General features: G+C 37.5%; 2 protein-coding genes across 2 annotated transcripts; one reads left to right on the top strand and one right to left on the bottom strand.

Annotated features, from left to right (window-relative positions):
• Window positions 1-29841: 29841 nt before the first annotated feature.
• On the bottom strand, window positions 29842-30468 carry LOC145771028 (uncharacterized). The gene has a single exon (XM_082582769.1). The coding sequence runs from the start codon at window positions 30466-30468 to the stop codon at window positions 29842-29844; it is 627 nt and encodes a 208-aa protein (XP_082438895.1).
• Window positions 30469-53754: 23286 nt separating this feature from the next.
• LOC145770315 (uncharacterized) lies at window positions 53755-69172 on the top strand. Its single transcript, XM_082581915.1, has 5 exons — window positions 53755-54031; window positions 55254-55415; window positions 60259-60438; window positions 62679-62861; window positions 65431-69172. Exons 1-5 carry the CDS (start codon window positions 53761-53763, stop codon window positions 65601-65603), a joined length of 969 nt encoding a protein of 322 aa, XP_082438041.1. The 5' UTR covers window positions 53755-53760; the 3' UTR covers window positions 65604-69172.
• The last annotated feature ends 2338 nt before the right edge of the window (window positions 69173-71510 follow it).

Below are 71510 nucleotides of genomic sequence, written 5' to 3'. Positions count from 1 at the left end.
TAGCATGTCTCTCGCGTAAACTCCTTGAAACACACGCTTTAGACAGGAGTCGTTGTATAAAATTCTCGAAATCTGGTCCGAGTTCATGCTGAATAATCGAAAATGACGCTTTTGTTCCAATCAATTTCTAAAAAATTGTCATGCTCCGCGTAAACAATTACGTTAATGGTTTGTGTCAAGACTGTCGCGAAATGAATTTTCAATCTTAAGTTACCATGCTTTATCAGTTCAAAATGGTTTGCTCCAGACCCAAGGTCAGGTGTCAAGTCAAAGGCAAACAGCGTATAACCACCCGGATATTCCGATCTAGAAATGCCATTTCCTTCATCCGCATAATATTGGCTAGTCCCAGTAAACAGGGAAAGGTAGCTGCGGATAAATTTTCCATTTGCGAAATCGGGTTGTAAAGGTCGTGACGGGATCTGTTTACCATCGTTTGCGCTTTTTCAAACTATTAGCCTTTTTGCTTTTTCTCGGCCTTTTAGCTGAATGAGATGAGAAGAAGGCTTCTTGTGGTGGGGGTTAGAAAGTTCTTTTGGTTGGGGTCACAACTCTTGTAAACAAGTTCATACCGGCCTGTTTAGATCGTTGCATGGCCGCATCTTTGACACTTTTTCCTACCAATGCATCCGAGGCGAACTGTGCACCAGTCTTTAAAACCTCCTTGCCAACCATTTTGGCTCCTGATTTAAAGAGAGGTAAAACCGCTTTGCCTAGACTGGAAAAAAATACTGCCCAACCCATAACCGTTTTGATATTGAGCGCCGGTAAAAAAGCCTAGAGTTCCATGCCCAACTTGTGAGACATAATAATTTTCATAAGCTTTTGCATTGCAACAAAACGCTGGCTTGTAGGGCATTATAGCTGGTGAAGAAGTCTTTTTCGAAAATGAAGAGTCACCACTACCTTTCCTGTTTCAAATAGAACTGGGTTGCCTTGATCATCTCGCAGTGATATATGTATGATACTAAAGTTTTTTCGTTGCACAAGATGATAGTGCACTTTTTCACTTCTTCGATAAATCTAATCACCAGTCTTCCCTTCCACCGGTATGACACCCAACAAGGGAGCTAAAGTGTCACCGACTACGCGTGGTTCGACCACGTCACAATACAAATAGATAGAGTAAAAACCCTGACGTAGATCCACGCGGTGTATCGATTGATACTCCCCAGTTTTAAAACGTTTCCTGTTAAATCCTAACATTTCAGATAGCCCTACACCCAGAATAAGACGGACACCGCTGTCAATTGTAAAATTCACAGGCCTCGTGTAAGGGTCGTAATACATTCGAGAAGGATATTCATTTCCCAATCGGAGCTTCAATTTTGTTTCTAAAACTTTAAGGATGCTTTGAGGGTTGGGGTAGTGACCAGGATCCAAGCTCACGATTGTTACATCAAACCAATTAATATACTGCACCCAATGATTGAGTGAATTCTTAACATTCCTCCAGGAGTGAGGGTATTGAACTTCGGCGATGCCAACTTCCCAATCCCCTTCTAAATTGATTTCTTTTGGTAGTCTGACCACATAATCCGTCAATGTGTTGGTTGGAAAGAATTTGATAGAGCTGTTTCTCGGAAGGGTAAGGTAAAACATTTCGCTTTGGATATTTTATTTTAGGTTGGATCATAACCAACCCTAAACAGTTGGACAGCAACACGATCCAAAGTCTGTGGGGGTCCTCCGTTAAAATCAGGTTGTATAAACTGAACGAGATCACAATCAGAATAACAGTCATCTGGAAAAAATAGACTATTTCACTTCTGCGAACGTTCTTTCCACACATTTTTCACTCAGCCATAACGCACAACACCCGCTTCGTCAATCCAGCAATTAAACTTGTCCGGATAACCGAGCCACTTTACAAAGATTTGTTTTGTTCGACCTTTTTTCCTCCTTCCCAAAATCGCTTCTACCTTGTAGATGTCGTTTGTTTTAAAAACTTTTTGAATTTCTTGTTCGTAAAAGGTACCTTGCAGTGTTTCCTCATCTAAATCTTTTAAAATATAAACCTGTGGGTCTCCGGGTAAAGCTTTGTCGACAAGAAACAACTCCTCTGTCCAGTTTGGTAAATATCCTTTTTGAAAATTGCGTCTGTGTTTGCTAATGCGAACCAACGAACCAACTTCGACTTTCGGTTTTTTAGGTAAAGAAACACCTCAGTAAAGCGTTTGCCAAACGGTAGGCACTTTAACATTACCCACCAGTCGAAAAGGTACGCAATCATGCGTGACATGTTCATTCGCGATTCAGCTGATTTCAGTCATGTGACTCGACACGTGATATTTTGATCGAAAATTTTTGATACAAAGAAATTTAACTGAATGCTTCACCTCAACCACCGTTGCTTAATGGTTAGGGCAGAGGAGTAGTAATTTCGATTTCGTGGGTTCGATTCCCACCCTCTGCTAATACTATTTTTTCTTCTGCAACTGAATTGAGTGCAAGAAGGATCTTAATGACTGCAATCAATGGAGTTTATAAGGAAAATTGTGACTAAAACACAAAGCAATTTCACATTGAAAAGCAGGCACTCTTCGACGAGTGGGTGATGCAAAAGTGCCTACCTTGCCAAACAACCTCTTGATTTTCAGGATTCACAGAAGCCGGAGTGCGTTTGATGCTTCGGTGATACGAGTGAGTATAGGATTGAACCAACTTGGGTAAAATATCAATGAACCGTTTCGCTTTCTTGTATGTGAAATAACGCCACATACGACTTTTCAAGGTGCGATTAAACCGCTCCACAATGCTGGCTTTTGTCTCCTGGTTATGAGATGTAAAGAAATCAATACCGTGGTTTTTCAACCATGCTTGAAAGATTTTATTTGTAAACTCTGTACCTTTGTCTGTTTGCAGAGTCCTAGGTATTGACTTTCGGATAATTTTAGAGAAAGCCTTGTTCAAAGTTTTACCGGTTTTATCTTTTAATGGCACAACCCACGCAAATTTCGAAAACACATCAATACACGTCAAAAGATATTTGAAATTGCGGTTTTCTTTTTTCAGAGCAGACACATCAACCAAGTCAGCTTGAAATTGTTCTCCTATACCACCGACCACCACACGACGACGCGGAAATTGATGACGCACTGGTTTGTGAAGGGTATAACATCTTGAGGCATGAGCCATGATTTCACTGGTTTTTGACAACCTTTTGCAGTCTTTCAGCACCTCCAAAACTTGCAGGATTTCCCGGATTGTAGTAGTTCAGTGATGCTGACGCCATGTCACCTTTTTAACGCTCGCAGAAGGGCGGAGCTCTTGCAAAACTTGTTGAAACTCTGTTAACCCCACTGGTTGGAAGCTTTTTTAGATTTGTGAACAACAGCTGATACCAGATGCTTTATATTGGAATTGAGAATCACCTGTCCGTGAATTGTGACCTCACCAGAATTGTTCCAGCCCAAGGATGAATTCTTTTTTATCAAGTCAATGAGACTGCGACTTTTTCCAAGGTAACTCTTTGCTACTCCAACCAAAATATCGTCTTCGGTAAATTGTTTTTTCTCTTCCACAACAACTTTGGTCGGGATGTTGGCATATATTTGTCGCAATACACAATGTACTGCTGCAGGACTTGGTCGTAAAGCCTTACTTTTTCGCTTGTGGGTAGGTCGAGTCGGTGAAGGATTTCATTCATTTTCGAGTCCAAGTCACTCATCGCGTTTACTAGCAGTGGCTTTTGAATATTTTTTTCCCGAATTGCTTCTAAAAGACGCGGTTCCACTAGACTCATCTTTTTGACACTTTTCATTTCTTATTTTGAGGTGAGAGTACCAATTAATCCAGCGATCGCCGGAATGACTGCGGATAAAAGTGCTCCTAGAAACCCACCACGTTGGATAAGTCGTCGTTTCTTTGTGAGACTAGCTCGCGTAAAGCTTCTTATGCTTATATAATCTTGCTTTGTGTGTTGAAGAAATAGGAACGTTACCCTTCAGTATGTTGTAACAACAATCACAAACACACTTAATCAAGTCGTTGTCTGCTGATTTTATAACCCCCTTGGCGACATTGGGAGTCGCTTTAGAAAGAAGTTTCAGAGCATCGATATGACGTTGCAAACGAGCAGTCATTTTAAAAGACTGGAACGTACACAGAATTTATTTCTCCAGGAAAGACGCCGGTCCGCAGTCGAAACTTTTCCGGGGTGCTTTGCTTAAAGTCCAAGAGTAAATAACCAAAGGGCTTGGCAGTCGCGTCTGTAAATGCTTGCTGGAGGACGCTAGAACGTTTCGGGTAAGCTTGCTTCGCTAAATGGAGTATCTGAGAGTTGTCTCTGGGGTTTTTAAACACCACCAGATAATGAGCATTGAGACTAATCGTTCGATGTTCCTTGCCTTTGTGAAAAAGGTTTTGAACAATATACATGACACTGATGTTTTTATGGTGACTACCTTTGGTAAAAAGATCGGTCACACTGCGGTTTGTCTCACTCATTAAATCGTCAATAACAACCAATGTTTTTTTTTGAAGAGTTGAAAGTGTCGTTTGATGGTAAACCTTGCAGGAACTCGACATTGGCGATCGTCTTAAACCTTTCTTGCCACTCTCCATAACACCACAACACCCTATCTGGGATAGGGGACATCATCTCTTTAATGTGTTCTAAAAACCTGACCACAAACTCAATTTTACCGCTTCCAGTTGGGCCAGCAATAATAACACAAGTAAATGGATGCTGAAAACGAACACCCATCTTACTCGACAAGACACAAAATGACATTCGATATTGATAGCATCAGGCAGCATACCCTTTTATTTCGTGAAAAGACAACATATAAATATCAAACACATGTTCAACAATCAACGTAGAATGAATAACTTTTTTTTTAACTTTTTCAACTCTTTTAAAACATTACTTGTAGGTTTTAACTGCCCTTTATCAGAACTGACGATGCACTGAATAAGTGCGAAATATATTTTCTGTAACATCTACTGACAACTGATCCCTGTTACCTTAGCAATTGAGGTTTTAGCTTTCTAGAATGAATAAAGTAGAATATTTATGTTATGTAAACTTTTTGAAGAGTTCCAATCACATGTCGACATACAGGACAACTTTCTAAATGTACTACACATCCACTGCAAGCACATAAATGCTCACAAGGAATGATTACCACATCGATCGTACAATCCAAGCACACTTTACATTGTAACGTTTCACAATCTGTATTGCTTCCGTCGTAGGCCTATCTTTCGTTTCATGCAATAAAGACGTTTCATCACTACGATTAGAGATTGTTCTATTCATCTTCAAATAGTTACATTGCTCATTTACTTTCGCGTGTTCTGTCCAAGGACATTGAAAACCCGCCATGAAAAAGGAGGTGTCGCACCAAAAACAAACAACCTTTCTCTCTTCTCCAGTGTAGCACAACCCTGCTCTGGCAAGAGAGGCTTTTTCATGAAATAGATCTGAAGGTGCGTAAACAAACGACACAACCCGATGTCTCTACTTTTCCATTGTGACAGTTTGTGATTGAGTTGAGGGTGGTCGAGGTGAAATTAAACCTCTTTGAAGTAAGAGTCCAGCAGGTAAGAATCCACCTACGGTACTCGAAAAGATGCCGGTTTATTCAAATAGGGTTACTTCCGCACGACATCTAACACAAAATCGAACCCCATTTTTTTTTTGGATAAACTTACAATGAGGACAGGGATTCATAGTATAGGGATCGCCAACTCGGCTGAAAATCCGACAATCGGAGTGCAAAAGTGTTGCCAGATATTTTTTAAACAAAATATTATTTTGGCATTTTTAAAGAGTAGTAGTCGCCCAAAGCTTGTCCCTTTAAAACTAACCTGAAGTTTAAAGTTGCACAAGATTGAGTTAAAATAGTTTGTAGTTGTGTAACTTTGCAATAAGAATGTTCTAAATTTATGTACCAAACTTAAATAAAAACTTGCAGGTGTAAAAAAAATTATTAGAAACCAGTTAAGAACAAAAAAAATTAAGAAAATTAAAATACACCTCAGGAATAAAGAGCTTCATGTTTTAATTGTTGAAGCCGGTAATTATTTTTCAAGTAGGCTTAGTATATTTTATGTACAAGAGAGGGTAAATTTGCCAAAAATATGATAGTTTGATAAGTTAGGGCTACCATACGTCCTCTTTTAAGAGGATTTGTCCTCTTTTTTCAAGAAAAATAAATTGTCCTCCGAGGACACTAAAAAATGCTCAAATGTCCTCTTTTTTGACAGTTTGAGTTTTCATGTTTGCATTTTCAACGGGATTATATTGCTTGATGACGTTTCAGCGACGGCTTGTAGGCTATTTGTTTTCCAAACATTTTGTATACGGTACCAATCAGTGACGTTCGGTGGCTTAAACCGTTGGGAAAGCAACTTGTAAATATGCTGCAGCAAGGTAGTAGGCCTAGGCACGAAGGGCGTAACCGTCGGGCGAAGCCCGAAGGCGTGTTGCCGAAGGCAACACCTCCAGCGGGGGGTCTGGGGGGCCTCCCCCAGAAATTTTTGAAAAACACTTCCAATTTGGTGCGCTCTGAGAGCATTTTCAAAACAAATCAAACATAAAAATCTGTCAAATTGTGCTTCGCCTATGTCGTGATCATACATCCATTTAATGTTTAGAAGTCATGAACAATCTTAATTTTAACATTGCAGGACCAAAATCCAGTGTTAAACATGGAATAATAGTTGTCTAAATATTTAATTCGTCATGAATGTTCATTCATTCTCAGATATTCAGTTAGGCCTACACTACAAAAACTAACACTTAGGTCTAAACATTACAACCGCAAGCAATTTGTACAAAAAGCTGGATAAGTTTGCCTCCTGAGTATAGAAGCTTAACAAACTAAATATTGCAGCCGCACCTGAACGTTCATTGGCGAAGTAACGTTATATCAACGCTGTAAAAAGGGCAAAGGCATGACTATGAAAGTTAGTAGGCTAAAGTACAGTACATGGCGAGGAGACATCAAAAAACAGCAACAATTATTTCGGCATTATGATGCTTGTGCTGTGTACCGTGACGAGCACCATTCTGACGAGTTAGTCTAGCCGCTCTAGCGAATGTATGCATTGACGTCACTGGGAAAGCAAGACTCACCTGGTCTCACCATAACACATCTGATTGGCTAAGCAGCTGGTGACGTTTTGCAAAACGAGTGATGATTGGATAAAACGAAGGCGTTTTTTGACATTTTTGAATCTGGGTAAGCAAGTTTGATAGTTGCTTACCTAGAGCCTCAGTGATTGTTTCTGACAGAAGCGTTTGCGTTAATTGGCATTTATAGGCAAGACATGCGGTTTGGTGAGGATTTAGACTACTCACAAGCGTTACGAGTAATTCTAGTCACGAATACAGTAATTTTCAAGTTAAAATAGACATGATAAAAATAATAAGAAGTTAAACCTAGAATTCAATCATTATAATCTACTTTGCATAGTTTTCTCTCAGGTAAGCACTGCTTTCCTTGCTTTCCCTCACCGATCGTCACTGGTACCAATGTAACATGCTGATATATAAATTCTACAAGGAATTGGCGCATTTTATGCAACTGTTTTTGAACGTTCATTGCCTGGTTCACTGTCTGTAAGATATTAAACAACATTTTAAAGGCCATGCTCACACTTTCACAATTTTTTTTTTTACCTTCATACGCTTTATGTTGATACAACGCTTGTAGACGTTGCTGATTACCAACTCAGTTTGGTTCGTTTGTTACTTGAAACAAATCGAAACGATTGTCTAAAAGTGCAATGTGAATAACTCCTAACCTACAGCAAAAGAAATAGTGGCATAGATGGGCCTACAGCTTTGCAAGGAAAGGAACAGCTTTTTAGTTCACGCCGTTTTTAGCATCTTAACGGTCGTGTGCAGCCTACTGTTTTAATCATATTTCTTGCAAATATAATTTAACCATTTCGTTAAGGCTGACCATTCCTTGTTGAAAAAAGTTAAGGCGTGGCTACTTGGAGATCGTGCCTGATTTGTCACATTTTGCAGATTTTTGCGATCATTGCTGTCTGACTGAAACTGTCTAAAAATTAGGGATTTTTTTCACTTTTTGCTCACTCTAATATAAAATCATTCGTTGTCTTAAGGAAGCACTAAAAATGATAAAAAATAAGTCAAACGTTCAGTCAATCTGTTTTCGTGCATTTTTTTGTGTAACTTTTGCTGCATGCATAGGCGTTTAGGCTACTATAATGATCTAAAAAGATTCTTCAGACTTAAAATTTTACTTGCTGGCGAAACGTGTCCTCTTTTTAGGCGATGAAAATATGGTAGGCCTAGATAAGTAAACAATAAAATTGCTTTAGATTAGTTTTAAAATATTTATTTACGGGCAAGTTTTGGGCAACTACTACTTTAAAAGTGCCAAAATAATATTTTTTCTAAAAATTTAAAAACTATCTGGCAAGACTTTTACACTCCGGTTGTCGGATATTCAACCGAGTTGGCGATCCCTAGGCCTATAGTATGAATCCCTGAATGAGGGAAGTACTTTGCGTGCTCTACGCAGGGAACGTCAGTGGATGCCCAATGATTCAATCCTCCCCCACAACAAAAACAACGGACACAGTCTTTGTCACCATAATAATAGAAACCACTATCCGCCATATCCTCAGGACAATGGAGAGAACTTGAAAAATACTTTTTATATTCCTTATTCTCTTGAAAGGTAGTCATTCTAGCTCTTTTTTCCACCAAATGAGGATCAGAAGGAGTTGATTCTGGACAAACAATGAAAGATAAACCACCTGAAAGTGCCACATATTTATTTGTTTTTGCAACACTTGAAGATCCAAAGTTCCTTTCCACTGCCATCACATCAACTAAGGACAAATGATACTCCACTGCTGTATATATAACCTTCAACTCAGAAAAAAAGAAGAAGATTGGTGCAATAATATCAAAAAATCTGATGCAATGGTTGTGCCATCGTGGTAAGCTTTGTACAAGACCGCTACCTTTATAAACAAGACACAATATAAATTTCTCCTAAACAAGTACAGGACACTGCTTTTGACTCTGCCAAGACTGCTCTGCTAAGACTCTGTCAGACTGCTGCTCTGCCAGAACTCTGCTTTTGGCTCTGCCAGCAGATATCGATCGGACCCTCCTCTACTGCTGGAGTCCACACGTCCGTCACTTCCCTGATGAGAAAATCCATGAATGTCACATCGACCAAACCGTGAAACACCCTGAAAAAATTTTGTGGGGCTGTTACTGTTTCCATGGTGTGGGATCTCTTCGTCCGGTCGAAGGAAAGATGATATCTGCCCAATACATCAACGTGATAGAGAAAAAGGCGATTCCAAACATGCAGAAGGCGTTTCCAGATGGTTCAGGGGTGTTTCAGCCGGACCTTGCTTCTTGCCATAGGCCTACGTCGAAAATTGTGACCATTTTTTTAAAAATTAAACAAGATAAAAGTTTGTTTGTTTATCTTTATCCTGCATTGCGGGAAAGCGGAGTTGAGCGCTATGCATCGGTGTACGCCTCCCGACATACACCTGACCCACGCTGCAGCCGACTGCAATGTCTGTTTTCGGTTGTCTACTCTACTTATGACTTAAATTTGGTAATACCCATTACTCGAAATCGATCACTGGGTAGAAGCAATTATCGTAAAGTTTCTTGCCCAGAGAAACAACAGCAAGTGCGGGTGGCTGGAGTCGAACATGCAGGCTCTCGACTGCGAGCCCAACGCGCTAACAACTTGGCCATTGCTGCCGACAAAAGTGTTGAACTGGTCTGGAAACTCACCAGACTTAAATCCTATCGAAAATGTTTGGTCAATCCAGGGACTACTTCTCTGTAGTCCCGGGGTCAATCGTAAAGACTCGTCTCCGCAAAAAGGATTGTAGGCTACAACCAAAACTAAGCTGATAGAGGCCATAATTCAGGTCTGGTACCACGACGAACAACTGAACAAATACAGAAAAACTGCGAAAATTTTATCGATTTCATGCCCAAACAAGTTTTACAGGTGATAGACAATAAACGTGGCCACACTACGTTATTAAAATGTGAAAGGATAATGAAAAATTATGCAGATAAGCGATTATTTTGATGAAAATGTTAGAGTCAATTATCCATCTCTGCTTATAGCTAACAAAATCACCACATATTGTCGGCCGCATAGCCGAGAGCCCTGGAACGACAGTCGAAAGGGCGCCGGTTCGACACCGCTCAAGATCATGCGCCTGAGTCTTTGGCAGGACATTAAAAGGGCATGACTGAAGGTGGACATGAAGATTGTCTTCCTTGCCTTCCCGTCTGTAGTAATATGAATTATATATTTTTATTTGTAATGAAGTGGCAACACTGCTTGCCATTATGATATATTTGCTGGTAGGCTACAGCAGTACAACCATAGATATCTTACATATAGATATGCAACTCAGCAATCGTGGAATTATCGTCACGCTCGACTGACTTTATGGACACAATCAACAATCAAGGTTGCCAGCTTGGCTAGCGTATCTATGGTAGGCTATTATTGTACGGTTTGGGCTTGGCGAGTGGCGGCTTTTGAGCTCCTTTGGAATATTTTGTTTGGCGTATATTTCAAGTTTTCACAGAATAGCCTACTATGAAAAATCAAGACAATAATCTTTCTTCACGTAGGTTATGCAACTTCTGTTTCATGATCGTTGGAACTACCATTTAAGCTTATTTCCAGTGACTCATTAAGGCTTGTTGTAGGCAGTTTACAAACCTGAGATAGAGGGGCGCCGGAACGATTTTAGGGTGAGATATACGGTAGCGATAATGCTGGGCAACTCGTTCGTTTTCCCGCTATTAGCCATGAAAGTCGAAATGTGAGACAGATGAATAATTGCAATAACTTGAACAAGAAACGAAAGGTAAATTTCACATTCATAGCATCACAATCTGCCGCAAAGTATAAAATGTGTCCACGGGATAATTTGTGTGGGCCTACTGTAGGCTATAGGCCCTATAATTTGGCTAAAAGCGAATAGCAGAAGTTGTTAGCCTATATTGCAAAATGTGCAGTAGCTTACATGACCTTAAAAGGGCACCATTGCCCCCATCCAGAGAAAATTTGAGGGCAGGGGGCATCCTCCCCCCTGCTGAGACAGCTTCATTAGCATCACGGATCCAACCGCCAAACCAAGACAATTTTAATGTTTGGTACACACCATAACTAGGCTACCAAATGCTATAGCACAGCTTTCGGTAGCCAGCAGTAACTTTCATTTTGGTAACACTCAGTAGATTAATTGAATAAAACTTCAGCTTGTCCTGGAACTACAGCTCCAAAAAAGGTCTTTACCTACTTATCAATGGTTGACAGGCTTGTTGTTAGGCATTGTCGGAAATTTTCAAGCATTTTCAGGGGTTGTCAGGCATTGTAGAATAGCTACTTTTAGGCATTGTCTAGGATTTACAGGCATTGTCGATCATTATCAGTGGTTGACGGGTTTGTTAGGCATTATAGAACATTTTCAGGCATTGCCAAACATTTTCAGGGGTTGTCGAGGATTTTCAGGAGTTGTCAGGCATTGTAGAGTAGCTACTTTCAAGCATTGTCGGGAATTTCCAGGCATTGTCAAGGATTTCCAGGCATTGTTGATCAATATCAGTGGTTGACAGGTTTGGTAGTCATTATGGAACATTTTCAGGCATTGTCGAACATTTTCAGGGGTTGTCGAGCATTTTCAGAGGTTGTCAGGCATTGTAGAGTAGCTACTTTCAGGCATTGTCGGTAATTTCAAGGCATTGTCTAGGATTTAGGGGGGGCAGAGGGTGCAGGTACCCCGGACCCCCGACTTTTAAAGGGCCCCCTACGTGAAAAAATGTGATTTTGTGTTACTTTTTTTTGTTTTAGCTTTCGTGGTTTCTGCAAAATGCTGTGCAGTGCTGGATTGATGCTACTGTAGACGTCGAGGGGGTGTTTCGCGCCATAGGCGAATTTTTTTTCACGGGGGCCCCTGATCTAAAAGTGCCCCGGGCCCCCCATCAGTTAAATCCGGCCCTGTGTGAAAATGAAATCAGTTTTTTATCAGATTATAATCAAAATCAAATGTCGTAGTCTGAAAGTGCCGCCCCCAGACGTGCCGCCCGGGGCGGTCCGCCCCTCCCCCCCCCTAGCTACGCCACTGATTGTCGGACATCTTCAGGCATTGTCTAGGATTTCCAGGCATTGTCGAACATATTCAGTGGTAGATAGGTTTGTTAGGCATTGTCGAACGTTTTCTTGGGTTGTCGATCATTACCAGGTTTTGACAGGTTTGTCAGGCATTGTCGATACTTATGATAGCCAGGTCATTTAAACGCTGCTGTGTTTGTGTATACCGTAAATACGTTTACATCCTACGCAAAATAGAAAGGGATCATTCTGCTGCGCATGCAGAGCTGGGAATGAAAATGCATGAAAATGTTCGACAATGCCTTACAAACGTGTCAAAAACCAATAATGATCGACAATGCCTGGAAATCCTAGACAATGCTAGGAAATGCCCAACAATGCCTAAAAGTAGCTTAATCTAGAATGCCTGACTACCCCTGAAAATGCTAGACAACCCCTGAAAATGTTTGACAATGCCTGACAAACCCATCAACCACTAATAATGATCAACAATGCCTGGAAATCCTAGACAATGCCTGGAAATTCCCAACAATGCCTGAAAGTAGCTACTCTACAATGCCTGACAACCCCTGAAAATGCTCGACAATCCCTGAAAATGTTCGGCAATGCCTGAAAATGTTCCATAATGACTGTCAAACCTGTCAAACACTGATATTGATCGACAATGCCTGGAAATCCTAGACAATGCCTGGAAATTCCCAACAATGCCTGAAAGTAGCTACTCTACAATGCCTGACAACCCCTGAAAATGCTCGAAAACCCCTGAATATGTTCGATAATGCTTGAAAATGTTCGACAATGCCTCACAAGCCTGTCAACCACTGATAATGATCGACAATGCCTGGAAATCCTACACAATGCCTAGAAATTCCCAACAATGCCTGAAAGTAGTTAGCCTACTCTACAATACCTGAAACCCCTGAAAATGTTCGACAACCCCTGAAAATGCTCCACAACCCCCCAAAAAGCCGACAATGCCTGACAATGCCCGACAATGCCTACAATGCCAGAGAATGGGTATTTAGAGGTACCCTCTGTGACTGTGATTTGTTTTCAATCGCCAGAATCTCCATAAAGCAGTCCATGCGGAACGAGAATGTGACGTCATCACAAGCAATCCATACGTCAACTTGAAAACGAAGAAAGTTTTATTTAAACAAAAACCAAAAAAATATATTAAAAATAAAGTTGTTTTGCTGTGCCAAGTTTGAAGTCAATGCATACAGCCATAGCTACGCTATTAGCCTTCAAACATCTTTACGCACCACTGAGTTGCATATCTATATATAAGATATCTATGGTACAACTGATATCAGTACAGCAGAACTACTCAATTCTGATGTTATGTAATAAACCATTTAGTTGTTATCAGTTAGTGTTTTATGTTGTGTCTCAGTTTAAATTACTGACCATCGAAGTCAGGAATTACTACATGGTGGCAGCGGTAAAAGCAAGTTAAGAAGTCAAGAAGACCAAATAACCTGCATTCAAGCAGCCTGTTGGAGTTAAGGCATCGAACTGGGCTATCATTAAACATGGCTTCAAAAATGCCAATGATGGACTGGCAGCACCAGCCACTGATAGACTCTTACAATGCTTTCAAAGCGAGAATCGAACTGTTTTTTGAAGATAATGACATAACCGACCCTAATAGAAAGGCTACGAAGATCCGCATAGCCCTAGGAGATGAAGGTATGAGGCGAATACTTTCATCAGGACTGACAGCAGCACAACAGAGAGATCCAACCCACATTTGGAATCTAATTGAATCACAAATCGATGTATCAAGCAAAGTGAATTTCAGAATTCACAGACTCGAATTCTCTCAGCTTCATCAACAAAGAGATGAATCAATTACCTCATATCTATCTCACCTAAGAGAAAAAGCCAAAAGATGTGAGTTTAACGATGACGAACTAGATGAAAGATTAATCGAAATGGTCATAGTCTCAACCAAGTATGAAGAATTCAGAAAGGAACTTATGACCAAACCCAAGGGACATTCAATAGTAGAAGTTCAGCAAAGAGGTTTGCAATATGAAGCAGTAGAAGCCTCCAATGCCTCCCTGCAAAAGATGAAAAGCTCACAAATGAACAACATTGATGCAATTAGAGCAAATAGAGAATGTCAGCGTTGTGGACGGAAGCACCAAAAGAATGCCTGTCCAGCCTACGGAGCGACCTGTCATGCATGTGGGGGACGAAATCACTGGAAAAACATGTGTAAAAAGAAGTCCCAGCAGTCACGTCCAGCCCCGAAGCAAACATACCAGGGAAGAAGACCTTACGACAAGGATAAATACCCAAAGGTAAGAAATAAGCAAAATGAGTTGTTCTTAGAAGAAGAAGAAACTCCCATATTTCACCCACTTTGCATTAACGATTTAAAATCACATGTAGCTGTTTCAAAAGAAGCATTTACTACCCTATGTAGCCTATTCAACATTCACAACCTAATGTTTTTGGTAAAATGCGAGTAAAAGTTGATACCGGTGCTGGAGGTAACACATTGCCAATGCGGACATTCAGGCAAATGTTTGGAAATTGTAGAGTTGACAGTATTGCAAACCCTGAACCCAGTGCTCAGCTCACAGGATATTCCGGTAACAACATACCTTGTTTAGGCTCCATACTTTTGAACCTTCAAAAGCAAGGAAGCGACACTAACATATGTCAAAAGTTCTATGTAGTTGATGTTTCAGGCCCTATAATTGTTGGTCTCCCTACAAGTCAGTTGTTAAATCTAGTCAAACTCAATATTGATGAAACGGACATGAAGATTCCTCCACAAAGCCACAAAGTAACATCATTGGAGCAACTCGCCAAAGAATTTCCAGAATGCTTTGATGGGATTGGCTGTTTCAAGGATGAGGAAAACCTTTACTTAAAGCCTGGAGCCACCCCATTTATAGATGCTCCAAGAAAATGCGCTTTGCACCTAAAAGATAAAATAAAGACAGAATTAGACTACATGGAAAGTCAAGATGTAATCAAAAAAATAAATCATCACACAGATTGGTGCTCTTCAATGACATACGCAATAAAAAAAGATGGCAAGTTAAGAATGTGCATAGACCCAAAAAAGCTGAATGAATCACTCAAACGTTGCCCACACAAGATTCCAACTATAGAAGAAATCACACCTGCGTTTACAAACTCAAAGTTCTTTTCTAAGCTTGATGCCAAATCCGGATACTGGAGTGTCAAGCTAACAGAAGCGTCACAAGAACTAACTACATTCCGAACACCGTTTGGAAGATACTGTTTCAAAAGACTACCATTCGGACTTTGTGTAAGTCAAGACATTTTTCAAAGAAGAATGGACGAAATAATTGACCAATGTGAAGGATGTGTCGGAATATCAGATGACATTGTCATACATGGTCCCACTGAAGAGGAACACGACCGGCGACTGAGAAGATTCCTTCAGGTAGCAAGGAAGGAAGGCCTAAAGTTGAACCCGGGGAAATGCATAATAAAAGCCAGAGAAGTTGCATTCTTCGGAAGACTATACACAGACAAAGGTGTATTCCCTGACCCCGCAAAAGTCGAGGCAATAAAGAAGATGCCAAGACCCAGGGCCGGATTTAGACCATGAGAGGCCCTAGGCTATTCCATTTGTGAGGCCCCTCCCTATTTTTAAGCTCAGGATTTCCCTCTAAACAACACCACATGTCATTGCTTAATGTTAAAAATATGAGTGCATTAGAGAGAGAAGTTCTTTTATTTGCATCAACAGCACATGTGGAAAAAACAATACAAGATTGCAATGTGAACTAGGTTGTTTTAATGTTTGCTGACGATGATGGGAGTGGCAGAAGGACCGAACTGGTCATCAAGTCTGCCACACCCGTGTGGTGTCATAGCTTATTTGACATGGAACGGTGTCGCAGTTGAACGCAAATATATATTGTATACATTACAAAATAAAAAACAAAACACACACGAAATTTAACAGTACAATATGAAACAGGAATACAAGAAGCGATGCAGAAATACAAAATGGCATAGGCTATACATACAACACAGCATAGGCTACTGGTAAGGAAAAAGCGAATATACAGTAATTAGCGAGATACGGTGAGAATAAGTAAAAACAGTTTGATGGCACTATATCTCAGCTGTGGTGGATCTCAGCTGTGGTGTAAATATTTTTCGTACAGTATCAATCGTCTACGTGTAGCGTATAATAACAGCTATAGAATTACATTTCATCTTCCGAGACGTATAAGTATAAGCTCTGTGATGGTAACTAACAAAATTACGACGTTTCATGCTCTCCTTCGTAAAAGTATATATAAATTTACTGATCGCTGCTTTAACACATCGAATACGTGGATTCAGCATTTGATGAATTCCGAGTGTTATCATCAATCTGCTTTCTTCCAGCATCGTGATCGTGCTCTCCAGCCTGAAACTTGTGCTTAATATTTGTGTAGTACCGATAGCTGCTAGGCCTACTCGATTTCTGTGTGGTGTTGTATTTCGTTTTCTTTGTGTGTTTGTATCCTATGGACCAATTCTACTTGTGTCTGAAACAAAATCCAAATAAATATCAGTTACTTAATTTATACCCAGACATTAAAGTGCAGTTTTAATTTTTTAGAAAACATACTAATTGTTTGAATTTTTCTTAGCTGTTCCGGTAATTTGTTCCAAGTGCTTGTTCCAAGAAATTTAATTGAGCGTTGACCAAGCTTTGTATGCATTCTTGGTTTAAAAAGTATATCTTTCTTAGCACCTCTGGTATTATAGTTATGAGTTTCATTACAAGGACGAAAGTACTCAGAAAAAATTGCTGGTAGATGTCCTTTATTGCTTTTATAAACAAACTTACATACTTCTATTAAAAACATGTCTTCGACTTGTAGCAAGTTGCTTTTATTGAACAGAGATTTGGTGGGAATTCTGTCCTTAATCTTGGTGAAGTTTAAACAGCGAATTATGCGATTGTGTACCAGATTTAAAGGATACAGTTCCGTTTTAGAAGCACGACCCCAACAGATGATACCATTAAACTCTTCGTTCTTTTCATTTTCCACGATCATGGGTTACAATAATTGTAAAGTTTATTTACGAGGACAACAGGACATAAGAAATAGTTATAGGAACAAGGACATATAGGATACATATAGAAACAGGACATAAGAAATACAGCCATAAAATAGAGTAAGATTAGGCTACCAAATTTTTTTTCTAGCTTTCGTCAAAGCAATATCATGCAGAAGTTCATCAAAATTTGTCTGTTTGTTTGTCACTCTCAATGCACAGAATGCTCAGTGCGGACAACCTTTCTTGAGACATTGTCGATCTCAGTTTATTTTTGACGATTTTGAGTCTTGAGAAAGAACTCTCTCCTGAGCAGTTAGTGACCATTAAGCTTAGAAACAGTCTTAATATTGCTTCTACATTACGAAAGACAGTGTTAAATTTTTCCTTGCACATAATTTCATAAAGGTCTCCACGAGACAAGGAAATAGATCAGTTTTAGCCAAAACTCTGGTGGGCTAAGGTCATCAGTCATCACTATCATGGAGAGCATTGCACGCCTGAGGCAAATCTCTCTATTCTTCTTGCAAATCATCTAAATCAGTGGTTCTCAACCGGGGGTCCGCGAAGCGATTTCAGGGGGTCCGTGAAAGTTTTCGAGTTTGCAGCATGATTGATAAATTACGAAATTTAAAAATTGGTTGGTTGTGCTTTATTTGTGTATTATCGTGATTTTCAAACTGTAGGCCTACCAAAGAACTGGTGTGTCGTTTGAAATTTCAAAAGATATTGCACAAAGGTTTGGTTTCCTAACTAAAAAAATATCATATAAATGAATTAATTTTTTAATAAGGCTAAGTTCAACTTAATTCTTTTTAGACTGCAGTCTATTGATCAATGCTTAACTTAGAAATGCAAACGTTAGTCAGCAGTCTATCACCACTCACAGTTTTGCAATGACAAAGATTATAACGAATTAATATTGATCAGAAAGGAAAAAAAAGAGAGAAATTGTTTGTAACGGTTGCAAAATTCTATTGATTTTTGATAAAATTTATAGAAAAACATCAAATCAACATAATATAAATTACTGATTTTTTATGCTGTGTGCCAACATAAAGCTCATAACATAATTTCGTCAATGCTCTCATTCGTCATAAGTGCGTCGCGAGTTCAGCAAATTCTTTTAAGTGTGTCGTTTCGAAACTTATGAAACATTTGATTCCATTATAAGAGAAGCAATATATCTAAATTTCAGTTAAAATTTTTTTAAGGGTCCACGTCCGCTTTGAAGGTGTCAAAAGGGTCCACCAAAACAGAAAGGTTGAAAACCACTGATCTAAATCTTCTTCGTTAACAACAGAAGGAAAGTTGATGCTGCCACTATCAAAATTAAAAAAAAAACACTAGATTCCCCAAGAAAACCACTAGACCACTAAATTATTTCAAAAACTACTAGATCTAGTGGAAAACCCATAGGAGTGGCAGCCCTGATATCAACTACCGATACTGTTTTTTGCAGAGAAGACTACGATGCGTTAACATAGAAGCTTCCAGCAGAATGCGTGTAATAATTGCCTTTATTATGATACAAACGACGTAATAATAACTGTTTACAACGTGGTTGAAACCAGTTGTGTATAGAATTTTCTACTCTGAAAAGCAAAGCTTGATATATACATACTTTAAGTAGGGTTTTAACTTGTCAAGTTTTTAAAAGAATTACAAACTTCGAAACCAAATTTCGAGGCCCCTGGACGTTGAGGCCCTAGGCTTCAGCCTGCCAAGCCTATTGGTAAATCCGGCCCTGCGGCAAGACCACAAGACAAACAGGATGTACAACGGTTCTTAGGACTGACAACATACCTTGCAAACCATCTTCCAAACCTCTCTAAACAAGCAGAAGTTTTGAGAGATCTTCTGAAACCACATGTTCCATTTGAATGGCACACAGAACATGACACGACCTTTAGTTTTATTAAAAACTTAGTGGCAGACAACATAGGCTTGCAGTACTACAATCCCAAGGAGGAGGTCCGCGTTGAAGTCGATGCATCTCTTAAAGGACTTGGCGCAACACTTGTCCAGAAAGACGGTCCAGTCTGTTTTGCAAGTAAGACTCTCACTACAACTCAATCAAATTATTCAAATATTGAAAGAGAATGTTTAGCAATAGTCTTTGGCATCCAACGCTTCAGTCACTACCTATATGGCAGACAGTTTACTGTGGTGACGGACCATAAGCCTCTTGAGGTGATCTTGAAAAAACCTATTCACTCTGCACCCCCTAGGCTACAACGAATGATGTTGAAGATTCAAGGTTACGACTACAATATTATGTACCGTCCTGGGAAAGATATGACATTAGCAGATACACTTTCCAGATTGCCTGACCCAGACGAACGCGAAGACATTGACTTCGACCAACACGTTGAAAGTATTGAAATTGACTTAATGCACTTTTCTCAAAAGAAGAAAATCCAGATCCAAGAAGAAACTTCAAAAGACCACATCCTAAAAGGACTGTCCGAATTGATATACCAAGGATGGCCAGAGAACATCAAATCTGTACCCCCAGAATTAAGGCAATTTTGGAGCTACAGAGAAGCACTGGGCCTCGAAAATGGTGTAATTTTTAAAGGCAAGCAGGTAATAATCCCAGAAACACTCCGAACTTGTATTCTAAATCAGTTGCATCAGAGTCATCAAGGTATCGAAAAAACCAGATTGTTGGCAAAGGAAAGCGTCTACTGGCCAAAGATCTACAAAGACATAGAAATGGTGTGCAAGAACTGTACACACTGCCAGGAACTACTGCCACATCAAAGCAAGGAACCCATGATGATGCATGAAAAACCAATGCACCCATGGTCGAAATTAGGCACCGACCTATTTGAAATTAATAGCAAACATTTTCTTATAATTTGTGATTACTATAGTCGATACCCTGTTATAAAACAACTGTCATCTCTGACAGCCGATGCTATCATCACTGTAACTAAGGAAGTATTTAGTATGTTTGGTGTTCCACGTGAAATCATTTCTGACAACGGTCCACAATTTCTGAGTAAATATAATGAATTTTGTACAAAATGGGGAATCACTCACACAACTAGTTCGCCAAAATATCCCCAGTCTAATGGTTTCATCGAACGACAAATTAAATACATTAAACCGATCATGAAAAAATGTTTTAAAAGTGGAAACGATATTGATTGTGCTCTTTTAAATATTCGTGCTACCCCCACTTGATAATGTTCTACCTAGTCCCGCAGAGCTCATCTTCGGTCGTCCGATCCCTACAGCGTTGCCCAGCCATAGCACTGACGAAAAAGGGGAAATGTACCGCGACCAAATGACAAAATCGTCAGAAAAGCAAAAGGAGTATGCGGATAAGCGAACGAAACCATTGCCAATGCTTTATGAAGGTCAACCGGTACGAGTCATCAATCGATCAAACGAATGGCAACCAGCACAAGTCGTCGCACAAGAGGGTGAGCGATCGTACCGAGTTGCTACAGAAAACGGCAACGAGATTGTGCGTAACCGCGTGCACCTTCGCGAGCATTCCAGCAATGACGTCCTTTCCTCCGAGCCAACACAGCTCCCGGCTAATGCAAGTCCACAACCGACCATCTCGCCACAGCCTAGAAAGACTCGCTCCGGGAGAATTGTAAAGACTCCAGTTAGATACCAATCATAAAAGCGTATTGCACGCTTCATCTTTTGTTAATCGCCTACGTTACCATGCATTTGCGTTAAGTGTAAATCAGTTATTGGCCCATGGCCGTTGTGTGTTTTTCTTTGAAGCGATGGGGATGTAGTAATATGAATTATATATTTTTATTTGTAATCAAGTGGCAACACTGCTTGCCATTATGATATATTTGCTGGTAGGCTACAGCAGTACAACTGATATCAGTACAGCAGAACTACTCAATTCTGATGTTATGTAATAAACCATTTAGTTGTTATCAGTTAGTGTTTTATGTTGTGTCTCAGTTTAAATTACTGACCATCGAAGTCAGGAATTACTACACCGTCCACTTAATCTAAATCTTCAACCACCGGGTATAAGCCTGGATACGACAAACAAACGTCTCATACTTTTTAGCTTCCCATCGAAGGACTCTAAAGTAGGCTACGCGTTGTAGCCTAGTTTAGAGTTATAGTATTGGTAGCGTATTAGTAGCTACAATTTCCTGTAGCTTGCTCCGGAAGGCCTATCTATTGTTTGCAAGTTTTATGAAACTGCTAAACTTGCAAAACTGCTTTCATGAATTACCGTACCGTATACAAAATGCTGCCTGAGCAGGGAAATTCCGTTCTTTTGTTTGGCTATAAACGGAAATCCATTCACAAGTTTCTTGATCTGCACATTTTTGATGCACAGCTAGACCTCAGTTAAGACCAATATTTAATGCCTTGAATACAGCAGTAGTTCTCAACTTCTTTGTACGTATGGTGTGTGTATTGTGGGAGAATGATGTTTTTAGTGGTAATCAAGGGTTGTTCAGTGATGTTTCCGTACCCAATAAGTTATCATTTCTTTCCTAGGAGGCTGCTTTATTCGTAGCGTAGTTTTTGAGAAAAACTGCTCTCTCACGCACTGTGCAAAGACAATAATATACTTTGTGTTACTGCCCTCTTAATGAATTAATATTTAAAAAATACCTTAAAAAGTATTGATAGAAAATAAGGACGAAAACGGCACATAAAATACCTAAACCTTGACACAGCGTTTACTGTACTATTGATAAGATTTTTATTTAGGGTAATGTCACATATTTTGCACAGCTGCTGGGTTGACGAATCTCGTGGGCCGTTGATTGGTGACCCCTGGTTTAGAATGAGAGTTGTACCTTTTCTTTTCACTTGAGACGTAATCCCGCCGCCCGCGTACGATGTAATGACGTTATCCCGCCTTTATGATGCTTGTCAATGTCAACCAATAAACAATGCAAATACGACCTGCCGAGAATTTTCACAAACGTCCGAAAAGCGAGTGTATGATATTCGATGGAGCCATACCTTACCCTGCTATTTCATGAGCAACACAGGTGACAGTTAAAATTACAAATATGCAGTTTTTAGAAATTCTCAAGAAAATGCGTGGGCATCTGTGTAAGGGTATGCATTAGGCCAGAGGTGTGCAACGTGCGGCCCGCGGGCCAAATGCGGCCCGCGAAGAAAAATTGTGCGGCCCGCGAAGATGTGCCAATTTTGAATTGTGTCCGGCCCGCGAAACGTGTTTAGAATTTAGTTTAGTCTGGTACGTGTGAAAAATTCATTGTGTAGCGGGTTATTGTAGATTTCACACCTTCCGTTAACCATTTTAGAAATCTTCCACCAGCCACCGCAAATCCATTGTATTTAATCATTTGGAAGGTAAAAATGTATGGTCACATAAAAGGCTTTATGAACAAATTACGACTTTGGAAAGCTCACATACAGACAGTAAATCTTTTCCACTTTCCAACTTTGAGAGACTAATGAATGCATCCTGAAAAGAAAACTGAATTTGCAGACCAACTTGAAAACATTGTATGAATTTTTGGCTCGTTTCGAGGACTTCAAATCTCATGAACATTTGTTTGGTATATTCTCTTCGCCACTCAACACAGGCATTGACAAAGCACCAGCTGATATTACTTGAACTGATTGATCTTCAAGAGAAAAACGGATTTGAAAGCAAAGTGTTTAGAAATGAATCTTGACGATTTTTACCGAAAACATATCAACTAAGATAACTTTCCACATTTGAAAAAAATCCATGGCTTCAAAAATGGCTCTTTTTGGCTCAACGTATTTGTGCGAACAATTTTTTTCTAAAATGGGCGTCATGACATCACCTTATCGATCGGTTCTGACAGACGAACACTTAGAAAATAGACTTCGAATTGCGAGCACTTCCATTAAATTAAATTTGGAAACAAGTCTTTGGGAAAAAAAGCCAGCTGCAAGTTTCTCACTGAACTCGTTTAAAGACGGTGTGATAATAAATTTGAATAGCACTTTTCTTGAGAAATTTATGCGTCTTAACTTATTATTTCTGAAAGAAGATAGCCCCTAATAACGCCATAAGAATAACATGAATAACAAAAAAACTACTTTTTTGTGCCTGCAACTACTAGAAATCATATGTTAAATAAACGTGCGGCCCGCGGTTTCACCCAGTTATTTATATCTGGCCCTCCTGTAATAAAGGTTGCACACCCCTGCATTAGGCTATGCATGCCTAATTGCAATAATACTGTCTTATACCATGTTAAGATAAGCTCTGGACATACAGGCAAATGTTAAAAACTTGAAGCATTATTCAAAATCAACAAAAAAAACACTAATGTATAATAATCAAAAGAAAAAATTGAAAAATGTAGGGGAAGGTGGGGCAAGATGGGACGTGGGGGCAGGACGGGACACCGTGGATATTTTTAAAAGTATTAGCTTTAGCGTCCTCTACCCATTTAGATGTTAAAGGACACCATGATTCTCGATGACTTGCAAAAAAAAGAGATGTTCAGAGAAAAAACGTGGTCGTGGCAACAAGATAACTGATTAAAGGCTAGTTGCTATAAGAAATCTTATCAAAACTTTTCACATTTTAGCATGATTTCAGAAAAATTTGGAAGATGATACGTGGTCTGGAGATACAGTAATAAAAGTGCTTTTTGGGGTATCTGACTTTTTAGATAGGAGTTGCATATATAATAAACAAACAGAAAATTTCAAAATGTCAGTCATTGGGGCAAAACGGGACAGAGCTGCTTGGGGCAGGATGGGACATCTGTTCTGCTTATAATGGGCATGGCAATTTTGTATGTGATTTTTATGGAAAAAAGTAGTCTGTCATTTTGCCCTGATGTAATTACGTGTTTTGTAAATGCAAGTCATTTTTGAATTTACAAGGTATTACCAGTAGATTTGTGGTTTTACAGGTGATTCCTCATATGAACAATACGCGTCCCGTCCTGCCCCAGGTGTGGGGCAAGATGGGACAGACTAATTTTTTTTGTTTTTGTTAATTATAAGGTCATGCGATACTAACTGAGTCTTTGTATCTTGCTGGTTGGTAGTAGTGTGCAATAGAAATAACATGATACCAAAGTTACCGATATTGATAAAAAGGAATTCTGCAAAACATCGATTAAAATTAAGTGTCCCGTCCTGCCCCACCTTCCCCTACTACTATACATACAATGCGGCAAAAATGTGTAATCTTATACAAAAAGTATGCAAGGAAAGATAAGTGAAAGAAGAAACGAAGACTGGGTGCTTTGAACATCAAGCATTATATACAGTAAGCAAGACAACATTATATTATAAAAATGATGAAAGAAGTGCTCATGATCGTTAACAATTGGCGTATTGTATCCAACAGTGACACGAGTCATTCCAAGATTTAAGTTACACTATAGGCGTTTTTTAATAACAATGCAGTCTCAACAGAAAAAATAACTAAGTCTGCCATCATTTAAAGCGGTAACAGCATTCAGATAAGTCATTATGGTCTTGCGGCATTTAGCCATAATTATATCATTTGGGCTGACATCTTGGACCATGTCATGACGGGATATTTGAAATGCAAAGATTTAAGAAATATCTCGTTTATCCTAACAAGTAGGGATGGGCATTGGGCTATTTAGAACAGTGGATTCGAATCCTAAATAGGATTCGGTATGTATCTTATTTTTTTCACGTTACATTTACGTTATTCATCGCTCTGCTTTGCTTTTTTGCTTAGCATTGAGCACTTTTTGTAGTATTAATAGTTTTCATTGTTTTATTCTAGAATAGATGCAAATCCTCAACTATTCGAAAATGTCCATCCCTACTAACAAGCAATATGTTAAGGGTCATTCTCTGTCAACTCAACCAGAAAAATAGCAAAATTCAACCCAAAGTCTCAGATTTTTCTGAATTTATGCTTATTTGAAAGAGAATTTAATTCTGAGCAAAATAAACTTTGTTTTATCAAAATCGTACAAGTGGTTGCGATGTTACGGCTTTTTAAAAATACTTAGTTTTTGTGCTCAGTGAACCGTGAAAAGTAGTAGTTTTTTGAGAGGTTGTTTACAAACTGCCACAACTTTATTTTGAGTTGGAGTTGGAACCTGAAACTTAGCTTTTTGAATAGGTTAGTCTCTAAACTGTACTTAGGAACAACTTTTATGCATATTTAATTGAGGTCAAAGGTCATACATGGCTGCAAAGTTCATATGATTTTCAAAATCACTCATGCGGAACACAAGTTCAACGTCTAATTTCTCAAAAGTATATCTTTTAATTTTTTTGAGTAAGGTATCATTGGAAAGCTTTTTTCATGTACTTTCTGCTCACACTGGTCCCATTGCTCATATCAAATGTTATGATGATCATATGAGGGTTAGAACACAAGCTACCAAAATTTCGACAAAAATTTTCCTAGGTAAACTGAAATTGCACCAAGCAGTTTTTCTGCTTTATTTATGTGTTGCAAACTGATACCTGATTTAGACTGTGACAGAAATTCATCCCAAAGTTATCAAATGTTATTATTATTATGAAGAAAGGTCTTTAACAGTGATTTGCATGCATCATTGCATGGCCGCATGTATACTATAGTAGCAGCTGTATAGCATCAGCTCAAACAAAACTTTTAACAAACGACCCTGTTCATCTCATTGCTAATGAAAATTTGATGTATATATACTTCAATAGTTAAATTCTCAAACACACGCAAGTGAAATAAAATTCATGAATAATATGAAGCTGGAAGTAATAAAACATACCAAATAATGTAAACTTGAAATGAGGGTTGCAATTACTGTTTTTGCTAATTCTTTCCTCTACATGTTTTTCTCCAAAAATGCTTGCCAAACCAATGAAATTTTTTTAACAGTTGCAGATGATAACTGATATTGACCTCGTGCTGTTGTAACTTTTGGTGTCTCAATCGGACATAAAATATGATCCACTGGAACCCAACAAGTGTCTTGCTGTTTTGGGAAATGAAATGACGTAGCTGGGCCTTTTGGATGCAAGAAATCCACTTTAACATCTCCATTGTCCCGATCCACTTCAGCTACCACCCCAACATACCACTCTCTATCATAAACAGCCACTACATATCCACACTGCTTGATAATCTCTCTTTCAAGGTTTGGTTTACAAAAATCAGCAATGTATGTGAAGTGTTCATCATTACTTATTCTTTTTGTGGCAATAACCGATTTTGACAAGGGTTTAAAGTGATGGAAACTTCTTGTGCCTTTTATTGTATTTGCCTGTTTAAACCTTGACTGAAGCATCTCTCTTGTTGCTGCCAAGCACTGTTCATCTAATTCTTCGAAATGAATACTCGGCATCGATATCTTGCAGTGTGATAACATATCTTTCACATTTAGAATTTGATTTTGATACGGTCTTCTTAGGCTTTCTAATGCTGTGGAACGCTTTACTGTCCCACCAATACCATCACACGCGGACTTCCCGTGGCTAGTGGCAAAGAAAGACCATATTGTATCAACATCAAAATCTTCTTTGTGATAACACAAGTTGAGGAAGTTCTTGCTGTTTTTGTACTGAGCAGCACAACCATCTGTGAAATATTCTAGTCTTTTTATGTGCTCAAACTTCTGTTTTAAGTAAGCAATTGTTTGATTTTGAATTTGATACACCATACAAACATCATGACTTAAATTTTCAGACAAAAAGCACAAGCTCACATGAGACAGTTCTTCCATTTCCCTGTAGTAGCATACCACTGGATGCACGATGCAGTTGTTGTGCGTCCAGTGGTAGCCTTGCGCCTCGTCCTGGACATGAAATGAATAATTTTCACTGAAATCCATTAAGCATAGAATATCTCCGTTTTCCAGTGTGTCTTTTCTGTTTTTAAGATATATTGACTGCTGCTTTGCAATAAACGAATGAGGTAGAAGCTTGTGAAGTTTGGCTACAAGCAGGTTGAGATACTCAATGACTGACAGTGTTTGTTGGATCATTTCTGTTCGGTCTACTGTTACCCATTGATTGAAAGTAATATTTTCATTTAAATCATCAAACTTGCTTTCCAGAAAATTCGTGACAATACTATCACCAGGACAACTTTCACATCGTTGCAGCATGCAATTTGTACTGCCTAGATCACACACCATCATTGCCAGTAGATCATGATATTTCTCTTCAATTTTGGTGGCATTCAGCATTAAAACAACATTTTGATGGATGGTGCACTGCATACACAAACTGAATGTGTTCCAGATGATCCCGCAAGCACACACCATTTTGGTCTTAATGTAGCAAAGGTCGAAAAACCAATTTGAACATCTGGATATCTTTGTTTAAACAATTGATAGAGTTCTTTGAGTGTACACAAAATCAACCTGTTCATATACATTGGGGGCTACACTTACTCTGTCATGAGCACCAGGCATGATCCTTGCATTTTCGTTATCGCAATAAAAATCTTTAACAACCTTCTTGACATGTTCACTTAAATTTTTACCTTTTCTTGGTTGTGGCATGCTGCAAATACCGTGGGTTTTAACCACTGATTTAGCTGCTCTGACCATATAAACAGAAACTTGAAAATAATCAGCTATTTTATCTCGTGGCCATGAATCCGGAGAGAAAGTCAGCAGCTGTATTTTTTCTGAGCGAGTAGTTCCTTCTTTGTGTATTTTTTCCTTTATCTTTCCCATTAATATGTCAAACTCATTGGCTTTCCTTTGAATATCATCGAAGTCACACTCTTCTTCATCATCAGCTTCAACAACACCAAGTGCAATGGCAACTCTTTTTTTCATTTCTTCTTGAACGAAGGAAAGCTTGCGCTTGGCATAGATAGGTCTGCTACTGGAGGCGACACCATGTACTTTTATTGGAGACTGCCCAATCTCCACCAAGCTTGTATTTAGGGCACTAGTGGACAATTCAGCATCATAATTGCTTGCTTCGCTGTCGGTACTGTGACCTGTCAATTCAGCGGAAGATGAACTTGAAGCCTCACATATCTGATTTAACCGAATTTTGCAGTTGCCACAAACTTTTTTTCCAGGGATTATTACATAATGTTTTTCTCGTAAAAGCTTGGCAAATTTTGTAGAGATTACTTGTAGCCTTACTTTGATATCTCTCTTGTGGGCTTTAAACGGATCACAGCACTTTCGTTGCTGCATTTCATATTTTTCAATAAATTGTGCTTTGTGGTGTGCACAAACAGTTACAATCTCATCCTTTTTGTTTTCCAGTTGCGTCCGATAGAGAAGTTTTTCTTTATCTTCTTCTTTTATTAATGCAAAGTAAACCAATGCTTTTGTTTTAGCAAATGTGAGCTTGCGACACTCTGTTTCCTTATTGATGAGGATTCCAATACTGCAGCTCTCCAGATCCATGTTCATTTCAAATCAAGTTAGGTAATGTAGATGTTAGTATGGGCTGTTAGTATTAAGAAAGTTTATCTGCAAGGTCGAAAATGAAAGATGATAAATTATACATGGACAGTAGACAGCAACTTCACTAAAGTGTCATACACTATACGAAGGAACCTATAAAAACTGAAGTTTTAGACAGTGTGTGACAATTCAACTTTTGGCATTCATGTACTTGGGATGAATTTCTGTCACAGTCTAAATCAGGTATCAGTTTGCAACACATAAATAAAGCAGAAAAACTGCTTGGTGCAATTTCAGTGTACCTAGGAAAAATGTTGTCGAAAATTTGGTAGCTTGTGTTCTAACCCTCATATGATCATCATAACATTTGATATGAGCAATGGGACCAGTGTGAGCAGAAAGTACATAAAAAAAGCTTTCCAATGATACCTTACTCAAAAAAATTAAAAGATATATTATACTTTTGAGAAATTAGACGTTGAACTTGTGTTCCGCATGAGTGATTTTGAAAATCATATGAACTTTGCAGCCATGTATGACCTTTGACCTCAATTAAATATGCATAAAAGTTGTTCCTAAGTACAGTTTAGAGACTAACCTATTCAAAAAGCTAAGTTTCAGGTTCCAACTTAAACTCAAAATAAAGTTGTGGCAGTTTGTAAACAACATCTCGAAAAACTACTACTTTTCACGGTTCACTGAGCACAAAAACTAAGTATTTTTAAAAAGCCGTAACATCGCAACCACTTATACGATTTTGATAAAACAAAGTTTATTTTGCTCAGAATTAAATTTTCTTTCAAACAAATATAATTTCAGCAAAATCTGAGACTTTGGGTTGAATGGCCTGGTTGAGTTGACAGAGAATGACCCTTAACAAGACGCAAATTTTTATATATAGGCATACATCTTTTTTAAACATATCTGCAAAAACTAATATGCACCATTTCTGAGCTAGTTAAAGCACTCATAATACTCATTACTCAAACATAATACACTAGCTCTGCTTTCAAACACTTAAACATCATGTTTTTCAAAATATATTCTACCTTAAAGCAATCTTTTCAATAAAAATAAAATAATCACTGAAAAGTTTGAACTGGCAAAAATCAAAATGTTTTCATATAGTTCTATAGTCTCTATAATCAATCATCTATAAGTAAATGAAATTCCCATTGTCAAAGTAATCTCAACAGTCTGATTTATCTGTGGAACCTTCACTCTTATTCCTACATAGTGCATAGACATATCACAGAAAATTGAAGATCGAGATCACTTGAAGCTGGTTAATAGTATATAAATCAAACCAGTGGTGCAAAATACAAAGTATTGTCAGAGCCTTTTGTCACTACTTTAAGACATTGATGAAAAGACTAGTTTTTTGTATCTTGATACATTTTTTCTGGATTTTGTTGCCATTCATTAAACATTTTTAGCCGTTCATGCTCGCTGTTAAGTTTAGATTTGCATTCAGAATATTTTTGCTTTAGCTTCCCTAAATCATTGTCAACACCATCTTCTTCTATACGACATCGCTTTAAAATTTCCAAAGCTGAAAACACTGTTTCTCGACACTCCACGATATTTGACAAATTTTTTGTCATAATGTTCCGCTTGTCTCGTTCCACAGCTAAATATGCTGGTTGCACTTCATTTCCATCTACAGCAGTTTTGAACATTTCTACACACTCCTGCTGACCAAGGAGTTTGCTACGATGGTTGGATTCTTCTTTCATAATATCCTGAAGTACAGTTTCCAAAAACGATATAGTTAAACTACTCAAATCACAAAGCCTTTCACATGATAATGAAAAGTCTATCGACTCAACAAGAGCATTTCGAATGGTGGTTAACTCTTGCTCTAAATTTTTTGTAAGCGAGAGTTGGTCAGATATGATTGCTGCGATATCAACAGAGTTCTTGTGAATATGTCTTGTCACACGAGCTGGAAGGATATCTCTTGTATAAAACGTGGGAACACGACTCAATTTACTGTCCATGTTAACTTACAAGTACACCTACTACCTGGCAATACAAGCTAGTATAAAAATTGCCACAGTCTGCAAATTGTAATAATTGAAGGTTAAACAGTGAAAAATTTACAAATAATGTCTCAGCATTATGCAGATTTTTACATTGCCAAGCAACTTTTTGCGAGGTTGTCAGACCACAACTCAGTAAGTACATTTCAGCTACAGTCCAAGTCAGGAAATAAGATTTACTTGCTCAGTTTAGACTTTCTTGGTCATCGCTTACGGTAGGCTATTAAACCAAATTTGCTGACTTGTGACAAGCAGTGTTGCCAACCACACTTAATGAATGGGTACCAATTTTTTTCTAAATGGGTACCAAATTGATAAACAGAGTACCAAATTTTTTTTTCACTTTTAAAAATAGCAAAACTTTTATCAACTTTATCAGCGCAGAACAAAATTATGATCATTATCAAATGATGATCTTTTTTTGTGCAATTTGCTTTTATCGTGTCAAACCACATTAGATCGATGTGGATTGACAAGAAAGTTACAAACTTTACAGTACCGGTAGCTGAAATCTTTTTATCTTTGTTATTTACCAGGCTAGATTCAGGTGGGCTGCACGACCAAGTGAATTCAACTTCCCATGTTTCAAATGCTATTTTTATGATAGCATTTGGTTGCTTTTGCCATATAGCCTACCATGCAGCAAATCAAATTAGAAGTAACACTGCAATGGTCGCAGAGTCACCCATTGGTGCACAGAAATAAGCAGTTTAATACAATTAGACTATTAATCGTTAATATAGCAGGTCTAGCCAATGTTTTCTGAAAAAGGCTATTACTGCAAGTCTGCAACTACTAAAATTATTTCTGTTTTAAGCTAGTTGGCTACACTATTTATTTAGATACTGGCGCAGTAGGTCTACAAATTAGTGGTGTACCGATACTCAAGTATCGATGTTATCGGTTCAAAACAGTCAGTTTTAAAGTTTGCAACTGCCATGGCCCAAGTTTTAAACATGTAGGCATACCGTACAGTTTATTTAAAATCATAGATTATAATTAATCAGAACAAATGTGTGATGTGACAAAAATGTGATAAATAAATAAACTGATGGATTGATTGAACAAAGAAAATTAGGCTACTTTAAAGTTCAGTTCTTTCAGCCGGCTTTCTTTTATTCAGCTGAATCTAACTTCACCTGCAGTTCATTAGATATTAATCTGCTGCAAAGCTCTTCTTCAGCGGAAACCTTCAACCGTCACAGCCAATCCAGTCACCTACTTCAACAGGCTACCAACACGTCAATAGGTACCCCTTTCACCTTCTCCACAGCAAAAACCTTCCACTCTTACCAACTTCAGTATTAACATGTAGACCTTCTCTTCAGCAAATCCGTGCTTCCCTGCAAACTTCGCTGTCAAATTACCAATCAGCACCCATTCTTTCCTTTAAAACCCTCATCTGGGAGCTATTTTTTACAAAAAAAATTTTTTACGAGACGAAATAAAAACACGTCCGCCCTTACCATTACCAGGCAAAATAAAGACCAAAGACAAACAAAAAACCCAATGTCAACCTAGCGCGTTGCTCATTGTCAGGTAGTCAAACTTTTCCGATATTGAAATAAAGTACAATACGAATAATAAAAACTAAAAATTACAAATGGTACCAAATAGAACCAAATTTTTGCAGAGTACCAAATCATTTTTTAGGGTACCAATGCAACCAAAATAGTACCAAATTTTTAACTTTTTGGTACTCCAGAGTACCAAACGGCAACACTGGTGACAAGCCAAGTTTCGGCTAAATCGGCTTGCTCACTGCTCAGTTTAATTATTTGCCAACTTGAAATCTTGAATGGTATCCCAAGGTTGCCAGACTGTAAAAAATCTCCTGCCAAACAAACTTAAAAAACTGCCAAATCGACACAAAAACTGCCAAACAGCAGTTTTCACCGCTAGTAATTAAAAACGATCACGACCCTGTTGAATGTACCATCACGTATATACAAACCTAATGAAATTTTTAAGACGTAGGACATGTTTTGTGATAATGTTTTCAGTTGAATTTATCAAATTTTCATCTGTAGCCTCTGTCACTGCAGCGAACCCAAAAATGCAAATAGACCAGTACCGTACCGTAATTGCTTTGTCGTTGTCACTAAAATAATAAACAAAAATGCATATCAGTGTCAATAAAGGCTTGTAAATAGATTCAATCAATCAATCATTTCATTTTTCGTCATTAAGGCGTCCGGGACGAAAAAGATACTAGCCTACAGTAGAACTCGCCTATGGGGACTTTGGCTATAGTGACACTTCGCCTATAGTGACACCTGTTGCAAAGTCCCGTTTGCAAACCATATGTTTTGCATAGAAATGACTTCGCCTATAGTGACTTCGTGTATAAGAACACTTTGCTTACAGTGACACCACATTTCTGTCCCTTGGGCTCAAAAATTTACGTATAAGGGCACTTTACGGTGTAGGGGAGACTGGGGTAAAGTGTGCAATGGGGTAAGATGAGCAACCCCTGTTTTTGGAAAAACGAGTCGGCGGAATTATTTTTTTTTTATTCTGGATATATCACACATAATACCATTTCATTCAATGTAGGCTATTTGTTATGTCCACTGCGAGTTGCATTTTACAATGGCACGCAATTATATTGTTTATGTCGAAAAATCGAAATTTTTATTTTTTTGCCAAAAACTGAATAACTTTATTGTTACACTATGTAAATCAAATCTGTTTTTTTGTATTGGTAAGTATAAAGTGTGAGGATATTCAATAAAACCTTCAGGTTGGTTAGGGCGGAATTCAGATTTGCGTCTCAAAGTAAGTCAGTGTTATGCGTAAGTCAGACTTATATAGGCCAGGCTTATACGAGAAGCTTATTTGCGATGCAGAAACTTGACTTACGCGTGACTTATAAAAGACTGTATTAAGCCTCTTTGTTTTCGCGCGAAAGAGAAATTGCTATAGCAACTCTTTGGTTGAGGTAATGAAGCGTGAAACTGAAGGCTGTAAAGCTGAGCTACATTCCTGCTGAACCACCAAATAAGGCAATGTTGTGCTTTAAACTCACAACTAGAAAAAAGCACTTTTTTATGATGTTGAAATACGTTATAGTTGCATCAGTAAGTCGTTCGTTAACTAACATAGATGCCAAGTAATCCATGACGCAACAGATCTAGCACAAACAGTTCATTCACAAGCAAGGAATACTTATTTAACAATGAAACAACGTAAAACAACGTTATGCCAATATGCACATGGCTTTCATTTACAATAATTCATAAATTTTAAAGAATCAGGTTACTCAAGTTATTTTTGATGCCTAAATAGGAAAGTTTTGACTTTGCTTGCACAATCATGGCCAGGATTGACACATGATGCGCGGTTTTTTGACAACAGCATCATTGGAGATAAATTTGAGAATAGAGAAATTGATGGAATCCTATTGGGTGACAATGGGTATGCACCGAGAAATACGCGCTACAATTCTGCAAACAGAACTTTGACTAATCCCGGCCAAGTCGCCATCGCTTCTCTGGAAATGGCCAGTTGCAAAAAATTGCATGCGATCGGGCTGTCAACGTTTCGTCCTTTTTAAACAATTCAAAGAGTTCCATAGTTGCAGTTTTGCTAAGACGGAAACGTTGACAAAACTGCTTGTCGTAAAGTTGATTAAAAGGATCTGCATGATCGCGAACAGGCCTTTTAATGTGAATATTTGCATACTCTTCTTTGAAGAGTTGCCTAAAAGCAATGGTTTGCAAATTTGTGAGAAAACGAAAATACAATTATATGCAATAATATACTGTGACCTAAGTATCAAACCAAAACCTGTGTCAATAACGCCATGTATGTTTCAGATGGACTAACTAACCCTAACTTTTTCAGCTGATCTGTGCCCAGACAGCAAGATTCGTCATTAACCTTGATTCAACGCCTGCAGACGTTGAATCAATGTAAATATAACGGGTTTTGCTCTCTGGGTGATCCTTTCAGTAGAGCTGTTCGCGTTAAAAACTTTAGTTAAATCATTCCTCGCTTGATTATTTTGGAAAGGCTTTTTTTATCATTTTTTTATTTATTTTCCACCACTGGAAAGTCTTTGATGAGGTCAATAAGCAGTTGGCCTTCAGAATCGTTGTAAGTAAACCCATAGCCGTAGGAGATGGGGGGGCAGGGGGGGCGGTCGCTCCCCCGCTGAAAAAAAAATGCCGCGAATTTGGGCAAAAATCTGCACTTATTTGGGCAAATCAATCTTATCGTGATGTTTCGACATTTTACCAGTTTAGAAAGTTTACGTAATTGTTATAATTTATGAGATATATACATTAATATTTTCCAATCACCTATGTAAAGTGCATTTTCATCTATTTTGAAAATTGTTGCATGTGGTACGTATTGCAATTTGGGCAGAGTGATAAGTTTCAATTCAACACCAGCAAAAAGTAAAGTGTAAAAGAACATAATTGGCAAGCAAAGTTAAGCTTATTAGTACTGATATTCACCAGCATGTACGTAGGCTGTATTTCTTCACGATGAGATTTGTAAGCTTGCTAGGTAGCCTACTAATAACCTTAAATGGCTTTTGCTTTTTACTTTATGTCTTACTAATGTAGTAATGTACTAGTTATTTCTAAAATTTTATTTGGGCAAAAATGTCCAGTTATTGGGAAAATTAATCTTACCATGAGTTTTCAAAATCTTTCTAGTTTAGAAATTTGTTTATAGTGTTGCATTTTGTATGAAATATTATACATTAACATTTTTCTTTAAATGTTAAATGTAGTGTCATCAAATTTGGAACTTTTGTATTTGGTATATTGCTATTTGGGCAGAATGTTAAGCTTCGATTCAGTATATAGCCTATCTGCAAAATGTAAGAAAATGCAATTAGCAAGCAGACGTACCGGTAAGCTTATTACCGATGTTCATTAGGATATACACTACATTTCTTCATTGGTGGAATTTTGAAACCTTGCTGGGTAGCCTACTGGTAATCTTATGAGGTTTTTTGCTTCTTTCTCTATATTCCACTATTGTATTTATTTGTAAAAATATTTGGGCAAAAATGTCCAGTTATAGGAAAAATCAATCTTACCATGAGTTTTCAAAATCTTTCTAGTTTGGGAATTTGTTTATAGTGTTGCATTTTGTATGAAATACATTAACATTTTTTCTTTAAATGTTAAATGTAGTGTCATCAGTTTTGGAACTTTTGTATTTGGTGTATTGCAATTTGGGCAGAATGTTAAGCTTCGATTCAGTATATATCTGCAAAATGTAAGATAATGCAATTAGCAAGCAGAGGTAAGCTATTACTAATATAATCATTAGGATATATATACACTACATTTCTTCATTGGTGGAATTTTGAAACCCTGCTGGGTACTGGTAATCTTATGAGGTTTTTTGCTTCATTATCTATATTCTACTGATGTATTTATTTGTAAAAATATTTGGGCAAAAATGTCTAGTTATTGGGAAAATCAATCTTAGGCTACTATGAGTTTTCAACATCTTACCAGTTTAAAAACTTTGTATATATATTATATTTGTTATAGTGTAATATTTTGTATGAAAGACATTAAGATTTTCCCATGAATGTAAACTGTGCCATCTTCAATTTTGGAAACTATTGTATTTGGTATGTTACAATTTGTAGAGAATGGTAAGCTTCGTTTTAGTATCTGTGAATTTTCCAGTGTTTGATTTCATGTTTTTGTGAACTGAACTTGTGGGCTACAGTTGAAATGTTTTTTATATACATAAATATTATTTTTTGTATTAACTGCTGTTTGTCTTTGCCAGTCCTAGGGTGATATGCTCAGCTATTTACCATATATGACACAGTACATATTATAGTAATCAATGATCAAAATATATAGGCAAGTGTTATGTTGCTTTGGCATCCAATTCATGCAGTTAAAATATCAGGCAATATAGACAGTACTTGATGATGTTGTCTGTATTTTCTGGCAAGGATTGAGTTTGAAGTTATTACCTATATATGAGTTATTTTGGTTCAGTGCCTGCGATTTCAGTAGTTGCTTCATCATGAACTTAGAATATCTTGGTACAGTACAGTAATTATGTTAATGAAAAAACATTGGCTATAACTTCACTGTAATATGAGATCAGTATTCATACTAATAGCAACTTAGTTTTGTTCAAAGGTGCAAATTTGATGTGCATAGTATGATAAACTGTACAGTAGAATTCTTTTCAGGTTGTAAGTAGCATGGATTAAGTAATGTTACTAGTTTGATAAGTAAATAGGTTGTCATTTGAGATTTTTTCAATGCAAATTTACGAATCTTGACTCTTGATTTTTTGAACTATCTTTATAATGAAAAGATTCAGCTACTTTTGGTCTGGCTTTTTATTGCAATTGAGCTAGAGATTTTGAAATGATCTGACGACTTGGATATTTAGCCACTGTTGTCCAGTTATTGTTGAATTCTCAGTTTAAATTGTTGTTGAATCCAGGTAGGCCTAATATATATACATATTTTTGTGCCACAAGAAAATTATTTAAATTTGATGGTTTATTTAGTTTAAAGGTAATTCAGCCTTGTTTTGCTAAGTTGAACGTTTTGAGCCTGTGTTTTTGTACACCGCCAAGTTGATGACTGTGGAGTTCTTAGACTGCACTATCTCAGAGGTTGTGAGTAATTTTATGTTTTTGAAAATATATACGCAAAGACACAATTTGGGCAAAATTTGGAAAATTTGGGCAAATTTTGTTCGCCCCCCCAAAATGTTTTACTCTCCTACGGCTATGAGTAAACCCTCTTGGTATTTTTATTGAAATAAGAAATGATAATGCAATTTACATTAAAGGGTTACGGGAATTTGTATAAACTATGTTTATCTAAAAGCGCAGTAAACTCGCTCATCAAGTTGCTCACTGAATTTAAAGCAGTAGTTCATATCTTAGCGATAGTTAACTGACGCGAAGAAGTGTTTGCGTATAGCTGAGCTATATTCATGCTAAATCAACAAATAATGCAATGTTGTGCTATTTAAACCTACAACTAGAAAAAAGTCGTTTTTTGTGACGTTGAAATAGAAACGTTGTAGTTGCATCAGTAAGTCGTTCGTTAACGTAGATGCCAAGTAATCCATGACGCAACAATTCTGGCACAAACATTTCCTTCACAAGCAAGTAATACTCATTAAGCACTGAAACAACGTTAAGACAACGTTATGCCAATACGCACATGGTTTTCGTTTGCAATAATTCATCAATTTGAAAGAATCAGATAACTCAGATTATTTTTGATGCCTTGAAAGTTAAAAGTAGTACAATTGTAGGAATACTGTTGCCAGTGTATGACTAAAAGGGCGGCGCATAGATTCCCTTTGGTCTGAAAACTGTCAAATGTAAGATAGTTATTAGACTTGTTTTTTCCTGGCATTGCAGACAAAGGAAAAAGTATGACCATTCACAATTGTATGTTTGCAAAAGTGATGTTACAAGCAGTATTACTAAACTGCGTGTCAGCGTCTGGTTATTCAACAAGACAAAATAGGCATTTCAAAATTTACACCACCAGCAATAACACTAGTAACCTACTATTGTCAGCGTCTGAAAGAAGTCTTTATTCAACAATCAAGCCAACTGTCAGACCAAAACTCTGCCTGCAACCAAGCTAAGATAACAGGCACACCTGCTTCACATTAAAAACTATCAAAAAAGTATCGTGGCCTTTGCACCAGACGGTCTATTTTTAAAAAAAATGCTGTAACAAACCTCCTACTTTCAATACCTCCAGTATTAGCCAAACACTTTTTCCTTCAACAGAGGCTTAAACCACCTCCGCAGGTGGCTTATATCTTTCGGCTTTTAAGCCGAGTATAAGCCTTGCTAAAGCGTAAGTCTGCTTTCTGAATCGCAAAATCGACGCTCAACGCAGACTTTTGTCCAGACAGACTTAAGCCGCCTTAAGTCTGGTTTCTGAATTCCGCCCTTAGTCTTGTAGTTTTTTAAATATTTGTAATTTTGTCAGAAAAATCAGGATGGGGTAAAATGTGCAATGCTAGTTGACGTATCTTGGAGCAGTTGCTCAACTTACCCCAAAAGAAATAGCCTTAGCTTATTTAATGTTTGAACTGCTGAATTTGTGTCTGTTTAGGTTCGTATTGATAAAAAAGCAGTGTTGTGTTGTAAAGCATATTGCATCGTAATAATACAAACAAACTGATAGGGAAATGCTTCAACTTAATCGAATTGCACAACTTACCCCAGGTCATTGCTCAATTTACCCCATACAATTTACGCCGGGGTAAGTTGAGCAACACGCAAACAAGTATCAATATAAAAAAATATAAAAATCGCAAGGTGATAAAACTAAATCTAAAATGTAGCTGATTCATTGGTGCTTTAAGTTCACCTTATTAAAATTTTCCAAAACAAACCGTTCTTTTGTAAAAGCGAGTTAAGCAAAAAGCTGCTCATCTTACCCCACCCTCCCCTATTTCCAGTTTAAGTTGGAATCATATTTTGGAATCATATCAGTATTCGCCAGTTCCCAGCCAGCAAATCCATCTTTTTACATTGATTTAACGTATGCAAAGGTTAAACCATGAGGGATTGATTTGCTGACTGGGTTTGAATTAAACCAACATGGGATGCGCATGCGCAGATACTGCACAAGTGACGTTATCAACGACGTCATCATTCGTCTATAGTGACACTTCGCTTATAGTGACACTTTTTCCGCGGTCTCTTCAGGTGTCACTATAGGCGAATTCTACTGTAACTACAAAAATCGATATAAACCTACCAGCACGTAAACGAACGGGAAAAGGTGGCAAAACCTTGAAAGGTTTAAAACGTGCCTGAATGAAAAATTATGTAGTAGGCTATATATCAGTAGTTAGCACGGCCACAAAACCCAAAAAAACAAATAGCAAAAAATTCATCAACATAAGAGCATATTTCTTTCCATAAAAATCTGTATCAAGTTTCCCTTTCAAGCAGGTAAAATCATTTTTTTATTAAACATGTACACTTAGTTTGGTAAAGTTTCATCTTTTTTAGAGTAGGCTACTTCCATGTCTATATGCAACCATAATGTTGTTCAAATGGTCTACAGCACAAATCAGTCAATGGCAAACTGCAATTGGTATTTCTACTGTTTTTATTTCATCATTCACCACACATTTCTGTTGTGGAGTTTGTAGCCTACCAAGTTTTAGCCTTATGGTTTTGGGTATCACCATGATATTCAAGGAAATTAAGCGTTGAAAAAACATTGCAATGACAAAGCATCACTACTTCCATCGCTTCTCGCTTGCTTGTTTAATCCATACAAACTACCGTATTGTTCTTATAACTAGATTTCATACTTAGGATTGCCTGCAAAGTTGCCAGATTTTTTTGAAATTTTTACGTAGTTTTTACAGTAGAAGTAGAAGTTTTTGTAGTAGAAGTTTTTACGTAATTTTAACGTGGAAAGCAACCGCTCACACATCATTGGCCAATTTTTTAAAATATTGCGTGTTTTATTTTTTCTTGCCTTCAATCGCACTACAGTAGTATATAACCTGGTGAAATTTTATTTTGTATGTTATTCGCTCTGAGGATGCGCATTGTCATGGTGCGCGGAACGTCAGTGAAGCAATAAACCATCTTGTTTGTTGTTAATTTTACTTTCAATTTTATCAGATGAACGTAGCAACTAGTGCTAGAAACGACCGATATAACATGCTGATTTATATATTCTACAAGAAACTGGCGCATTTTATGGAACTGTTGTTGAACGTTCATTACTTGGTTCACTGTAAGATATTAAACGACATTTTAAAGGACATGCTCACACTTTCACAAAAAAAATATTCTTTTACTTTCATACGCTTTATGTTGATACAACGCTTGTAGACGTTGTTGATTACCAACTCAGTTTGGTTAGTTTGTTATTTGAAACAAATCGAAACGAATGTCTAAAAGTGCAAGGTGTATAACACCTAACCTCCAGCAAAAGAAATCGTGGCATGGATTGGCCTACAGCTTTGCAAGGAAAGGAACAGCTTTTTTGTTTACACCGTTTGTAATTCTTAACAGTAATATGCAGCCTACTGTTTTAGTTATATTTCTTGTAAATAATGTAACAATAGACATGTTGATGCAAGACACTGAAGCTTATGCCAATATCGAGAAATATCAATGCACTACTGAAACGATACAAATGCTACTATGCAAATTACCCTTTAATAGATCTGCTGGAAGTGATAAAATTTCAGCCGAACATCTAGTATATGCAGATGAACTATTGTGCTTCTTATTCAGCTTATTGTTTAATGTATGCCTTTCTCATGGTATGCTGCCTTCACCTTGTTTAAATACCATAATTATCCCTGTTTGTAAGAACAACAAAGGCAATATTCAGGATGCTGGAAATTACAGACCCATTGCAGTGGCAACTGTAGTGTCCAAATTATTTGAACATTATATCCTTGAGCATATTTCACCGTTTTTAAATACATCTGACAATCAGTTTGGATTTAAGCCAAAACATGGCACAGATTTATGTGGTTATCTTTATAAACAAACAGTATCTCATTACATACACAGCAATAGTCCTGTGTTTAGTGTATTTCTGGATGCATCCAAAGCATTTGATAGAGTTAATCACAATATCTTATTTAACAAGTTAGTTTCACGGAATGTTCCTATGTGCTTTGTACGATTATTGAAGCATTGGTATAAAGAACAAATAATGAGAATAAAGTGGGGGAATCAAATTTCTGACTCCTTCCATGTCACCAACGGAGTAAGGCAGGGAAGGGTTTTAAGTCCTTACCTGTTTTCTTTGTATATAGATGACTTATCGACTGAATTGAATTCCCTAGATGTCGGATGTAATACTGGTTCATCTCACTTGAATCACCTATTGTTTGCAGATGACTTGTGTGTATTTAGTCTAAGTGCTAAAGGTACCCAAAAACTCATTGATGTGTGTGAATCCTATGCTTCTAGACATGACATTATTTTCAACTGTAACAAAACTGTTGGATTGGTCCATCAATGTCGCAAATTTAAAGTTTTGACTTCTCCATGCATGCGGCTGTACAATACACAAATTAAATTTGTTGAACAAGTGAAATATTTAGGTATACTGATTGATGATACCATCAGTGATGACGCAGATATTAAAAGGCAAGTGCGATCTCTTTATGTCGCTGCCAATCAGCTTAGATCCAAGTTTGGAAATTGCTCTACCGAAGTTAAAAATGTAATGTACCAATCATATTGTATGCCAATGTATGGTTCGCAACTATGGTGTAACTATAAAACTTCTACTTTAAATCGCATACGAGTTGCTTACAACGACTCGTACAGAATTATCCACAATTTGTCAAGATGCGACAGTGCTAGAGTGTATCAGGTACAGAACGACGTGTTAACATTTGATGCTCTATTAAGAAAAAATTGCTATGCATTTGTAGAACGTTGCAAAAGATCAATTAATCCACTTTTGCGCAATGTTATGTCTTCTGATTGCTACTTTAATTCTACATTTTATATTCACTACAACAGTATTTTGTACGTTGTTTGGTGTAGCCTGCTTGATGTTGTGTTAGTCTGATATTTTGTGTGATGACTGTTAAAAATTTGAATTCTATGGACTTTGAGTCTGATTGCAAATAAATAATAAATAAATTAAGGCTGACCATTCCTTGTTGCAAAAGTTAAGGCTTGACCTGGAGGTTGTGCCTGATTTGTCACATTTTGCAGATTTTTGCGATCATTGCAGTCTGACTGGAACTGTCTAAAAATTAGGTATTTTTTCACTTTTTGCTGACTCTCAAAAAATATAAAATCATTTGTTGTCTTTGAAATGAGAAAAAAATAAGTTAAACGTTCAGTGAATCTGTTTTCTTGTTTTTTTGTTAACTTTTGCTGGGTAGGCAGGCCTAAACTGTAATGATCTAAAAACATGTAAAAGATTCTTCAAGCGTAAAATTCTACTTGCTGGCGAAACGTGTCCTCTTTTTAGGCGATGAAAATATGGTAGGCCTATCTAATACCACTGAACCAAATAAAACTAGAGAATACTGAAAGCAAAGAACATGCATGCTATAACTAACTCCCAACATTGTATCGAACTATAAACATTGACTGAAGAGCCGAAAGACCATTTTTGGAAAAACATTGACTACTATGCTGACAACCGCAACCACACCCCTGACCCTGACATCACCAATCAAAAAGAATTCTAGAGAATTCTGAGAGCAAAATAGCCTACATGCATAGTAAAACTAACTACTAACGCTCTACAATCTGTGTCAATTGTTAACATTACTAAGACATGATCGCTCCATTCAAATCAGTAGTTTACTACAAGTGACTCTGCACTAAGCAATTTACGAAAAAACATTGACCGCACTACACTCCTATCAGAATGAAAGTTTAAAACAGTAGCCTACGGTAAACATGTTGTTATAGAACCATAAAAGTCTATTATCTGTGGGCCCCAGGGGCGCCGGAACGGTTTTTGACTGGGGGGACAAGATTATGAAAAAAGGGCACTTTTGTTGCTGAAAGGCCACCTTTTTTTAGTTTTAAGATAAAATATAGCGATAATGCTCATTCATCAGCTCATCATCGAGTAATAATACAAGTGTCCGGTATACAAAGAACAATGAACAAGAGCTAGAACAATGAACAAGTGCTATCCGCCTCGATTGCTCAGTTGTTTAGCGCGTGACTTCTGGAACGAAGAAGCTTCAAGATCAAGCGGCGCTGATTCGACTCTCGGGGTGTGCGCTTGAGTAACGCACGTTAAGGACTGCTCTCCATTCAGCGGCATCTAATGGATGGAATAGTTCCCCGGCAACAAGACTTCAACAATCGGAAACTTCGCTCTGTCAATCTCGGTGACAGGACCTGCGTCAGTGATTCAAAGCCTCTACAAGTATGCAAAACTGTCAGGATGAAGCTCCGCAAGAAGCTTTTCCAGTCCGAGGATAAAGATTCAATCAATGGCACGGAAGGGCATCATGCTATGTTATAATGATGTAGCCTAGTTAACCTTCTGTGATACAGAATTTTTTGTCGTGAAGATTATTTTGAGGCAGAAATGAAAGATTATAATTAGGCTAAAAGGGAATAGCTGAAATTGGTATATCGTATTGCAAAATGTGCAGTAGCCTACATGACCTTAAAAGGGCACCATTGCTCCCCCTGCCCCCATCCACAGAAAAATTGAGGGCAGGGGGGCATTCTCCCCCTGCCCCTCCCCGTTTCCGGCGCCCCTGGTGAGCCCCCAGAGATGGTGGGCTCTGTCTCCCCTCTCTTGACACAACACTGCTAAAATACCTCAGTGTGACAGATCGCCCACGTGCCGCCACCATTTGGTGTCACTGCGCAAGAAACTCTCATCGTGCGCTGCTCAAGCGCTTGGCAAGCTCCAGCTGGGGAGCGAGGGCTGACACTTTGCGTATGACAGCCCTCGCTCTTGTCTACTCCTCAGCAGAGTACTGTGCACCTGTTTGGTGCCGCACAGCCGCAGTGCTCACTGCCACAACATCGGCACTGCCCTCAACAGCGCTCTGCGTACTGTGACCGGGTGCCTGCGTCCCACACCATTGGATAATCTTCTCATTCTTGCTGACATCCAACCGGCTAAGCTTTGTCGCGAAGAAGCCACTCTGTCTTTCCGTCGACGGGCATTGGAGCCCAACCATTTTTTTCCATTCCAAGGTTTCTGCTCGCCCAAGAGAGCACCTCTGTCAACTAAAATCAAGACACCCATTCGTACCAGCCAGCTTCTGATCAACGAAACTGATGGACAAAACATCTCTGCGGCTAATTCGGCGGACCATAAATGGAACTCTCAATGCAAGTTAAACACCACCATGTCCACCAGACAGTCCAGACTCCATTCGTTCATTTCATGCATAAGTGTTTTAATCAATGAGTGAATATGAGCTTATTTTAATCAATGGATTTAAATGTTTCTTATTAGGTTGCGGTTGGATGAAATGCTCTACGTCTCAAGTTTTGGTTCGTTTCCAAGCCACGTAACAGAAGACATAACGAGTAATGCATTCTTTCTTCTTCGTTTCGGTAGGCAATCGATTTGGTTGATCTTCGTTTGGATTTATTAAACCTTTCTTTTGTCTTATTGCTTAGAAAACCTTTTCGTCTATACCAGGGGTGTGCAACCTTTTTTACAGGAGGGCCAGATATAAACAACTGGGTGAAACCGCGGGCCGCATGTTTATTTGACATATGATTTCTAGTAGTTGCAGGCGCAAAAAAGTAGTTTTTTGTTATTCATATGGTATTATTAGGGGATCTCCTTGCAGAAATAAGTAATATAAGTTAAGACGTATAAATTTCTGAAGAAAACTGCTATTTAAATCTATTGTCACACAGTCTTTAAACGAGTTCAGTGAGAAGTTTGCAGCTGGCTTTTTTCCCCACGGATTTTTACAAATTTACTTCAATGGAAGTGCTGGCAATAAAGCGAATTATTCGAAGTCCATTTTCCAAGAGTTCGTCTGTCAGAACCGATCGATAGGGAGATTTTATGAGGCCCATTTTAGAAAAAATTGTTCGCACAAATACGTTGAGCTAAAAAGAGCCATTTTTGAAGCCATGAACTTTTTCAAATGTGGAAAGTCATCTTGGTTGAGATGTTTTCGGTAAAAATCGCCAAGATTCATTTCTAAATACTTTGCTTTCAAATCCGTTTTCTCTTGAAGATCAATCAGTTCAAGTTGGATATCACCTGGTGCTTTGTCAATGTCTGTGTTGAATGGCGAAGAGAATATACCAAACAAATGTTCATGAGATTTAAAGTCCTTGAAACGAGCCAAAAATTCATAGGCCTACAACAATTTTTCAAGTTGGTCTGCAAATTCAGTTTTCTTCTCAGGATGGATTCCATGGTCTCTCAAAGTTGGAAAGTGGAAAAGATTTGCTGTCTGTATGTGGCTTTCCAAAGTCGTAATTTGTTCATAAAGCCTTTTATGTGACCATGCATCTCATTCGCATACTGTTTTTTTGCTGCAGTCTTGCATTGAGTTTATTCAATTGTTTTGTTTGGCCTTTTCAATTGCCATTGTTTCAATTTTTTTTTCTTCCAATGCCTCTACTTTTTTACTTCTAATTTTAACAAATTTTCTATTTTGACTGGTTCAAAAAATTTGGCAAGGAATGGGCCGCTAGGCTGAAGTTGTTCTGATCCAACTGCTTGTAGGCCTATAGGCTAGGCCTACATTAGGCAACTGCTAAATTTGACGCAAGCCGGCTCTACAAAAGGTCTAAAGCAAGAGATCAAATAAAAAGGTGACAAAGCCAGAGACAATAGCAGGGCTCCACCTCTGATCTTCTGACGTTCCAAATAATTAAATACAACGGATTAGCGGTGGCCGGTGGGAGATTTCTAAAATGGTTAACAGAAGGTGCGAAATTACAATAATCCACTCCACAATGAATTGTTCACATGTACCAGACTAAACTGAATTATAAACACGTTTCGCGGGCCGCACACAATTCAAAATTGGTACATCTTTGCGGCCGCACAATTTTTCTTCGCGGGCCACATTTGGCCCGCGGGCCGCACGTTGCACACCCCTGGTGTATACGATACCAATCCATTGATTTCACAATAAAAACCACCAAATCAACTGAAAAACCCATTGATCCACTGCTTTATACCAATGGATGAACCAATGAAACCCACATGCCTACCAAGAATAAGAATGAAATGTATAACCAGTATTTGAAATGATCTGGAATCGAGCCGGTACCTATCACAACAAACACACAACCACATTTCAAAGGAATCAAAATAAGAAACATACGGCAACTAGGTTGTTTTTTTTAACAGAGAGGAACATAAACCACAGCATAAAAACACGTTGCGTGGATATCAATCTCAATTCATGGAACAACAAACAGAGCCACCTTATCTCTAACAAAAATTATGACGCATTTGCATTGCAAAAACCACAACTTCGACGTCATCTTTCGTTGTTATTGCGTCCATAAATTGCTTGTTTGTTTGTATTAATAATTAAGCTATAAATGAAGTCAAATCTTTGAAGTCATTTCAGACTATATGTTACAATTAAAACATGTGTAAATAGCAATCATGTGATTCAAACTAAAATGAACAACAATTCTCCTCCAATAAATTTTTGGCTAAACCACAAATTTCAAAACAGGTAAATGTATAAAATAATGACGGATTTACTTAAATCGCGCCACTATGTAGTTTTAAACATTACTTGCGCATTTCCTGCAGAATAATGAATAGGTTTAAACTGGTATAGCCTTCACTAGTAAGCAACTTAAGACCACTTGCAAAAAACAGATCACCACAATAAACAAACAGGCTACTTTATTGGTTATAACTTATTCGCATTGCATAGCCTATGCATCGCCTTCTACATAGCAATGTATATAGATATAAAAAAACATAAGATGTAAACAATGAAAGGAGTCTAGCAAACGTTTTTCTGCCACAGAGGGTCTTATCAAATTTTGCCACCCATTCAAGTCCACTTACATAGCATAGCCCACACAGAAATAAATTGCTAAACCTGATTGCAGAAATAAATTACTTCCTTGACAACTACGCTGTTGCAAAGAGGAAGCCCCCTTCGTTGTGTGGTGCTGAGGAACAGACCGCAAACCACATCATCAACGATTGTACTATTTTCAAGCCACCTAATGAAGCGGAAGGTCTGCGTGTCTTGGATGATGAAAAAAAAGACTGGATTCTAGCTTAGTCCGGGAACATCGTGAATCTGGGGTGGTAAAAGAATAGACCCTCGGCCCCAGAGGCTCACACGACGACGACGACCATAAGACCTGTGCCAGTACGCAGTATTAAAAAGTTTGAGTAGCACTGGCCTCGTTAAAACATATATTTTCCCATGTAGGCTATTACCAATATTCCATGAAAGTATTTATTTTCAATTTTTGTTTCTGCTGCTGTTTGAATTTTTCGGTACGGTAGCTAAACTGATCAAGAAATGACTTGTAACAAAATATTTTAATTTAAAAAAGGCTTTATGATATTCACCGCAGGCTACATTTCCTTTTAGCTTAGCATATTTATCATTCACTTAGTAAAGGTTTTTTTTTTTTTTTTATTTAAACGCAACTACTACAGTGATATTCAAAGTAATATAACCAGATGTCGCAAAATGGTCAAACCGGTTTCGCATTCAGCCAACACGCTTTAAATATGGCTGTTGTAAAATGCCTTTGGCAAGTATGATATCCATCTTTAGGTCAGATATATCTGATGAGATTGTTAAGTTGGTCATGAAAAGTTGGTAAGGGTAAGTCTAATAACGCAGCAATGTGTGCGGTACAGTAATTCATATTTTGCATTTAATGATATTTGAGTTGTTTAGAAAAATAAAATCTCTAATTTGAAAATTATTCAGCGTTGTAGTAAGAATTCCAATAGACGACCATAGACTGTTTTGTGTCTGTAGGGTATTTTTGCGTTACAATTTTTTTGGTTGCGTTAACCTACCTACTATACTTTTAATAAAGTGGTGGTAACTGTAACTTACGAAGGAGGGGAGAGGAGGGGGCAATTTGTTCAAATATCCAAGGGTGGCAGGTGATGATGCTACACCACTGCACCCAGTAGCGTATTTAGGGGGGAGGATAAGGGGCGATGGCCCCCCCTAATGATCAGGTAAAAAAAATAAAAATATGTAAGTTACAAATTTTGCAAAAAAAAGTTGTAGCAGAAGACATAATTGCTTGGATGATTCATCCTAGCGCGAGAGGGGCGGGGGGGTATAGGCTACTTTTTGCGATACAATTTTTCAATATTATTCTGAGTTTCCAAATCAACTTCTAGTTTAATCTTGATTACAGTAAGTTAAAAATATTTAATTAAGCAAGCAATCACTAGTATACACTGCATACAGTGGCGGCTCGTCTAATGGTGTTGCACCACCACAAATAAGCTCCTGCAAGGACCTAAGTTACACATAGGCTAGGCTACGTTGAATTCTGCAATGGTGAATGTTAGAAGCTACGTACTAACTGTGTTGCAAGACCTAAGGGGCGATAATAGGCTTTTTCACCAACTTTTTGGCAAGGCTTGCTCAGTTTTTGGCGAAGAAATCCGAATGCCCCGGAGAGCACCTAGACAACAACATCAACCTAACATTCCAGCTGAAACTGGGGAGATCTATTTTAAACAAACAGTTTTTCTTCCTTTTCTTGACAATTGCATGGCACTAATTCACGAGAGATTTAATGAGCACTGCTCGCTAGCTTTTAAAGTCAGCACATTTCTGCCGTCATTGATTCATGAAGATGAGGACTGCCGATCGACGAGATTTTCGACTTCTACCATGAAATGCTGGATGTTGAACCAAGCAATTGCTTTGGTTCAACAACTCAATGCCATTGAGTTGCGAAGATGGAGAGCAAATTGGCTTGCAGTTTCTGTGGATAAACGACCTGCAACTCTTCTGGATGCGTGTCAAGCTGCTGAACAACTCGACACTAATCCGATTACCCATAAATTATTTCGAATCTTTGCTACGCTTCCAATTACAATTGCCTCCAATGAGCCATGTTTCAGTTCACTAAAGTAGCCTACCTGAAAAATTATTACCGCACGACCATGGCCGAGCCACGTTTGGATGGTTTAGCTTAGATGTATTTAAACCAGGATATTCTACTCGAGTATGATGCAGTTATTGATATATTTTCCAAGCGCAGCCATCGCATGGAACTGTAAATTGTCGTTGCAAATCGCCGAGAATTTTCAAAAGGTATTCGAGGTCGGAAGGACTAACTTATTGTTTATGTTCTGAAGTGATGATATCTTTTGTTGGTTCATTGATTGGAACAGTAACTTACTTCTACGGATTCGCTCTTGATTCTGGACTCCTCTACCTGACAGTATTCTGACGGTTTCATCTAACCTCCTCCCCCCGTTCTGACGCATCATATGACATTTTGGTATACCCCACCCCTATTAAAAGGGTCAAAAAATCTAATTTTAACCCAAATAGAAAAAATTTGAACCGATTAACAGCCATCCATTTTCACCGAATTTGAGCTTTCTGTGTCGGCTACTACCATTGAGACTACCCCGTGTGTACTACTCCGAGACCCCCATTGGCATCCAGCCGCCCAGTCAGCCGCTCAGCCGCTACGCAGCTGACTGACACAATGTCTTGGCCCCCCCTAAGAAACTTTCTAAATACGCCACTAACTGCACCCATCGTAGTTTGTTCAGTTTAACAACAAACGACATGTTCTGATATTTTTCCTGAAGCTTGTTTTTAAATATATAAGTTTTAGAAATAACAACTCTGATGTCATCTGTCAGCAATTGATAAGTAGCCTACTCAGCATGTTTGATTGACCTTATAATGATTTCTAACTTAATTCAGAGAGTATAACAACTTTACGAATTTAACTGTCCTGCAATCGAGTATAGGGGAGAGTGGGGTTAGTTGGAAGGCGGGGTTAGTTGAAAAATGGTCATTTTTTTAACTCTCGATAACTTTTTTAAATATTTATTTCCAACATGTGAAGTAGTTTATAAAAACACATAATCCATGTTAGTTTCGATTTGTTGAGTCAAGGTATACCTGTTTGGCTGACAATTTTGTATTTTCTTACTTTAGAAGTAAAATTTTTGGCGTATTGAAAAACATCTTATGCGTTGATATCGTTAAAGATAGGCAGAAGTTTTTTGGTGTGTGTCAGCTGTAGATGTTCTACAACACTAAGAAATAAACAAATTTTAGTCCAACGCACCATGCTTCAATATTTTAATAAAATAGTTTGTCATATGTTAATGGGGCTAGTTGGAAAATAGTGGGTGGGGTTAGTTGGAAAACGTTTTGATAACGGTATGACTATGTAGTATGATACGAGTATATCGTCGTGGTATGATAATAAGTAGTATAAGCTCCAATGTACTTGTTTTAAGCAGACATACATTGTAAAATTTTAATTTGAATAACTTGGAAAGTGCTATATATGCGGCATCACAAGTTTTAACAATGTGTTTATTAAAAAATGTTTTTACGATGATTTGATGTAGAATTCATTGCATTTTGATTAGCAAGTTAACATATTTGCTTACAACCCCATGTAAATGTTTGTTGGTTGAAAAAATAGTATCCAGTTCATTAGTGGGCATTAAACTGACGTTTTTCAACTAACCCCAGGCATGGGGTTAGTTGAAAAATCAATTGTATGTTTGTTTATTTTAAATTTTTATTAAAAGCTTAATTGACTCAATACTTATTTTTGGTTGTATGATAGAGTACACCATAGGTGATAATTTAAGCCGCTTCAAGTTGTCAGGTTATGCACCAATTGTTTTAAATTTCACTTTAAAAAAAAATCTTTCCGACTAGCCCCACTCTCCCCTACGTAGCGTAGGCCAATGTACCATAGGCTGCAGATGAATAATGCAAACTTAGCCTGCATTGCGATTGAACGAGGGTAGTTACGCTACTGCCAGCACAAAATATGAGATATTTGATATTCATAAAGCTAACATTAAATGTTTCGTAAAAAAAATTTTCAGCATCCAATTGAGCATCATTTATTTTTGGAAAGTGTTTGGTCTGGTGGTAGTGGTAGCCTAGTATTGTTTATTTAGGCTTGTTGCTTAAACATTGTTAACTTTCTTTTGCATCGAATTTCACCTGTTTAAATTACGTCCAATAAAACTGCCGTCTGAAGCAAGAGGACGCAATGGGGTTGTGCGATCCACTCGGTGGCGCTACAACTGGGTCCTAGCAACACGCTCGCAGTGATTGCTTCAAGCTTTAGCACGCTTTGCGTAACGCGCGTGCAGCTGATATGGGTGGGATGGGAGTGCAGTGTTGTGTTGATGTGAGGGTAAGAAGGTGCATATTACAAAGCTTGATACATTTTAGGCTTGATTTAACGTTGCTGTGGCTATAAAAGCAAAAGCAAATAAGTAAACAGGCTTTTCGAACACATTGCATGACAAGGTATCGACTTGTGGTGACAGGCAGAGAGGGAGACAGAGCAGTTTTTGTAGCTATAATCCTTTAATAATGTCCTTGAAGTCTATGATTGTGCTGTCTCTTCCTTGTAATAATAAATTGAGATGATTTAACTCCGTAAACATGTCAGTTAAATAAGCAACATTTTCTTCAAAATTATCAGCATTCATCACATCAATCAATTTTTCTTGCATTGTTCTGTGTTTGTCATGCTACTGCACTTTTGCCTTACACAGCAAGCTGTATTATACAGGTTTAAAGCATAGGCTAATCATAGATAACTGTTAAAACGCCACAGTATTTCTGTGTTCCTCTTTGTACGAATCGTAAAGGTGGACATGTGTTTGCCAACGATATGTCTGTGCGACAACAATGGATTACCGCAATTAAAAGATCATCATCTTCGAAAGCAGTTGGGAAGAAATGGGTGCCTGGCGAGCATGATAGTGTGTGCTCAGAACATTTTGTTCAGTCTGATTACCGTGAAGGTATGCCCACTTGTACGAATGCATTCTTGCTGGTTGTTTGTTTAGTATGACTACTGTTGCATTACATGCAACATCGATCATGCTGAATGTACAACGGAACCTCATTGCAAGAAAAGGAAAGCGACTTCAGTTGCAATTCAGTGCAGCCTGGATAGCAACGACAATAGCGGAGGAAGCGCTTCAACTGGAATGAGAATTGAACATTACAATGAAAATAAGCAAGTCATAAACTACTACACTGGTTTCGATGATTATGATCACTTTATGTTATTCTTGCGTTGCTTGGGGCCAGCTGCATATGACGTGAACTATACCAGCAGCAAACTTGACCCACCAAACCAGCTCTTTCTTACTCTAATGAAGCTAAGACAATCAAAGGAAACTAAAGAGCTGAGTTTTCTCTTACACATTAGTGAAAGCACAGTTTCATTAATTTTCAGGGTATGGATCAACTCTATGTATTTTCAGCTCGTTTTGCCGCATCTTCCCTTTTCCGTTCTCGTGTTGCGCTGCTTGAGTTAAAGTGAAAATTATCTTTTGCTAATGACTTGAATGTAGCCAAATTGTGGACTTAAATTATTTTTTGTTATTTATTGTATAACCAGCATGTCGTACTCGATAACGGAAATAAAACAAGCAACAACAAATATGAAACAAGTGTTAGTGCAAACTTAAGTAACAAACGAAATTTATTGCGACAACAACTTGATCGTAGTTTCCCGTCTTACTATGATGACTGGGTAGATGACTGGGTAAAACATCTTGAAACTGGCTCCACAACTTTGCAACTTTATAGGAATTCTGAGGAATTCTCTCTTTATGAGATGTTTTTTTTATTTTTGTATCACTCTGCGTTCCAACCTTCTAAAAACAAACATGTTTTGATAACTACAATGCATATCCGAATCATATTTTAAGTTATTCTTTCGCCCACGCATAACCAAGCGCTGTACAACGCATCGTCTATATGCTGCGCAAGGCTAGTTCTCGTCTAGAAGGACCCAGTTGTACCGCCGCTAGTGGTTTCGTGGTATCCTGTCGCACAACCCCATTGTTTTCACTTGAGGGCCAAATATACTTAAGTGGTTAGACCACGGGTCACACAGTCTTCATTTAACGTAAGAAGTTTATCAGTGGTTAGCATAAAATTAATTAGCCCTTGCCTTACTTTTCAGCGTACAAACATTCTAGCCTGACGTTGAAAATTAAGCAATCTACCGGAACGTTGAGAAGGAGCGATCTTCCTAACGTCAGCACTACCTGACTACTCACTACAACACAATCTAAACATTTTATGCATAACTTTTTCATACCCTTACAGAAAAGTTTTCGTTGACCTCATCTGGTTGTAGGGTTAGAAACATTGATTCAAGACTTTTCAAATAGTTTTCACAAACGCCAAACTTTAACGTAGGTTTGCTGTATGATGCAACTTGTTCAGCCGTAGTCCATGGTTTTGGAACCAGCTAAGTCCAAATAATTATGCTACATATGCTAGATCTAAAAAACGCACCTAACGTTACAAGTTTACTGTCTTATTATTGGCACACTGGGCTATAATATTTAGTCGCCATCTCTGTCTGAAGCAGATAGCGTATCAACACGGTTCATCTGTCTCCATGAGTAAAACGGTTGATATGGTTGGCATGCTTTCATGTTGTCACGGTTGGCAGTGGCACACTATTGTTCGAAAAATTTAAACGAAACGATAACTTACTTTTAATTTTAATTATTACAGGTCTACACCGTTTGTAGTTGTTTAGATATTTCTTTTAGTTTTCTGCTTTCTTGCAGCTGGCTTAGCATCATGAAAAGTAATTATTCCGGGGGGCTGATGCTTTTTTCGTCTGTACTTTATGGATTCTGCTCTGGATCTATGAACTTTATCAACAAGTTTTTGCTGACTACTTGGTCATTTAATCAACCGAGCTTTATGCTACTTAGTCAGCTACCAATTCTTGTGCTTGGCTTAAGAATTCTGAAAGCTTTGGGAAAAGTTAATCTTGTGCAATATGACTGGAAAATAGCGAAGTCTTGCGCATTAATAAGCTTTCTTTATTCGGCCAATTCGGTTGTCGGTGAGTTGCCTTTTTAAGTTTTGTTTCTGAGACAGGGCAGAGATATTGGTATTGCATACAATTTCATGGATTTTTAATGTTTTTGCTCACCTTTATTGTGCTTTACTGTTTGATTGTGTGAAAGTGAGTTTTGTGTGCTTTTGTGCAAGCGAAAAAAGATTTTTAGCCGGAAAACAAGAAGAGGTCAGCACCAATTAAACTTGCACCAGACTTCGACAAAGTTTCCAAAACTGAACAAGGTTGAAACGCACGTTGGTGAAACTCGAACTAATTTTTTTCCTTTAAAAGTGGTTGAATTGTCCCGTTCCGATTTATTTTGTTGTCATGAAAAATGTTTATAAAAACTCATTTAGCAACCTAAGCTGGTTGCAAAGAGAGAAAAGGGCACTGCCCGAAGACCATACATCTTGTGATTACTTAAATACATACCTGGTAACAGCGGCCTCATTTTGCATCCAAGCATGTGTCCAAGCACAATCTCACTTTGTTTCGAAAAACTGCAGAAATGTTTTCGTTTTACAAATTTTTATACCGGAATTGCTGGTAGCCTACGGTAGGCTACCTTTATTCTTCCATAATCATGACCAATGCCATCCACTTTAAAATTGATAGAGGCTGTGTGCTTTCTGCGTCAGATATTTTGTGTCTTTTGTTTTTGTTTGAAGTGAACAATAAAAACATGAACAAATAAAAACAAAAGTTTCGAAACGAATTAACCGAAATCAAGTAAAGAAATTTTACATTGAAACGAAACATTTTATAATTTGAAATGTTTTTGTTTGTGGCTCTTCCTTTCTATATGATTGTGGACATCTTTATGCATTGACTGCGAAAGCTTCTATGTAAAGTTAATCGTGACAGTCTTGCATAGTCTATGTGTAGAACAGAAAAGTCATTGAACCACTCGGTAAAGTCATTGAACCACTCGGACGCAGGCTCGGTTACCGAGATCGGCAAAATGAAGTTTCCGATTTATGTTGAAATATTATTGTCTCTAAATTATTTCATCCATTTGGTGGCTCTGAATGAAGAGCTACCTTTGAAATAAGTTGCTCTGTCGCATACTCCGAGAATCAAACCAGCGCCCTGTGTTCTTGTCGTTTCTCTGTTCGCAATTTCAAGTGCTTAACCAACGGAGTTATTTTATACGTATTTTTAAATGTTATAATAAAAACAACTACAATTTTCAGTTCATCAGTATTTTTTTTATTGATGTTTATAGCTTTAATGGCGCTCAGTGGAATGAACGTTCCAATGTATTCGGCTCTGAGACGATGCATCCCTCTTGCAAGCATGCTGCTAGGATATCTTATGTTCACCAAGCGACCGACTTTTGAGGTCATTACGTCCACTATAGTCATAACGATTGGAGCGATTGTAGCAGGTATGTTCATGGTTCCGTTGTTGGGTTCGATTTCGATCGTACGCGTTATAGGATATAGGCTAGTTTGAGTTTGCGTTGAGTTTTCAATTCACGCAACTGTTCTGTTGGAAGAGTGTTTCTTTCTTGAATGAAATTTAAAGTGGATATCATTTTAAACTTTTATTCACTTATTTTCTTTGTCATTCTACGTTTTACGATACTATTATATCATACAAAGCATTTACCTATAAGCGCTGTTAAAATTTTAGCCATTTTTTAAAGGCTAATAGGCTATGGTTAGGACTGAAAAAAGTCACTAAAGTTATTTTTTAACACCACTTGATGAAGATCAGGATCAAATGATGAAGATCTTCTGATCTTCATCATTTGATCCTGATCTTCATCAAGTCCAGCTATTGTAGTATATAATAGTATTTACTGTAGGCCCATCTGTGATTCTACAGTAGTCATTTGTTGAATCACTGCGGGCATAATTACAACAGCTTTACATGCAAGTTATTATTTACCCACAAATCAAGCTACTACAAATTTGGCTACATGGTAGGCCTCGGTAGGTTTGGACATGTTTATTGTTCTTACTGGCTATTCTCATAAAAGTTGCTTATTGTCGCGTATGTTTTTAGCGGTAAAGCGGACAATATATCAACAGGTTTTAAAGCGACTAGAGTGTTGCTTTGATTAGCTCAGCCCACTTAAAATAATTAAGCTGTTTGACCACTTTTTGTCGCATAACAAATCTAATAGATTTTGTTTTATCTCACCACACCTTGAAAAGACATCTGAAAAAAGATTGATTTCTGTGATCAGCTTTAAGCCGAGCCTTCATAAAGAACTTCGAATTTTGGAATTTATGTGTGTATAGGCTTGAGTTTTCTATGTGATGGAATCTAAATATTTTCAAAGGTTACAATCTTCTCATTACAAGCTTAAACACCTGAGGGTATCATCGCATGTTTATTTTGTCATTTTTTGTGAAATTTACTCCGTATTCATAGGAATCTTAGCACACACCTCTCTGGGCTGGTTGTTGTAATCCTTTCACACAATTAAACAATTCATTTTAGTGTAGGCTACGGTAGCTATTTCAATCTCGTGCTGTAACAAAAATAGGCTACTTAATGTACTTATGTTGTGCTGCATTTTCAATAGAGAGGCCGGCTTGTACTTTTTGATGTATGTAGGCTACCAGTACGTGAAAACTTGTTGTTTATTCATCATCATCATCATTTTGTTCCTTCCTCGTATGGAGGGTTGGATACAATGCGCCATTGTTCTCGACCATGAGCTGTGCGTACTGCACATTCATAAGTTAATTTTGTCCATTTTGTGATGTTTGTTGTCCAAATTATTCTTGATCTGCCTTTACTTCTTTTACCGTTTATCTTCCCTTCTATTAATGATCTTTGTAATGAATTTTGCCTTATTGTGTGTCCGAAATACTTCAATTTTCTTCTTTTGACTGTTTGTAAGAGCATTTTGCTTGAATTGAATTTGGAGAGTACTTCATCGTTAGTGATCTTTTGTTTCCATAAAATTTTTAACATTTGCCTGTATGTCCAGAGCTCGAAGGCATCGATCCGTTTCTCCATTTTTTGTGACATTGTCCAAGTTTCGGAATTGTATAATAGGGTCGACCAAATATAGCATTTTAATATCCTGAGACGAGTTGATAAATTTAAACGTTGATTGGTTAAAATATTTTTCATTTTTCCAAATGTAGTTCTTGCAATTTCTATCCGTCTAAGAATTTCTTGGTCACACCTCTCATCTTCAGTTATTAAATGACCAAGATATGAAAAAGATTTTACTTTTTGTATAATTTCGTTGTCAATTATAATTTGGAGTACTGAAGTGTCTGGTGATTTTGAGATTATCATTGATTTGGTCTTTTTAGCGTTGATTTTCATATTAAATTCTTTACCAATTGAGTTAACATTGTCCAATATTTCTTGAAGATCTTCTTGTGATTCAGCCAACAGAACAGTATCATCAGCATAGCGTAAATTTGTTATATTCAAGCCACCAACTTTTACTCCTCTCATATCATCAATGGATCGAAAAATCATTTCTGTATATAAATTAAAAAGACATGGAGAAAGTACACATCCTTGGCGTACTCCACGCTTGATATCAATTCCTTTAGACAAATCTTTTTCCATGCGAATAAGTGCTTTTTGATTCCAGTACAAATTGATAATAAAACGTAAGTCTTTGCCATTCATACCAATATTGGACAAACAATGAATCAGTTTCTCATGGTTAACTCTATCAAATGCTTTCTCATAATCAATAAAACATGCATATACATCTTTATTTACTGCATTGTAACTCTCACAAATTGTTCTGAAGTTAAGTATACCCTCTCGTGTTCCTTTACCAGTTATAAATCCACTTTGAGTCATGTTAACCTCATTCTCAATAGATTTTCGATTTCTTAATAAAATTATTCTCAACAAAATTTTCAGTACATGACTGATCAAACTTAATGTTCTAAAGTCACTGCAGTTCTTTGCTTTGGATTTCTTTGGTAGTCTGACAAAAACAGTTTCATTCATTTCTTTAGGTATAAATCCAGTCATATATATTTCATTACATAATTTGTGTATGCGTTTTAAACTTATGCCATTGAGTGCTTTTAGCATTTCTGGATAAATGTTATCCTTTCCTGCAGCTTTATTACATTTCAGATCTTGAATGGCTTTCTCAACTTCAGATATCAATATTTCTTCTCCTTCATTATTGGTAATTTCAGGCATACATGTTCTATCATCATCATATAATTCTGTTACATACTCTTCCCATCTACTCTTTATATCCTCTTCCTGAAATAACATTTTTCCTCCACTATCCATGATGCAGCTGTTTGCTTGTTCAACTTTCTTCAAACATGTTAGCTGTTTAACTTTATTGTGTAATTCAAGTGACTTATGAGATGCTTCTAGATGTTCTATTTCACTGCATTGATTTTCCCACCACCTTTGTTTAGCATCTTTGCATAATTGGGATATTTCCTTATTTAAAGCTTTATATTTCTTGTGATTATTGAATTTGTTTTTCTTTCTCTGTTGCATTAAGTCAAGTATCTTCTCAGTAATCCAAGGCTGTTTAATATTTTTCCTCTTTGATGGTAGAATGTTAGTAGCTGCATCATTTAAGGTTTCTTTAATTTCATTCCAACTTCTATCTATAGTTTCTTGTGCAATTACTTGAGGAATTTCTGTTTGCTGTAATAATTCAAATTTATTGTTTACTGTAATATTGAATTTCTCTCGATATTGTTCATTTTTAAGCATGTTCATGTCGGTATGTTCTGACATATTTGTTCTTTTCACTCTTTTTAGCTTTATTTGGATTTTCATAACAACTGGATTGTGGTCAGACATTATGTCACATCCTGGATACGTTTTAACTTGTCTTACTGCATTTCTGAACCTCTGGTTTATCATAACATAGTCAATTTGATTCCGAAATTGATAACCTGGACTTTGCCATGTATACAACCGCCTAGCAGGATGTTGAAAAAGAGTGTTCGCTATTACTAAATCATTAAGATTACAAAATTCCAGCAACCTTCTTCCACGTTCATTTAAATTGCCAAATCCATAACGACCAGTTGTGGGATATTCATGATGATCACCCACTATTGCATTAAAATCGCCCATTACTATATTAACTTCTCCACTTTTAGTATATTTAAGTACATCCTTTATTGACTCATAAAACAACTCAATCTCTTCATCGGTATGTTCTTGGGTTGGTGCATAGATTTGTAATATATTTACATTAAATGGTGCTGCAGACAATTTAATCATCATAACTCTGTTAGAAATTGGCCAATATCCAATGACTGAGTTAGCTATTTCTTTTTTCATTATCATACCGACGCCGTACATATGCTGTTCTCCTCCTGAATATACAAAAACAAATCTATCTTCTGTCACTTTACCATCACCTATCCATCTAGTTTCACTTATCCCAATTAAATCAAAGTTCATGACTGACATCTCTTGTTTTAAATTTTCGTATCGACCTGCTTTATAAAGGGTTCTTACATTCCATGTTCTTATTTTGAGTGCCTTTTTTCTAGTATTTAGCAGTCTACCATCAGACTTATGCCTTCCAGAGGGATTTGGGCATAAGCCATCATCACGAGCAGCTGTGCACATAGAAGAGGTTTCTCCTTCCCTGTAGCTTTTAAGGGACTTCACAGCAGGGGGCCCTGATCAGTCTCCATGACTCATTTTCGTTTTAATAGCTAGCATTGTTTACTATGGAACATATACTTGGTAAGGCTCCAATCTTTTCCAAGGTGACCAGCCACTTGTTTATTAGTTATCTATAATCTAGCGTTAGTTGATATCTTACTTGTTCCATGGGCATAGAGCCATAGACTATTGTGGTTCATCCACATGCCTGCAGGATACATGCTACCAGAAGATATATTTTTAAGGTCCTTGAGCGTATGGGAGACACAGCTCTTGATGGGTTTTGTGCAGCTTTTAAAAACTTGTTTCCTTTTTTGTGTGCGTATCAACATAGTTTCTTTGTATTCAATAAGGGCTTGCAGTTCGCAAGCTGGGAATTAGGCTACACTTGAGTGCTTCAAATTAACACTCCTGATGGAACATCAATTTCAGCACTGCCCTTAATAAATTGGTCGGAAATTGTGCTTAACTTGTAGAAAACTTTATACACAGCATTATATATTTTTTCGAAAGAGTATGAAAATTGCATCAAAATATGGCATTATTCTTCCGTAGTAACTTTAGAATACTCTATTGATAACAATAGCCAAATAGATCAGATTAGAGCCAACAAGAAAAACTGTCATTTTGTATTTCAGCTGCTGGAGATGTAAACTTTGATTTTCAATCTTACGCAATGGGTATCTTCAGTGCTGTGCTGATGTCTCTGCATCTATTATTACTTCAACACAATAGCACCGAAAAACAAATGTCTTCAATCGACCTTCTTTATGTCAACAGCATCAATTGCATGCCAATAATTGCATTTCTATGTTTAGGTTAGTTGATTACAATAGTTTAAATACTGAAAAGTTTGGGTGTTCATCAGGACGATTATCGTTTATAACACTAGTTGCAACGTTCATCTGCTGAAAGTGAAAGGAAAAGCATTATTTTAAAGGCTGGCCAAAAGATGTGTGAGCGGTTACTTTCCACGTTAAATTACGTAAACACTTCCAACATTAAAAATGAGCATTGAATCGCGTCGGAGTTAAAGTCGCTATCGACGCTATGAAGCCATGTCGAATCATCGGCAATATTCTATCACTACCAAAACTTCCAAAAGTCCCAACTCTTTTTCACAATAGATATGGTGATCTTTATGAAATTCCGTGTAAGGATTGTGACGCAGGCTATATTGGCTAAACTGAACGCAGCATAAATTCCTGGGTCAAAGAACATCACAGAGCTGTAAAAAAATAATGGAAGATGAAAAGTCAGCTCTTTGTTCACACATGCCAAAAGAAGATCACAGAATTAGCTGGTCAGAAACAAAAGTTTTGAAAAATGAAACTAATTTCTATCAACGTACCACGGCAGAAAGTTGCTTCATCAACATTACGTCAAAACACTGCAACGACAGAAATCTATTACAGAAAGCTTATACTGCAAATCTTTATTGTCTTGACACGCAGGCTTCATGCCTATTTGAACGCAGTTGGAAACGTTTTTGAAATAAAATTTCGTCTCGAATTCCTGTTGGTCTCCACTGCTTCGACTTTATGTTTGAAGTTGGAAGTTTTTACGTAATTTAACGTGGAAAGTAACCGCTCACACATCTTTTGGCTAAGCTTTAAAATAATATTTGTTTCATTTTTTCTTGTCTTTAACCGTACTGCAGTATACAACTTTAGTAAAGTTCATATTGTATATTGTTCGCTCTGAGGATGCGCATTGCTGTAGTGCACAAAACGTCAGTGAAGCAATAAATCAACCTGTTTGTCATTGATTTTATTTTCACTTTCATCAGATGAACGTTCCAAGCAGTGTCAGAAACGATACAGTATCTATCTGGCAAATCACTCATTATTTTGCATCGCATAGTATCGCAAAAAATGTAATATTAATTGTAATGCTATTATTAGGCTACATGGTATTGCCTTGCCGGTTGCACAGCAAAGTGGCGAGAGCCCTGGTACGGTGCACGATAGGGCGCCGGTTCGACATCACTTAAGAGCCTGCGGCTGATTGTTTGGCAGGCCCGTGGACGTCGCTATCATAGCATCTGGGCTAGAAATGAAACGCTGCCACGCAAAATGAGGCTTGAAAAGGATTGCCTTTTTAGCAGTTTTGACGCAAATTTATGAATTTTCAGGTTAAACTATAGCACAGTCGCAAATCGCAATGCCTCGGGCTTTGAAAGTATTCATGCTGTTGACAAAATCAGCCCAAAATGCAATTACGAAAAGCATCATCAGTATTTGAAAAAAGTTGTCTTTTCAAACTTGATGCCAAACACATTAAAAAAACGCCAAGTTTCTTAAATTTGGTTTTAAAACCACCAATATGGCAATCCTTTTCAGGCCTCATCTTGGATGACAGCGTTTGGTTTCTAGTCCAGGTGCTATTATAGCGACGTTCACGGCAGGCCGTTCAAAACATGCCTGAAAGGTGGACAGGAAGATTGGCTTCTTTCTCTTCCCGTCCACTTAATTTAAATCTAACCATCGGGCGTAAGCCTGAATGCGATACTGATTTGCTTCAACTAGTTTGAAATAAACAACGAAATTGATAGCGCTTTTTACAACTTTGCATGATTTTTATTGTGAATGTAGCACACTATATTAATCATCGCACAAGTGTGTTGTAAGTTGTAGCCTACATGTTCTAAATTTTCTTGCCCTATCTAAGCTTAAGCTCAATAGTTAAAAATTTAAATTACCTGGTCATGAAAACAAAAAAGTCAATCTTCGTGACCATCTTCAGCCATGCAATTAAGTGTCAGAGCCCTCTCGAAAGTCGTGCCACGCCTCTCACCACTCGGTTATGCACCCGACGACAACCTTGCAATCAAACCAATTCTTTTTCACGTTGATTTAACGCCTGTAGAGAGGTTGAATCAAAAATCAATGTAAAATAAAAATGATTTGCTACCTGGGTACTTATAGCCTACAATCGGATACTAGTGAGAGCAAATCCGAATAATACAAGCGATCAGTTTGTGAGTGGTAGTTTGTTAGCCGTACGCTTTCCATGTCAACACGGAAGAACTCCGTTAATTTTTGTTTTGTTTTTTCAGGAACATTTCCAGACCTTCTTCAATATCCTCATCTCTATGATTTTCGATTTCTATTAACCTTTTTCTCAGTTGTGCTTGCAGGATGCCTTTTGAATTATTCTATGTTCTTGTGCACAACCGTTAATTCAGCTCTTACTACGTCATGCGTAGGCGTTTTAAAAAGCGGAATTACAGCTCTGATTGGTAAGCAACAAAAAGTAGTTTAAACCATTTAACTTCTACAGATGCTGTACTTTCAATCAATTTTAATTCCAGCCAAATGCTCTAACATATCTCTTTGACTGACTAAATTGATAAATAACGTTCATGGCCAAGCACACAACCAGAACTTCTAATTACAATTTTTAACTTAGTAGCCAAATGGTTGTTGTTTAGCTCTGACATTTAAGAGTTTGAGAATAAAAAAAAACATTTCAAAGTGAATTTTATGTTTTTCTTGGATTTTAATGAACTCTTATTGAAGAAAATTGTCTTTTAAGAAGTAAAGTTAATTACATTTTTGTTTTTTGATGGTTGATACCGCATTATAACAAACGATTTTTTATGCACTCCTATATAATATCATGTAACGGCCAAAATGTTGATTTTCAATGTTGGTAAATGGTGAGTTAGTCCCCGGGGTTAGACATACAAATTTACCTATAATTTCAATTGCAAAAAATATAAATCTTGTTTTGAAGCTTCGCCTAAGGAAATGAATTGATTTCAAAGAAATGATTTGACTTTGAAAAATGATTTGACTGTAAAAAATAATTTGACCTATTGTACAAGTACGGAAGCTATATTAGGGTATAGCAGTGGTTCTTAACCTTTTTTTCCCCAGCGCCCCTTTTCAGAGATTTCCATAGTCTGGCGCCCACCATAATATAAGGGCTGTAGCCTACTAATGACATTTTCTTCCAAGACTATAAGGCTAGCCTACAGCCAGTAGTAATTAGTTATTAGTTAGTAAGAAAAAACTAGTTTAAGCCGATGTTAGTTTTAATACTAAAAAATCAGCACAGATGTGCCTTAAGGCTCTTAACTTAAAAGTCTTAAGGCACATCTCTGCTGATTTTTTAGTAGTTAGTAAGAGTTACACTAATAACCATTATTGACTGACTATTATTATGACCAGTCCTTATGGTTTGCTTGCACTGCCTGCCCGCTGTCCCTGCCAAAAGCTGACCACAAAATGCCATTTACTTACTACAAGGAAAGGGAAACAATGCCCATTATCAACAACAAAGGCCATGCACAACACCATCCGACGTCCACGCTTGTCGGATGGTGTTGTGCATTGTGCTGTATAGGCCAACATAGAATGCTCTGAGAGAGAATCACTACTTCCCTTGTTAAACACAATCCCTATATTGTATATAGCCCATCATCCTCGGTGGATTCTCGTACCCCCAGCAGAACTACTAAAGCAAATTTGCAGTGAGGAAAATATCGTTACACCTTCTGAATGTAGCGCCCCCTATAACGCCCCCTGAATATTTCCGCCCCTCTAAAAGTTAACAGCGCCCACTAGGGGGCGGTAGCGCCCAGGTTAAGAACCACTGGGGTATAGCATTAACTAGATACGGTACCACAGTGAATATAGGGACGTTACATTACGGTATGCGCAGCTCTGCTTTTCCTTTCACATTAGAAGGATCAATTTGCCAATCTTTTATACCTCGTTACCAGCTTGCTTTATTAAAAAAAAAAGCTTATATAACTTAAATACTAACTTGACACTCTTGCATAGTCTAACCCATAAAAAGTGCAATATTTTTCAAATCAGAAAAAGAAACATAATCCGTCTAAAATGGCGAATAAGCCAAAAGCGAATGTAGTTTCGCATCCCTTGTAGGCTAAGGGTTTTTCAACCTTTTTTGCACTGCGACCTCACAGAGCAATCAACGCAGCCTCTCGATTCGCCATAAAATATTCAACAAAAGCATATTTAATGCAAAATATAACCAATTTTGATTCATGATAACATCTAGTTATGTCTCGTTTCGCTGTTCTGATGCAAAGTTCTGAAACCAAACATGTCTTTTCATAATGATGTACGGCTTTATTACGCTTCCTCCAATTATTATTTCCATTTACAATCAAGCTTGACAAGATTATAGGAGAAAGAATAATGAAAATAAGCTGCATTTTCGCATTTTTACCGTTTAATTTATTACAATCTATTATAGATTTATTTAAATTAATTTCAGTTAGATGGTTGGTGCTGGATTTTTTTCACAAGCTTGTTAATGCGTGGAACTATTGTTGAAAAAACTTTTAAACAAAACAGCCCATACACTGATTTTTTTCAATGCCATTTAAAACGATAGTTTACTCACAAATTCATATTTGACATATAATTCCAAATAACTTTGCCTTTTTTGCCATAGCGTGGTTTCTACTTTACTTTAGTTGGCACAAAGCAAAGTACCTACAAGAACTATAGGTGAAAGATACAGTATCTAGGAATTATTGTCCCTAAAAATATCGAATGCTTTTCTATTGTTAAAGCTTTTGTAGCGTCTCACTCTCAAAGCTTACACAATAGAATAACCTTAGGTTGAAGAATGGTCGATTGCGAAAAAACACAGCTTTTGAATATTTTTTTTGCAAAAGAGAATCAAAAACGATACACTGGATTTTCCGGCGTTTCGCGCCCCCTAGATTGAAAACTCCTGGTTTACAGGTAGGCTATATAATAAGTTAGAAAATAAATTATACATTACAGCCTCAGGTTAGAACAATTTATGACTGAAATGTCTGATTTTAGGTATTTACGCGATTGGAGGCATCATACCGACGACATCGTTTCTGATTGGTCAATCGATCAATTTTACAGGTGGACTTATGTATGCTTATGCCAAGTATCAAAGTGCAAAGAAAAAACATTTCTTTGTCTCTGATGACAAGAGTGACAAAGTGGTTGAACATTATAGAGTTTAGAAATGCGAAACTTTGTTAGAAATTTATAAAATTTTATACCAATTGCAGACTACATGACTCCATTTCTGAAAAACAGTTTGTAGATAGCTCTTCAGTTTTATTGTTCAACGTTTTTTGCTAAGTTACCAAATGATATATAGGTCTATATAGAAAAATCCGAATATATTTTGTTTCATAATTTTTTTGTGTTAAAGCAAAATCATGTATTGGCAGATGTTTTGTTTATTTTATAACCAAAATACAATTTTGGGTAGAGAGGTAACTTTTTTAAACGATAACCAGACATAACTCAGCAACACCACTACATTTAACATTGTAAAAATTAAAAAAAAACAAAAAACAATAAGCTAACGTTTTCAGCTAGTCATACAGCCCTTTTTAAGCCTATAAGAAAAAGATTTTAAAATATTTTAAAAGAAATGCTAAAGAATCAAAAAGTATCACAGTAAAATATGGTCAAATCTAAACATTTGAGAAGCTGCCTTGCTCACACAAAATGATAACTGAAAAATTACGCAGCACAACGGGTCAAGTATTTGAGAAGTAAAATTTATTGTTCAGAGAAGGACGAAAAGCACAACACGTGACAATTCAATCAAAAACGGTTAAAAGATAGGAGGCTCCGCAAGCAAATAATTGCCTGTTGAGCCATGCGTTGAAAGATTTGATGATCAATGCCCTCTGAATCTTGATGTCGAACTCGGACAAACATTTCCGAACAATTTCGAAGGGCCCCAATGAAGGTTTACTGTTTGAACACGGTTGGCAGTGTCTAATATGATCTTTAATTGCACTGTTTTTATTAAAATTAGCTAAATTTGAATGCTCCCCCACTCTCTTCGCCAATTGTCGCGTGGTCATACCAATGTATGTCGAACTCGCATTATGCGAGCTAGTGAACTTACTCACCACGTTGGAACATAGGCGGAAAGGAGTTTTAGACTTTTACTGAAAATAGTAATCAGCTTTAAATGTTTTATAGATGAGAAAAATCTTAACGTTAAATTTCAAGGCCATAAATTTGGACAAACTTGTGGCAAAACGTTTGGATTCCGTATCAATAAATGTGATTGTAAGAAAGTTCTGGAAATCAGGTTCTTCAACTGGAGACGCAGTGAAAACCGAACTCAAAAACTATTTTCAGTCTTTCAACTCAGACAACTCAGGGTTCAAATTATTTGCTGGCTTCCTATCTTTTAACCGTTTTTGAATGAATTATCACGTCTTGTGCTTCTCGTAATTTTGTTTTGTTTGTGCCACTATCTCGTGCTGTGCTTCTGTCCATCTTGCGTAATCTGCTTGAGTCCTTTTCTGAACAATAAATTTTACTTCTCAAATACTTGGCCCGTTGTGCTTCGTAATTTTTCAGTTATCATTTCGGCGTGAGCAAGGCAGTTTCTTAAATGTTTAGATTTGACCATATTTTTGCTGTGATACTGTATGATTCTTTAGCATTTCTTTTAAAGTATTTTGTTATAACTTAGGCTTGAAAAGGGCTGTATGACTCAACGAAAACATTCGCTTATTGTTTTTTGTTAAATTTTTATGTTGTTGTTAAGTTATGTCTGTTTATATCCAAAACATTACAAACAAGGATAGTATATCATGTGCGTAGTGCGTAAGTTTCCAGAAGATGTTTAAATAAGATTATGGGTTGTTGTGTTGCTTAGTTAGATTATAAGGAATATAGATGGTCTAGCCTAAGCCTACATTACCATATGATTCTCATTAGGCCAATGGTATTGCCAAAACATTTGTGACATGTAAGCTTACACTTTGCCATCAAGCCCACTTGTTGTATAGCCTATACTTTCCGTACTTAATTATTTTATTGAACCCTAAAACGATAAAACCTAGGAGCGGCATTGCACCATAATAAAATAAATTCTGTAAAGTAGGAAGAATGAAATAATTCATTGTGATGAGCCTTATTTCCTCTGCCTTATTAGTTTCAATCTTATGCATTTCCTTTTCAAGTCATATTTGTGCAGATCAGATATGCATTTTCCATTCATATAGGATAGGCTATGGGCAGTGCCGGTCTTTGGAGTGTGCAAACCGTGCGATCGCACAGGGTCCGCAAATTTGGGGGCCCGCAATTTACTAAAAAAATGCAGTAATTTTTGTCATTTCCAATGGAAAAAATTCGAATCACAAGCAAGTACCGATACGGTATCGAGTTTTGCCAATACCAAACATTCAAATATCTCTGCCAGGAATTAGCAACAAGAAAACATATATAGAGACTGAGCTTTATTTCCGAAAAATGCCAAAGAAAACATGATCTTATCCTTTGCTATGCCACCGGACAGCACCATTTTACAGTAATATTCACATCCAAATTTTTGTTGAACATGCTCTCCCAGAATGCACCAAAATTCAAAGTAATTTTTAAAGATTTCCTGGGGAAGCCCTCCAGACCCCCGCCGCTGGGTGTCGCCTTCGGCGAACAGGCCGTCAGACCCCCCTTCCCTTTTAAAATACCTAGCTACGCTACTAAATTGGATCATTGTAATTGGGGCCCGCAAAGCATGTTCCGCACAGGGTCCGAAATACCCTAAGACCGGCACTGGCTATGGGTAGCCTACGTCTGTAATTTCGTTGCTTGCTAAGGGTAACATGACTACGGCTGAAAACGTTCGCGATTTATAGTTTATTTCTACTTTACTGTAGCCTATATGTATTATGTTAAATTTATGTAGGCTATCGTATATATCGTTGCTAGGTTTTATCGTCTTATGGTAGAAGAAAATTCCTCTTTACCAAAATTGTATTAGCCTATTTATTTTCGGTGTATATGACTGATAAAGCGCCAATTTGCAGTAGCTGAATATTATTTTTTAGTGCAAAATTGGCAATTGTTGTTGGTTGTTGTGATGTAGCTTATTTTTATTTTCAAATTAAACAATTTTTGCAACTATTCTTTCCCCCGACATTTGTAAAATACATTTGCAGAGAGAATTTGAATCACTAAACAGGTCCAATCTCCGAAATTCATACTATAAATTTTTCGGTTGCTGTTGAAATAAACTGTTGCTGAAGTTGAATTGTAGTTATTGAAGCATTATAATATTCTCTACCTGGATGTTGTGTGCTTGTGAGCACGGTGCTGTATTTATCGAGCGTTGCTTGTTTATTTAATGTAGGCTATTATGCCTTGTTTTTCGAAATGCTAATTCATCTATTTTTTTTTTTATCTCTGGTGAAACTGTTGTTGCAGCATCGTGTAGCCCAAAAATTTTCCAACTGAGGCCCGAGGTCCACTGGAGATCTATAGAGTAGGCCTACGTGCAGAGATCCTCGAGAGGATGATAATAAACTACAATGTTTAATTCTTTGTAGCCTACAATCAATGGATTGCTAATGATACGAAACAACCTACTTGGGGTCCGTAAGACGTAACTATTTATTGTTAAAAACACGTGTCCGTGGTCTAAAAAGTTCGAAAACCGCTGTAGCGGTAGCCTATTGCAGAAAACACGTTAGTCATCTAATTTTTGTTTTACAGATTTAGCCGCTTTTTATTTTATCATCATTTTATTCCAATAAAGCCTAGTTTGAAAGAAGTGATCAAAGTTTAGTGTGTTCACTTTTTTGATCTTTGTTAAGCTACAGCCAGAGATGGTCGTGATCTTAATCTTTTTTATTTTGGTGATCTTGACCTTAAAACTCAATAGGGTAAGATAAAGATTACTTAGAGATTTAAGTTGACTTACCAAATTGAGACATTTTTAGAACTCGTTCTGTGCAAAGTAATTAGATTATAGTGACTACTGATATTAAGCTAGCCTACCATCAGGGGCGCCGGAACGATTTTTGACTGGGGGGCAAGATTTTGAAAAAAGGGCACTTTTTTAAGTTTTAAAATAAGATATAGCGATAATGCTAAGCAGTTCGACAGATGTTCGACTGTTGAGTTCGACAGTTGAGACAGATGAAGATAAATGAATGAAATATATTGAAATAGGTTTAAGAACAAGAAGAAACGAAAGATAAATTTCACGTTCATAGCGTCACAATCTGTTGCAAAGTATAAAATGTGTCCACGGGATAATTTGCATACTGTAGCCTATAGTGGCAGTGTATAGGCCTACAGTAGGCCGACAGTAGAATGTAGACAAATATCAAACCAATCCGAAGTACATTTTACGCGCGCCGGTTGCTCGAATGAGCTTATTTGCAACAGCATTTAAGTCAATGGTGTCCATCACCTGTTTGTGAATAGTCGCAAACAGTCGGTTGTTTAAACTTTTGTCTGTCATTGTGGTACGAAGCCACATTTTTACACGCCTGATGGCGCTAAAACTGCCTTCAGCATTCACCTTTCCTAATTTGACGCTATATCATAACGGCTTAGCCTACTTACACTTTTTCTTCTAAAAATTTTTAACTTCCAGGTTCTGACACTCTTTGCTATGCCAAGACGTTTACAGGTTACCATTTCTTAACTTTTCTGCAATTCTATATCACTCAGATCTTTTTTCTAACTAAAACCCAGACCACGAGGAACATTTTTTTCTCTCATAAGTCAGCCATCAACAATACCCGGCCCTACCTTTGGTCCTATGCAATGCAAAACAGTCGTTAGTGGTGCCTCGAATCATTGGCGTTTGATTTTCACGGCTAGTGGTAACATCAAACATAGTTGTGACAAAACCCAAAACCGTCTTTGAAAAAAACATAGGAGTGGTAGAATTGCAATAAATTATGTTTGTGAATTGTGAGCTACACAATAGCTCATTATCGAGTAATGATACAAGAACTACATACCGGTGTACAAAGAACAATGGCACCATAGTTAATAAATAATAAATATGGTATATTTATTAACTATGATGGCACGGAAGGGCATCATGCTATTGTGATACAGAAATTTGTGTGTAAATATTATTTTGAGGCAAAAATGAAAGATTGTAATTAGGCTAAAAGCGAATAGCAGAAATTGTTATTATTGAAAAATGTGCAGTAGCTCACATAACCTTAAAAGAGCACAATTGCCCCCCTTGCCCCCCATCCAGAGACAATTTTAGGGCAGGGGGGTCGATCGCCCCGTTGCCCCCCCGCTTCCGGCGCCCCTGCCTACCATTAATATGATGAAAGTCTAACAAAAGTCGATTTGAAGTTTCAATTGGTATAGGCCTATAGGCACTTAAAAATAAAAAGTTCTGTAAAAGCAAAGAAACATCTAACCAATTAGAACAGTGGTTCCCACCCGGGGGGGGAGGGAAATTCCCCACTAGGGGGAAATTTTGCAATTTTCAGAGGAGAATTTGGTTTTTGGATTATAAAGCTTTTTAAGCCTAATAAGTTGGCCTAGACCAGAGCTTTAAAGCGTTAAGGAGGAGCCCTTAAAGGGGACCTGAAATGAAAAATTAAAATTTTTTTGGTGATTCTTTACTGTTTAAGTATTATATTTTTCGAAAAATTTTTTTGATATGCCTTTTTGTTTGGGAGATATACCCAAATAAAAATTGGCCACCTGATGGCGCTATGTGTCTTGTGACGTCATCGGCTGGCAACCAAGTAAACAGCTTCATGCATTTGCCTTAGAAACGTCGCATAGGTCATTGTATATCGAGCATAAACAAGATGTCTGAAACAAGACAAGGATTTCTATTTGAATCAAAAAGACGGCGACTTGACAGCGAAGAACATCATTCTGATTCGTGTACAGCAGTCGGATAGAAAATTTGCATTGAAAAAAATGCAGGAAAATAATTTGCTTGAACCAAGTGGTTTATATCAACTAAAAGTAGCCGATGTATTCAGAGTTGCCTAATATGCCTACCCTGCCAATGTTTTACTGTCCTACTGACCTGTTTCAAAGTCTTGTTGTTTTCTCGCTTTGCTATTCAATCCAAACGTCCGATCGTACTCACAGACCTGAACCTAGGTCGATCGAGTTTT

Source organism: Aplidium turbinatum, chromosome 5 (assembly GCF_918807975.1).
Source record: "Aplidium turbinatum chromosome 5, kaAplTurb1.1, whole genome shotgun sequence".
Classification (NCBI taxonomy): domain Eukaryota; kingdom Metazoa; phylum Chordata; class Ascidiacea; order Aplousobranchia; family Polyclinidae; genus Aplidium; species Aplidium turbinatum.
This window is presented reverse-complemented; position numbering and strand designations above follow the sequence as displayed.

What these genes read in the sequence shown, in the direction of transcription:
- LOC145771028 (XM_082582769.1), bottom strand. Translation starts at nt 30,468, where the DNA reads ATGGACAGTAAATTGAGTCGTGTTCCCACGTTTTATACAAGAGATATC.
- LOC145770315 (XM_082581915.1), top strand. Translation starts at nt 53,761, where the DNA reads ATGAAAAGTAATTATTCCGGGGGGCTGATGCTTTTTTCGTCTGTACTT. An exon ending in TTCGGCCAATTCGGTTGTCG is followed by an intron (nt 54,032 to 55,253) that starts GTGAGTTGCCTT and finishes TGATGTTTATAG; the next exon opens with CTTTAATGGCGCTCAGTGGA. An exon ending in GATTGGAGCGATTGTAGCAG is followed by an intron (nt 55,416 to 60,258) that starts GTATGTTCATGG and finishes TTTGTATTTCAG; the next exon opens with CTGCTGGAGATGTAAACTTT.